Source organism: Rissa tridactyla, chromosome 1 (genome assembly GCF_028500815.1).
Source record: "Rissa tridactyla isolate bRisTri1 chromosome 1, bRisTri1.patW.cur.20221130, whole genome shotgun sequence".
Taxonomy (NCBI): Eukaryota; Metazoa; Chordata; class Aves; order Charadriiformes; family Laridae; genus Rissa; species Rissa tridactyla.
In genome coordinates this window covers 175278855-175339802 of record NC_071466.1, presented here as the reverse complement: position 1 = coordinate 175339802, position 60948 = coordinate 175278855, and the positions used below count along the sequence as shown (strand labels likewise).

General features: G+C 40.5%; 1 protein-coding gene across 1 annotated transcript; it reads right to left on the bottom strand.

The window, feature by feature from the left end:
- Nucleotides 1–1216: 1216 nt before the first annotated feature.
- On the bottom strand, nt 1217–51425 carry LIN7A (lin-7 homolog A, crumbs cell polarity complex component). The gene is made up of 6 exons (XM_054189031.1): nt 51143–51425; nt 30728–30846; nt 13195–13266; nt 10599–10808; nt 4729–4938; nt 1217–3058 (listed from the first exon to the last, which is right to left on the bottom strand). The coding sequence occupies exons 1-5, from the start codon at nt 51423–51425 to the stop codon at nt 4729–4731; spliced, it is 894 nt and encodes a 297-aa protein (XP_054045006.1). The 3' UTR covers nt 1217–3058.
- Between the last annotated feature and the right edge of the window lie 9523 nt (nt 51426–60948).

The window sequence follows — 60948 nt, the reverse complement described above, 5'->3', positions numbered from 1 at the left end:
AATTCAGATCTGAGGCTTGGCTGTGATAAATACATACAAAAGCTACGATGTATAGGACTAAGAGTTCTGCAGTATTATTCACCAGGGAACTGCAGGCAGTTGGTGTCATTTATTCCATTCATGGGCATTCGCTGGCCTTTCATCTATGATTTGTCACTGTAGAAGGAAACGAGGAAAATACGTTATCAAGGTCTATGAAATCCTTCAATCCTCTATAAAGTGCCAGTCGGATCAGATGTCACAAACAGAAAAACTATGGCTAGCACAGCAGAGCCATCAACTTCAGTAAGTAAATGCCACCAACCCTAAATCTCCATTATTATTATATCTTACATCTCGACCTTTGGCATAAGTGAACATGATGCAAGAGCCTGAAAAATCACATGGCACCTCTTTGCTTACTGTAATGAAGAGACCGAAAAGACTTTTTGGATCTCCTACCTCAGTTTGCTGCCAGTGCAGAGAACCATGAGGGAGCCCCAAGGGTAAATGGGAGCAATAAAACGCACGAAGTTGACTGAAGGCATATGAATTCAGTGTAGTGAAACAGCAAATGCCAGGAGACCAATCAGTTAAAATATGATGCCCAAGTACCTGCAGACCTGCATGTGGAAAGTGTTCTTCTTCCTGCCCTTCTTGTAGGTCCTAATTCAGCAATGCATGTGTGGAAGTGCTTTACTGCATCAGGATCAAAGATGTTTAAATCACAAATGAAAAGACTGCCTACAACTAAATGCAGATGACAGATTTAGGGACACAGATTACTCTGTGATTAAGGGGCTGTATGTTTTATTGATCAGTAAGAGGCATGAAGTGACCCTTACAAAGTTATTTCTTCCTGCTTCCACTTCAAATTCATTGACAGCTATATTTTACTTATATTTTTCTTTCATCTTATTGTTAAATGTTGGCAAAGACTAGAATGTTAATTTTAGTGTGTATAAATAATTTATTGAATAATAATATATGAAAATGAATTTTATATGCTTCTCTATATGAATGACATTCTATTATTGAAATTTATTAATCAGCACATTCCACTCCATCAAACCTAAATTTTTTGAGGAAGAGGAGGGGAGGAGGTGGAGATGGCATTTGGAAAAATGCAGTAACAGTGGGCTGACTAAATCTGAATACTTGGTCTCTGAAAATGCAGATATCAATGTAATTCAAATCATACTGATGAGATACAGAACAGTTATACGCAGTCATAATAACAATTTATATACTGTCAATATTAATAGCAGTGTCTGTTTGAGAATACAGTTTTAAAATAGGTACGTACAATTTTATTAAGTATAAAAAGACACCGTGCAGAGCAGAATACAATATATTTCATCTTTAATTCTGGTAGTTCTCAAACTCCACTGTCTTAATTGATATTGTCACCAATGACCACTGGATAGAATTACTTCTCTGTATAAAATGAGGCTTCTCTGGATGAATTCATGCTGTTTGGTTTCAAAAATACAGTAATTTCCTTTCAATGGCTACTTACACTAATCAAACACTGTCAAGACTGCTGGCTAGCCTGCATTTGGTTTCTAACATATGCTATGATACTGCCAATTTCCCCTGTTTTGCCCTGCCTCTCTCTGAGAATAGATCCTTGAAAATATTAATTGTTTCTGACTTTGTTCCAAGTTCACAACCAGAACACTCGTTCAGACCATTTCTACATTCCCCACGTTACTAAACTTTCACTGACATCAGCTGGAGTATTCAACATGCAAGGACCGAAGGGTTCTCCTCTAAGCTCCTTTTCTCCCCCAGACTTTTCTAATGAAGCATAAAAGGCATGCTGAAAACCATAATTTTTTTAGAATTTGGGCGTTCCATTTTCTAATTTTCTTAAATGTAGATGATGTTTATAGCCTTCCAGCTTTGACTATTTTCTTTGCAAAAACAGACATGTAAACTTAAGAACTTAGTTATATATTTTGTTCGCACATTCCAATTTGGTTTGATTAAAAAAAAAGCCAGAACTCTTAACTTCAAATTGATTTAAATGATAATGTGCGAGTCTTAAAAGAAACAAATGACACTTCCTCCTCCCTAAAATATATTAACATTAGATTGGAAAATAAATTAAAGAATATAGAAATGCCAAGATTATGCTATCACAGTAATATCTGCCAAACAAAGCTTGGTCTTTTGCTAACATTAGCTTACTACATTTGCAATACATGCTAAGCAAAGACCCTACTTCTCTAACAGGTACATTCAGACAATATATATTTTATGGAATAAATATATAATATATCCAGTTATAGATTTCTGAATAGTAACTATAATAGATACAAGCAATACCTACGTTTAAAAATACAGTTCTAGGATTCCCTAACTTTACTACTAATAAAATTAAAATTGACCTAAAACTTTCTCACTCTGTTGATGCATAATAAAATATATGGGAACACCAAGAGTAAAAAGCCAATTGCTTCTACAAATGGAATACTTTATAAATATAGTAAATTGCTATTTCCAGAAGGAAAATTGAAAATTATAAACAGGAAGTTAGGTTAAAACAGCTCTACAATATATAGTACAAAGTGGCTTTGAAGCGTGATGCATGAGTTTGATGTCTGTGGCAAAATTCTGAACTGATGTAGTTGTTCACTTCTGGAGATAACTGTAGAGAAAGATTCTGTCCCCAAAAGCAGACAATCTTGATCTCCTTAAAACAAAACTTTCACTGACTAGAGAAAGCCAACAGGCCAATTTGTCAGAGTAAGGAGTGCAAGATTAGATCAAACAGAATTATCTGGAAGCTCTGAACTTCTCTGTTTCATAGGGTTTACCTATCATGCTATTCTTACTAGGAATAGCGTCACAGAAGTACGATGTACCTGTGACTGCTGCGTGCTTTGAAAAGCCTCATCATGGAGGTACCCTCCCTTTGTCTGTCTTAACTACATCATTCTTGCACTGCACATTCTCCAGATGAATTCTGTTTTGTGTTCCTGTAGTTGTTTCCTTTTGCTGGAATACTGAAGTACAGCTCTGGTTGCTTGATTATTGAACTCTTGAGCAAGGCTTCTTTTTTCTTGAGAATAACCTAGAATTAAAGAAACACATTTCTCAGAGCAAGCACAAGGAATTAAGTTGCTGACTGTCTCTGCCTGCCTTTCTTTCCTTTCAGTTTAAAGAAAAAATTCACATCAGTAAAAATACCTTACTTGCTAATGAAAAGACTTAGGTAACTGAAAAAATGAAAAACTTCACATGAGACACTGCCATTTGTATGTTTGTCTCCTGCAATGGCCCTATTTTACACAGAAACCCAGAACTTACTTCATGGAATACCACTGTATATACCTCCTGCCTGAGCTGAGGCCCTGGTGTGGGATTCAGATCCTGCTCGGTGCCTTTGTTTGTATCAACAAAGCTGGAATTCTGGTGGTCACAGGACAAGGAGTCTACAAGGTGGGTTTTTTTCCTCTAAATATCAAGAGAGGTCAGTGTCAACATTAATAACAATGAAACCATCACTGTGAGCTTCAGTTTCTGACCATTTGGGGACTTTCTGAGTCACTTGTAGACTCTTACTGGTACAAACTTCCTGTTTTGGGAACAGCTGGTATAAAACGGGGAGGATTGGGATATAAGTCCCAATAAGGGACATGCTTCCTACTTGACTTCATTTGGACGAATGGAGCATATCTATAAATGTATTTATGTCATGAACTCTCACGGATTTCAGAAAAACTGCATATATGGAGAATCTGTGTAGCTCACAGGCTGTGTGTTTCGACTACACTGGGAAACTTGCAAGCCTCTCAGAAGCTATTGTAATACTGAATGTCAGTCAAGTGTGAATGAAATACTTCCTATCAAACTGGAGATGAGAAATAAGCACTTGTGGGTTCCCTGCAGAGGAACTACAGAGTGAAGTTTGGGTTCCCTGTAGCAGGGAAGAATTTTCTTTAGGTACCAGCAGCAAATCTCAAGGTTCTGTTGCAGAGTGGTAACAGATTATTTGAAAATACATTAAACTGTGTCTAAACCTGGTAGCATACTCTTGCTTGTCACAAATGCTCTGGTTTTTAATTAAAAAGCATTCCCAGGAACTACAGACTTCTTATGCAGGCTACGCAGGTGAACCAGAGCTGCCTAGCCGCTATTGATCTCGGGGTTATTCGTTGGAAATTGGTTCCAGAATTTGTTAGGGCCTTTCACCTATTTTCAGAATGCATTTTTACTGGGACAGACCATGTGGAAATGTACCAAAGAACGAGCTCTGATCATCCTCCCTGCAGTATGTGCTTGCCGGGGCCCCGAGGACATGGCTAGCCCTGACTGTCCCTGACCCCTCCCCGGGCTCCCATCACCTTGTCGCCGGCCCAGGACTCCACGTCGGTCCCCCAGGGCTCCCCCCACCCTGTTCCTGGCCCAGACTCCCACGTCAGCTCCCTGGGACCATCAGCCCCTGCCTCACTGACGCCAGTGGAGGGCTGGTCTCCATCTCCCCACAGCCCTGCCCGGCCTGGCCATGGGCTCTGCCGAGCCGGGCTCGCCTGCAGGCCCATGTCCAGGCCTCAGCCCCATGGAGGTCCCCCAGGCCTAGGGATGGGGCTGCCCCGGTGCCCCCCGGCTGCCCTGAGCCTGGCTGGGGCGGGGATGGGCCAGCACCAGGCCCTGCCCCGACGGACCCCTGGACCCCGGGAGCTGCTGGCCCAGGCAGTGTGCTGTCAGCGGGCTTTAGGGAAGACCAATGAATCCTCTCACCTACGACATATGGTTTTGCTGTGTGTTTTGCTGCTGCTGCTGCTGGATGAGCAATTGCTGCTGTTGCCGGCGCCGGGCCGTCCTCAGTTTTTCGAAGCGAGCCTCCATCTCCTCCAGCACCTTGGGAGTGTAGCGTACCACCAGCTTGACGCTGTCCTTAGCTGCCTTCAGCAGCTCCACCGCCTTCTCGTGGTGCTCTCCTTCCACGCTCTGGGAGCAGGGAGAACAGATTTAATCAGGGAAACGCTTTGATGTAGAGCTCTGCCCTCTTTTTCATACGGAAAGGCTGTCGGGGTTTTACGAAGTTTCCACACCTGACATTTTTCAGGGGACCATTAAGGGAAAGCGTTGAGTTAAGTAAGATTTATGCACTGCTGAGAACGTATTCATTTTCATATCTTAAATAAGTCAAATCCGTTTTAGGTTGCATTAAAAACCTAATTTCTGATCTGTGTGAAAAGGAGGGGAAATACTCAACAAGCTTTCTGCAAACAAAAATAATGTTTAAAAAAACCCCAACCCCGCAGCAAAGACCCAGTTTGTTTGCGAGGTACAGAAATAAGTATTTAAATGTTGGTAAGAAATGAAGAAATTGCAAGTTTGAAGTCGCAATCCCTTTCTTACACCCTGGCCCTGTTTGGATCCCGCCAGGATCACGACATGCGGTGATTCAGCAGCTGCCGAGCTGCAGGCGAAGGAGCCTGCCCGCTGCTGCCAGGGACAAGCCACCTCTTATGCGCTTAATGGCACTGCCCACATGTTTAACATTTATGTGACAGGGGCTCTCCGTTGGAAATAAACTAGTCTTTATCCGGTTAGTTGTAAGCAATCAAACACCAGCAACTGAAACCCTGCAAGTTCTTGCTGAAGGAACACATATTTTCCCCCCCTCTCTGGAAAATGGTTTACAGTAAGGTGATATCTGCTGTGAAATCAAAAGTATTCCCAAAGGGGCTCAAGCTCTGATTTCTATGCCAACATTGAAACAGTAAATTTCCAAAAGGGGAGGTGACTCTGCTGTGAAAAGAGTATTTAATTTCTACAATTAAGTGGATGGACCGGAGTGCTTTTCAGGCATGTCGATTGTCCCGCACCTTAAGAGAACGGGAAAAACGTTCTAATAGTGTATAATTGTCTATGTGTATTGTAGGATATATTCCAACAAACAAAAGTATCTCTGCAGAGAAAAAAAAAGGACTGCACAACTGTGCTCTTCACATGGATTTCAGACCATTTAAAAAATAAGTCATTTTCTTCCCACATAAAATAAATCACAGTTTTACTACATGCTGTGTTTTAAAACTCTTATGTATACCACGCTATTTAAAATGAAACCATACCCATAGGCCTCCAAAGAGAAGCAGCATTCAAAATATCTGAAGTTCAATTCATGCTAAAAGAATGACTTAGCATCGTTATAGCAACTGTCAGAAGAAAATTCTTTCTATTTTCATCTCTCCTATTTGACTGAGTAGCATTGTGCAAGAACAGTGAATAAGAATTACTTCTGCTGTGCCACACTATGAGCTAGAAATAATGATTTAAAAGTTTCGAAAAGCAGACACAGTACGCTTCTACATAAATAATATAAACAACACAATTCAAGCTTATCGCCTTGCTGTGTATCTTTCTTCCGTTAAATATCCTTCAACATATTAACACAAATAATTATTTCATGCCTGGGTCAACTGACTGGACTCAAGAGTTTCTACAGAAATGTTAAGATGCTTCAAAAATATTAATGCAACTTAGAGAAATAATGAATCATTTCAGGTGCTGAAATGATTACCAGAAACAGGAAAACCTTGAAGTAAACAGGCATTTGACTGTGAAATTCCTCTAGTAGGTCTCCTATTCAAAGATCTTAAAGAAAATTCATGATCTGTGATGACCAGATTTGTTAGAAATTGTGATTGGGATAAATCTGCTGAATAAGCACTGCTACCCAAAAGCAATTTGGAGAAAAAAGAGTTTCCTTACAAATACCTGGAAAAAAAGAAACTGTTGTATAAGAAACAGTGAGTGTATCTAATGCTCCAAAGAGTTAAAAAAAAAAGCTACAGATGCATGGGGAGTTTTGTGAATTTGTTTTAATGAACAAGTCATAGATACAAATTAAAACCTCTTCCCCATGTCCCTTACCCCATAACTGCTCAATGTTAGAAGAGGTCATCATAACTAACACATACTGTAACTAGCTATCTTTTATAAATCATTGCTTTGTGACTGGCTTTGATATTTGTAAACACAGTTCTTAACTTTGGTTATAAAATTTGGTATTGTTTTATATTTCGATTTTCGCTTGTGAATTGTGGTCAGTATGGCGTGGCATGGACATTCAGAGGAAAGAACAGTGTACTCAGTGTTGTCGTGATCAGTTTTGCTGTGGAACATTATGAACTTACAACAGGCTATGAACAAGAATTGTAAGCTTCCAAGCTAAATCAAGTAGCTAAAATATTAATTTGCTTTCAAAGAGTTGGATGGTTCTAACTGACATTGATAAGCAATTGTGATTCTATCTGTTCTGTAGGGGAATAACAAGATGGTATATTTTAATACTTCGTACAACTTTGTAAACTGTTTTTAATTCATGATTGGCCTGTTTTCTTTCCCATTTGCCTCCGGCCTTATTCTTCCAGTTTACAACCAGTATTTTCTAATTACAAACGAAGGGTTTGACTGTGTTGCTATTCAGGTCAATTGAAAACTCCCATTGTCTTGAACAGTAATGATACGGAATCAAGCCTAAAGCTCCGAACCACAACCAAAGAGGGGAGAATAACAAATGCATATACGAATACTACTCTCCAAATGTACCTGACACGGGTCTTAACAACTGCAGTTTTCAGCTGCTATTAATATGATCACTATACTTGCTCTTAACATCTTCATTGCTGCTTGCACTCGTATTTCCAAGGCATTACAAATGCTTTACCTGCATGGTAGCAGCTGTACAACCTAAATAGCAGAGTCCCTTGGAGTACGAAAAAGAACTTAAACCAGCAAAGGAAGGAAGTTGTTTTGCTGTTTGAATTCTTCCGCCTCTGGAACCCTCTGAGGCTGTGTTGGTGAAGGACTCCTGCTGGTATTGGTCATGCCTGTACAAGGGATTTTGCTGACTGGATTACACCGGCTGGGGACATGGCGAGGATCTGACGCTCATGTTACTTAAGAACTGCCCACCAAACATGACATTTAATAAATTTATATCTTTATTTATTTGATAAATGTGTATCTGTATTTAATATGTAATTTTTGATTACATATATTTATATATACTTCCATCTGTTTTCCCTTATTGCATTGGAAGATTGCACCAAAAAAAGGGATGCAAAACTGTAGAGACAAGAACAGTTGAAAGAACTGCAGATACGGTGTGGGGGAAAACCACACATCACTGTAGCCAGGCTCACAGACTTGTCATAAAAATATAAGAAAAAAAAATCCCACTCTCCTGCAGACAAAAAAGAGAATCTGATTGTTACCCCTCAGGCTGAGAAACTGAGAAGAATATTTCTATTAGATATTTGTAAGCAAATGCTTGGGTGAGAAATTAGCCATTATAAACCTATTTTGTATCCCTTTCTGTATCTGACTTACACCAGGTATCTGACAAATGCACAATCTTTGGCAGATATGAACAGCCACCAATGTGTGCCTTTGCTGAGCCATCTGCAGGGCTTACTGCTTTCAATTTCCTTTACTTTTAGGTGGTGTGGGACAAAGGTATGTAACAAATCCTGCAGCATAATGAGAAAACACTTTTTTTAACATCCAGTGAAACAGCTCAAGGAACAGTCATCCCAGTCATGCTGGGATAACAAATCTGGATTCTGAACACAAAGCTCTAATTTTATGCTGATAATTATAAAGTTGGATAACCACCAACTTCTGAGCACAAACAAGTTACAGATATTTCATTTTCATTTCATGTTCCACTGCTGAGCCGTCTGTTGTATTGTACATACTGTATATTATTTGCTTTTCTCCAGCTAAATTGAGAAGCACGAAGTGAACTAGTCCCAGTGAACAATGCTAAATTTAGAGCTTTTTCCTTCTGTCTCAAGCTGTCTGCAAACAAATTACCACTTCTATAATTTTTGCCTTTTTACAAATTATACTGTATGGGCTTAATTCAGCCCAAGACTGGTGTACAAACAGTTGCTCATAGACATTATTTCAAGTATGCAATTGCAATTTAAACTTCATATTCTGTTGTTTAGACTCCGAACACAAAAACACTTCTGCTGCATCTCGGAATCAACTTTCTAATGTACCTACATGCAATTGGAATTTTATATCGTCGTTTTTTGCTACAATAGCTTAATATATATTCTAGAGCACATCCGTGATTTTTTTTAACAGAGTATCATGAAATAGAGGTGACAACAGTCAAATGCAATATATCTTGACATCTGAAGGTTCACCACTTTCCTCCCCGGTATTTGCCTAGATGCTGTTTGACAGTAAAAGGATTTTTCAAGAACCATCCATCAATTAGTGGATATAAACTCTTTTATCTGTCTTTTTATTCACCTGTTGAAAGAAGTGCTGAACCACAACAAAACTATTTGACCTACTTCCCATCAGTGAAGTTCAGGCAATTTACTTATTAAATGTTCAGCTGCTTTTCCCCAAGACTAAATAATCTTTTCAGTGGGTTTTCTTTTTTTTGTTTTGTATCTGCTCTTTCTCATTGTGTACAGGGGCAAGTAAGCTTCCAGACCTATTATTTCTCTTTTGAGAACACGATGGTTGACAGAAGAAGTGGTAAAAAGTCTATCTGAAGTGTTGCACTGATATTTTGTTTCAAGAGAAAGTGAATAGCTATTGTTGAGAGAAACAGATGACAACATGAAAGCATGGAGAAAACAGCATTTTTTTCATTCTTTATGGGCTTGCAACAAAGAGGAAATTTAAGTTGGAAAGTCTTATGTTTATGACTGGATTCAGGAATTGCTCCTACATGCCTTTAGTGTATTTACATATGAGTTTTAGATGGAGGTTTTGCGTGAAAAAGGATTATGTTTTCATTTAGAGAAGTGCAGGGTTATATGAATGAGTATGCTTACCCTTTCAGTACTTTACATTCTCTTGTAAAAGGGAACAAAAAGCAAAATGAAAGGCAGAATTTGACCCATGTCATGTATTCAGAGCCTTATTTTTCCTCTCTATTCCAAAAGCCCTTTTATTTCTACCTCAATACTGACATTCACAGTGAAACTATTGCAAAACACTCCACCCTGAAGTATTGACTTATATGAAAAATGAGTATGTAAAAAATGTACCTTTTTACTGAAAATATACGCTCCCTGTACGTGTGTGTTTGTACAGCTGAATTCTCAGACATAGATATCACAGCTGGATGAGTGTCACTGAAAGTAACCTATAATGTACCTTCCATTGCAAATCAGCACCAAACATGCTCACCAAATTTCTTTTGATTTTATGTGTTCAAATGCTCTGAAGGTCACAAGGCTGCACAAGTGCCACTGAGGCATCAGTGTGCTGGGGAAGGGCTGTGTGCCTCAGAGGCTGTGAAGTGCAAGAATGACAAAGGCTGTCACTATGCTCTTATTGCAAAAGGGATTTGCAGAATTATCAATTAAGAAAGACATAGCTTCCTTGTAAATTAAGCATGTGGTGTGGATTTAAAATGAAGCTCTTCAAGCACCCTCCATGACAATAGAAGCTGTAGAGGCACAAAGTTGTCGATGCAGCTTTGCCTCACTGCACCACAAATGCACACCGAAGGTCTCTCACAGAGCTAACTCCTTTTGTTTCATATGGCTGCATCACGATATTAGAACAGCTGTGAAAAATGAAAAACCAGATGAAAATGAAAGCTCTATCAAATTTCCACATACCACTCCATTAACTGAAAGCAGCTGGTCCCCCCGTTTGAGCCCTCCGTGCCTTTCTGCCACTCCTCCAGGAATGATGCGAGAAATATAAATAGGTGAATTTTGTTCCTTTCCTCCCATGACATTAAAGCCCAGGCCTTCATCAGTCTTTGGCAGCTCCACCACTCGTGGGTGTGAATGGCCTTCGCTTGCAGCAAAAGCAGCAACTGTTGCCTGGAAGAAAAAAGATGAGTGATTTGGCCATGTAGGGAGAACACTGACTTACATTCTGTTGTTCATTTGCAGGAAGAATTCATTCCTGTGAAGACATTTCAGGATTTTATTCTGACTTTTTCTGATCATCTGAAAGCGTTTTAAAAAAAATTCAGTTCCATGCCAATGCCTTTGAAATAAAGGAATAAGCAGAGGAACGGAAAGTTTAGGTGACTTGTCAAAGATAACGCAGAAAGTTAGCAGCAGAGCCAGGAGTAGGCACCGGGAAGCCTGACTACATGGTGGTGAGCACTTATGATGACTAGTGCATTTCTTCTTTCCTTTTTCGCAGGGAGAAAATTTGTTACTCTGGGATAGGTTAATGTGATCTCTGCTGTGTTCCTAGTTGAAATAAAGAGGATGGACCGAACTGTTAACTCTCTGCTCTGCTTTCAGAGGTACAGATTTATTTTTTTCATTCTTTGGGCACAGAAAAAAATCCTAACAGGATATTCTTATTTTAAAAAGTTGAATTCATAATCTTTATGAAATCTCTCAAACTAATTAACTCCTGGAACAGGAATGTGAGTTTTTATAATATAATTGGATCAAAACCTTTATTGAAAAATTAAATCTTAAGACAATGGATTTATAAATCAATTAGAAAAATCCAAGATTGCTAATCTTACTCTGGCAAAAAAAATCCCATGTAACAAACTGTAAAGCTTGCATCCAGAAAAATATTACATTTTATACTTTATTTTTCACTACAAGTATTTTCCCACTTCTAGATCTTAGTAAGTCATTAAATAAACTTTAAGAACTTCTTCTATCCTTTTCGGCGTGTGTTTGTAGTCCAAACTGCTCAAACAATTCTGCATTACGCTGATGTTTTTTGAGCATCCTTATAATGCTTATGCTTAATAGAAGCTAGTGGATGACGTGACATAATGGATCATTCTCAGTTACATGTTTTTGCACATGCAGACCTTGTCATCATGCATACATTTTACGTCAGACATGAATGCACTAGGAGAATGCAATGCAGACAGCCCAGAAATAACCAGGAGATATTGCGATATTGAAACATTGCTCTGTAACCCTGCTGTTCTATATGAATAAGAAATGAGAATGGCAAACGCTAATTGGATTTCTCCCCATTTACTGTACAACATAGCAATAATTTCTATTTTTACCTGCAGTGTAGACAAATCAAGATTTCATATACACATTTCTCTATATAGAAGCATAGACCTTACAAATTTACATTGTTCATTAACTTTCAATTAGAAGAATGTTAAAATCAGATGAACAGCCTACAGAAAAGAACGGTCTATTTAGTAAAGAAAATACACTGCAATTTAACGTATATTAGGTTATTTGCTGGCTACTATACAGCTTGCTTCTCTAAAATACTGTAGAAATCATTTTGTAACATGCTCACAACCTTCATCTTCTGATACAGCTTTAAATTGAAATCTCTTAACACAAATACATAATGGTAAGATCTTAGTTCCATTAGGATTTCAGGAAGTTTTGCCACTAATTTCATAGGAGTGTGACCATAAAGAAATATCTCTAAAAAAGGTTTATGGCTTTTGCAGGTTTACCTGTTTTGCATAGTATCTGCCACACCACCCAGAATACACTGTTGAGTACAAAATGATAATGGGAAAAAGAAAGCCATGGCGGACCTCCCTGTTTGGAAGCATATATCTTTGTGCATGTTATGAAAATACAGAGCATATTTCACACTGGCACACAGAACGGGTATTTTCATGGTTGTGTGAGTTCCCTTAGAAAATTATGATCTTAGTAGTAGCAGCAATGTAGCTGTCATGGTCTAAAGATATGAGAAAGGCAGGTCAATATGGACAAAGAGACGATATATTTTATTAAAGCAGGTAATGCATCAGAAAAAATGGGCTTGTATTTGGGTGTGGAGTCTCTCGATCAGGCCATTTTTGTCACTGTCCATCCTTACCACTTTCTCAGTACCTACAGTTCCCGTTAGCTAAAAGTGGAATTTTGACTTCTTAATTTCTATCTCCCAAATCACTGTGTCCTCTCTGGATGAGCTGTATGGGAAAACAATCCATTAAAATATTGGTTGTTGCAGGCAGACTTCTACAGAATGAACCAGTAGATTTGCTTTTGCAAAGCAACTTTTCAAAAAGCATCAATTTCCATAAATCATTCTCTTTTCTTAAGCTACAGAAGCAGCATAAAGGTTGAAATTTTCCATTATGATTGTTACCTGGGAAGTAGCACTGGTTCTAGACTCTGGGCTGCCACTGATGTCTAAATTTTCTTACAGTGTACACACGAATACCTGAAACACACACGCGCACAGTCAATTACTAGGTCACTTTGGTAACACATATTTCAACAGTTGCACGTATCCTACCTTTGCAGTGGCCCTGGCTCGGAATTCGGGGCAGCCATTAACAGTTATGGTTTCATGCATGTATTGATACACCTAAAATGTTCATGAAAATAAAATGTAATTAATTATAGAAGCAAAACAAGGACTTTATATTAACCCAGAGAGGACAGTCCCTTTCCCTCATAAGACTACATTTCATTAATGCTGTATTCATGCAATCACATAGTCAAGTGACTGCTGAACTTCTGCATGCTTAGGTTTACAGAAAACATCAATCTGTGTTTCTCATGACACTTTGCAAACTTAACTGTACATCCTCCAGCATGATTCCCTTCCCATCTCTAGCGTGTCATTTCCCAAAAAGAGGACAGTTAGGTTGTACGTTATCAAAAACTGGTGTCTCCAAGCAACTGATTTCCATGCAGATGATCTGAACTGATCTGAGCGGTGTCTTAGCTTCTTTGTTCTTTAAATTTTCCTATGAACTAAAGATTTAGGGGACTGATGTTAAAAAAATATGTAAATTGCTCAGCATAGAGATGCTGAAGAATGGAAGTGAAAAGTAAATTTTGGAGAAAGGTCATAGTACTGGTTTCCATCAACCATAGCTAGGAATTGCAAAAAGGGCTGTCAGTTGGGTAGGTCAGACACGGACAATAGGTAAGAATATCCTTCAGAAAGGAATTGTACATTCACATAAATGGCATAAAATCAACATTGCCAATACATACAATTTTCTGTCTGGGTTCCCCCCGCCGCCCCCCGGTATAGACTCTTGCCCCACTTCCTCTGGTCCTTAATTCTCCCTTTTAAGTATCTTCAGTAAAGAGAAAGTAAAAGGCTCCCTCACACTGCCTTTCTTCTTTAGATTTGACACATTCTTAGATGAAAAATACCAAAAAAATGCCTTGATACTAGCCAGTTATTTTGAAAGAAAATCTAAAAATTAAAAACATTTTTATATAGCATGGAATTTTTTTGAAAGACAAAGGTGAATGCAAACAAACAAAACATTTTATTTAATTTGTTTATAGAACCACCAAACCTAAAAAAAAAATAATAAAATGTTCCTATATGCCACTGATTTACTCCGGGCATTTCTTGGGATACTTCATCAGGAATTTTGTCTTTTCATGTGCCTTATGGCTCAGGTTGCACTCCTCAGAGAGAACCTTTGCTGGTAAAGTATGTTAGCTTTTACAGCAATCTCTTTCTTAGAGTCCTCGAGGAGTGCAGATTCAATCGTACTTTCCAAAATATACTTACCTTTCACTGACTTCGTGATACTTTAGCAGGAGTGCCAAAACCTCCCTCTTTGGTAACATAGATGTTACTTTGGCAGAGAAGGTGTCAGATCCTGTACTTAACTGACTTGTAAACAATGGCTTGTCCCATTGATAGGTAAAATTTGCCCATTTCCCTGTCCTGACGACTTGCTATGCAGTATCATAATGAGGTATCTCTCCCCACTGAACCTACTCACTGACAAACATACTGCTACAAACAATATGGGAATTAAGATGTGTGGCTCATTTCTGATCTCGGTGGACAGACATAGTGGTAATCAGAGACTCTCGAGTAGTAAAATGTTTGGGATGACTGACCCCCAAACTGTTTTTCAGGGATATCATACACAAGGGAAAGGCAAAAAAGGAAAAGAGATTAAAAATGCAATCCATTTTGGAGATCTGAAATACGCTAAACACTTTCAAAACACAGCAAAAACATTATTTGTCTTTACTATTATCAGAACAGAAGTCATCCCAGGACTTAATTCAGAAGAACTTGGGTCAGTGAAGAAAACTAAGACAGGGGAGCATGCCAAAAAATTTCCTCCTTTCTCCATTTGAAATGAAATCTTGCTTCCATTGGTAAAATTGACATTGAACTCAGTATAGGCCAGGATTTTGCCCTTAATTTTAAAAATAGGGAAAGAAAGCTCTTTTATAGCCTCTAGAGGATCTCTGGTTTGTTCTATCTTTGTACTGGATGATGTCATCATAAAATTGTGTTGAGTCTACATATTCAGCATAATCCTGCCCAGATCAGTTCAACATTTATTGTGTTATGTCGTAGGACATATTCTTAAATAATTATAAGAACAACTACTACATTATATAAGAATACTGTGTTATTGCAGTAATGAATCACTAAATACTTGTTACCTCAAAACCCATACTGTATCAAACCACTGATAATGTTGTATTTTCTTAATATCTGCAGGTCCCCTTTTATCTTAAAAGCATAACAGATGATTGTACATATCAGTTTTGCTTGCACAGCTATAAATGCTGTGGCTGGCTATAACGTTTAAAAGCATATCTTTGGTTATTGAAATATTATGACATTAAATTGTTTTGAAAATGGGTCATGAGATTTCAAATATAAGAACAGTTACTAGAAGTTCTTTAAAATATTCATTACTAAGGTAGAATATCATAAAAGTGAGCAGATACTGATACGTTCATGTGATTATTGCTAGGTTTAATGTCATGTAATTCCATATTGCCTGCATCCTACCAGTATGTAGCTAGTAGGCTTCATAATATCCAATATCAGGGTAACTAACTTGTATACTGCTGAAAGAACAAACTCAGTAGTGTGTGATTAAAATGGTATGTTAAAAAAGAATCAACTGACTTTAAAACCATCTGAAAAATACAATCAATAATGTCGTATAATCCTTGTATTCATTTGTAAATTCCCAAAGAGCACAGATTTCAAGTGCCGTTCTGCAGTTATCAGTGATCATAATATTTATAGCACAGTTCTTAGGAAAAGAAGTCTTGCATGTCAAATCTCACTCTTTATAAGCAACAAATGTGACCAGTCTTGAATATGTGCTCGAGGCATTTGTAAAGCTAATTCTATTATTTGACTGTTACATAATGTTAATGTAATTTGAGTTTATGAAGGGATAAAACACACACCTACGTGACTTAATAATAAGTCAGTTACCAACATCATCAACAACCAAACACAGATTAACTGTACCTGTTCCACCAAGCCCCTTAAACTCTTTGTAGGCTTCAGATCTAATCGTTGCTGATTCTAGCAATGCACAAAAAGCACACTGATTTTCATAAATAATCATTGTTTGCCTGTAGTCACACTAACCCCTTTATCTACACCGTTCTCAGCACCACCTTAGCCATGGTTTGTGCACAACGAATCCGTTCTGCTGCCTCTTCTACGTTTGCACAACAGATAAATTGAAAATGCTCTTTGTTCTCAAACTGAATAAGCTGGTATTTAAATCCTCCCAGAGAGGAATATCAGTTTTTGTTCAATCCCCTTTACGTGACAATTAATTGAAATGGTTTTATAAAATCTTTCCTTTTAGTGCCTACTGTTATCTGTATATCTGATTGATTACATTTTTAGCATACAGCGATTCTCCCGAATCTAACAATTTTATCCTTAAGATGTCTGTATAAGATCTTCTGTAGATTTCCTTATTTGGCCAAAATATCACTCAGTACAGAAGAAGACAAAGGTGCAGAACTTAACTAGAAGTATTTGAAAAGATTCTTTAGGATATTTACTAAAGAAGTCTTTTAAAACAGCGGCCTTTGTTGACCATGACAGATGAATCATTTCGAAAGACATCATTGTGTAATAAGAATGAGCTGAAGAAAGACAATTAATGTATCGCAGAATCACAGGCTGGTTGAGGTTGGAAGGGAGCTCCGGATGCCATCTCGTCCAACCCCCCTGCTCAGGCAGGACCACCTAGAGCCAGTTGTCCAGGACAGTATCTAGACAGTTACTGTATGTTACCAATTTGAAAAAGAGCTGCATATCTATTTTTGTACGTACAGCTAAAAGGCTACTGGCTGTTTAGTAATGTTATTTGCTGACAGACTCCATACGCAGTCTGATGGTCTAGTGCCTAGGGAAAAGTTTCCCCAATTCATTAATAACAGAGATTGAATTACAGGTGAAATGTCAGTGTTTCAAGACACAAAGCTGCAGCTGTAAACTAAATGGTAATGTTTCAGATAATTTTCCCCCACAGCGATTTCTACCAAGATTGTCAGTGTCTGTACGCTGTCATCGGGTGAAAGCGTGCTGCAGACAGGGGTTTGTTCACGCAGCTCTCATTTGTGCTGTGGAGCTAGACATACTCGGCTTTGTTTTCTCTTTCCTGTGGTGCGGAGAATACAACACTCCCATCAAGACATACTCCTGAAAACACGAATATAGATCTCATACTTTTTCAGCTTCTGCAGGTAGTCTCCTCAGACACCATAATCTAAAGTTATTCTCCCACAGTACTCAAAAAAATACAAAAAGAGTGAGGGAGGAAAATTACAACTAGAAAAATCTGAACTTGGAAGTGAATCCTCCTTGTACTGTGGCAGCTCTTGCTGGCACAGAGAAATGTACATTTTATTACTTCTCCCAGCAGGAGCTGTAGTGAGTCAGATGCAGCAGGTATTATTGTTATGACGATGGTCCTCATCCCCACGCATTCAGTTGGGAGGCAAAGCGGCCGATTTAGCATTACCAAAGCACGGGAAGGGGGGGCTGCCTTACAGGTACTTTAGGAGCTCACTTCTTAACAGGAATTACTCCGTATGGACTCATAACTAAGCAGCATGTACCAGGCTGGCCTATTTAAATTAATGCAAAGCTTTAGGAAGAGGTCCAGGAGTAACAGTGCGCTTAGCAGCCTGTTTTATAAAGGTGGCTAGAAGCAGCATTCTGTTTACAACCTGAATGATGCAGCATTTCTGCTGAATTCGTCAAGTTACAATTTAATTAAACAGATTTTGTTCCATTAACTTCTGTAAGAGGTATTCAGTGCTTCCTCCCCTGATGAAATATTATGCAATTCCAAGTGCAACTGTACCTGCAATAATGACGCTCAAGAGACGTTAGGATAACTTGGTCTAAACATCAGAAAGGAACAGGTGTGAGGCAGAAATCATTTTACACCAATGAAAAAGTGTTCAAAAAAACCAAAACCCAAACCCCAAGACAGAGTACATTGCAATTTAGACCTGTGAAGTTGCAGGCACAGATAAATTTTTCTGAAATTTATGAGGAAGTAACCTATTTGAAAACGTTGGGGGTTTCTAAGCACATGAGATAACGTATGTAAAAATTGGTAATCATCAGCTGTGTTTCCACAGTGCCTGCTGCAGGATAATATATAAAAAGACATAAAACTCTTCCTTCGAGTAGTCACAACCTAAGTAAGTGCCACAAGTAACCAGGTTAAAGCGTGGAATGAAGCAATATACAGAGAGATTGATAAGTGATGTTTAACACATATATTGGCATCATCTGGGTTTAGTTTCTTTAGTTCATCTGCCATACTATTTATTGCTTCAACGTAGAAGAGAATTGTGTAACTGTTTTTGGAAGAAGCCTTTCAAGGAAGGGAAGACAGGAGCCTGACAGGCAGTACAAAGGGGAGAGTTAGCGTGAGAATAACCAGTGCAAGGAAGACATAATTGGTTTCATTGCGTTTATGTAGTCATGTCAATGGAACAGTATACAAGTGTGCATCCTTGCAGAACTGAGGCTAAGCTTTAAAAGAGAAATTATTAATTACTTACACCTCAGTATGATGCTTCTGCCATCAACTATGCTGGATCCCTGGCTTCCTAATTACCTTCATATGTTGGAAAGGATGAAGTAAATATTTCTCCCTTCTAAGATGTCAAGGGGAAAGGAATATCTCAATCAGTCTTTTAACATGGTGAGAAGAGCTCCTGTCTTTGTGTACGTGCTTTATTCACCATAGCTGCTGGCCTCTCTCCTCCCCTCTTCCCAAAATCTGCAGCTGATTCCCAGACCTTCAGCCTCCTTCTGACCTAAGAGGTGATACCCATATATCATCTCATTTGGTGTCAGTGGGACGCTCCTTGGGGCAGGAGGACACCGGCTCTTGTGACAGGGAGAAGTTACAGTGCAGAAGTTATCGGAGGGCTGCTGACCTCCCCTGCGGTGTCTGCGAATGCTTTGTTCCTGAGGGCAAACTTCCACCTGCAGCACAAACCACTTGTGTCTGCCCCCCCGCCTCCGGCCCCCCCGCCCTCTATTTTGTTTACATCATTTTTACCTCTTCACATTCGTTTTAGTAATTTTAAATCCCCACAACCTTTTGCCTGTATTTTCCATTCTTAATGCAACACATTTCTGTCTGTGGAAGGGAAGGCATTGGTTGGTATGCCTGGAGAGACTACCCCAGAGCTGTACTGCAGCACACAATTCAGATCATACTTCTATCACACCAGTGGGCAAGCACGTTTTAACTGCTACAAAGATCAGGACAGACTCTGGTCACCCTTAAACTCTTGTATACCATAAAACATGGAACCTCATCTGGTAATTTCTGCACCAATCATAACTTTTGGTTGAACTACAGAGTCTTTAGAAAGGTCTGTGAGTTTCAAGCCTCCAGCTTATTTAGGAAATTGGTCAACCAGTTAACAGCATTTCCATTAAAAATGGAGATTTCTATGCTGCGTTTGTCCAATTTCTAGTCATAACTGTTGGATGTACTTGGGTATTTTTCATCTCTTTTGGTAATCTTTCCTCCTTCTCCATTGGAAGTATTTGTAGGCCTTTGTCTTATTTTGGATATCTATGCCCTTTATGACAGGTTTGTCGGGATTTAAAACAGTATTTGCTTTTCTACAAAATAACCCACAAACTGATCTAACTGTCTATTTAAAATAACAGCTGAACAGACGCGCATGTAAAAGAAGGAAAACAAATCAAACACAGCCAGCAGTGTATGTAAGCAGTGTGGAGGTATGCAGCTTACCAGACCATCCTTCCTCTTTCACAATGACTTTTTACCTCTGTAACCTTTCTCAAGCTCAAAACCAATGTAATGGAGCGCTTCCATTCAGCCATAAACCCGTAATAGCTCAATAAAAACAGAAAATCTCTAGTGATGGTGTGTTTATCTTTACTTTTGTATCTCATGAATATCAAGTGGAATTTCTGGCTTCGTGCTTGTGTTCTGCTCTTTAATATTATCTCATGTGGTAAGCATGCTCAGGAAAGCATGGCTGCATCATAAAAGCATGTTTTCTCCACCAGAGCTACAGCCTCTAGCTAAGATACTGTACTAAACACAGTCAAACGCCATAGCCCAGAGGACAGTAGTTCCACGGGGAATTTGAAAGCAGGCTGATTTCCTTTTCTATCTAAGTTGACTCAAAAAAAAAAAAAAAAGCATTGTTCTTTCATTGTGTTAATAGCTACTTTTAGCTTTTGTAGTTAATTAAAAAAATGGGGAGGGAGTATTCTGGATGACTGAAGAGAACTTGGCAAGACTGTCTTTCTAAATTGCAGGCCTTGTGGAGGACATTGACAACCTCAGAAAACCACTGGCTGTGGAAGAACACCATGGATGCCACCTACATACACTGTAACTTCCAGGTTACGACAAACTTAGATTCTTCTTAAATGAGATTGCTTGAGCAAATGAGTCACGAAGGCCCATTTGGTTATGGGTTTGATTAATCCTGACAGAAGCAGAATTAGGCAATCTCACACCCATGTTCACAGTGTATACTACACATCATCTTCATTCTGAGAGCAAGCTGACAAGAGGTCTTCTTTTGTCAATGTCAAAAGGACAAGCCGATGGATGCCTGTGATTACGGTGAAGTTGAAATGGTTGAAAAGTACCTTTGAGGGGAAAGCATGGGATATATTATAGGGCTTACTGGAAGTTCCAAAAAGTCTTTATTACGTAAGTTATTTCCTGAAGCTACTGAATTTGGACAACTGGTAGAAAAAGCTGCTTTGTGACAACTAGTCTGTATTAATGAGCTATTTATATCTGACAGAATGTGGTCATTCAAGGTTGCTGGCATCCTGAATATTTTTACATGATAAGCTCTCATTAGCCTGACAGCAGTTACATGTTTGCATTGGGAAAACTGTTAGTGTCTATTTTCAAAACCAAACATCCGAATAATTTTCACAATTATCATAACAATCCCTTTCCATGAAGTAACACTGCATGGATGTTGCCACATGCAGTAGGGATGCTAACCCATTAAAGAGCTCAAGCCTGTAAATGAAACTCAGTCTCGTATGACAACCTGAGGAGATGAGACAGTTTTAACTTCAGAACACGTGGAAGAAATATTATGAATGTTGCCTTTTAAATTTTCATGGAGGATATTTTATTTAAGTTACCTTCTTTGAGGGGCGGGGGTTATGGAGGAAACTAGGTCAGTGTTACCAAAGAGAAAAAAACTAATCCCGATCATGATGCATTATTAAGCTGTCCTTAGGCAGTAGTAAAAAAAATAGCACAAGCCTGAAACATTGTTAAAAATAAATGAAGTATAATCACCGTAAGGGTATAATATTTTAATTTAGGGTGGAACACTTCATGGAGGCTCCAGTTAAAATGCCAAGATATTACTTGCTCCAGCATTTTTCATTTTTTGTGTGGAAAAGGGTGGTGCTCACTCTGCTCTGACAGTATCTGTGTTGCTGTCTGAAAGCTGAACCAAGTTTTGGTCCCTGAGCTCTTGCCATATGAGGCTGCTGCCTGTCCAAGAAACAACCCAACAGGGGTTACACGTTGAGGCCAGAATCTCTTTCCTCCCTTCTGGGCGAGCAGAAGAACATAGCAGATGTACCAGGAAATGCATGCTGTCACATCCTATGCACACATTGGATGAGTCAGCTGAAACACTCCTGGTGTTGCTGATAGGACACACAAGACCTCTGTGTGCCCCCTCTTCTTCCCTCCAATGTCAATTCTGTCTGGAAACAACACTCTGACATGGTAAAGTCAATAGGAAGTTGCTTGGCACCCTCTTGAGAATAATCAAAAATAGACTTTTATTTGCAAGTAAAAATTACTTATATGAGGAACAATAAAAATATGATTGGGTCATTTAGTTTATGTCGTTTACACACTGTTCTATGCTCTAAGTCAATGACAATGATGATCTGGCGTCTTTGAAGACGGTCTTATAAGTGTTTCAGAAATTGTATGACTTGCAATCACTAAACTTTAGCAAAATACTGACCTAGAAGTCTCTTTTGCTGCTTCTACTGCAATATACAGGGATCAAAAGAAATAGCAACATGTGATTAATTCCCGTAAGACCACTTGGAAATCATAGCTTATAATTTAAAACTCTCCCTCTTAGACCTTGCTGACAGTCACTGTTGAGTTCAAAAATATGCCAAGCGTTAATAAACACTGTTTTCCTTCACTTTATCGATAAGCTTGTATGTGCTGTTGGGGCTGCTGTATGCAATAGCCATATCCCAAACTTTGACAGATTTCGCAAAACCTTGCCAAAATCAGCACCTGGATGAAACATGACATAACCCGAGCCTGTCATGCAAGTTCACCTCAAGTGTCTCTATTGAGCTGAGAAGGCAGGGAGAAGGAAGGAAACTGCTGTTCCTTGTTTTAAATACCAACAAAAAACATAGCTAACATGGAGTTTTAAAACAGTTTCGCAATTTCTTTGCTTTTCTGAAGGCACTATTAAAAAATGGAGATTGAGCAGCATTTTTCAGGAGCCTCATCAGTGACATCAGTTAAGTAGAAGCCGGGGGATACTGAGGGTCCATCAAGGCAGAAACAGTGGTGCAGTGGCTTCCAACAACCTGTCAACATAAATATTCCTTGGTAGCTCACCTTGCTGCTAATTTCTCTCAAGAGGAAGAAACAGGCTTGAGATGAACTGCAGCAGAGGCTATTCTGTTTATTCTTACGAGTTTTATGTAATCAAATATGATACTGCAACAATAAACTAAAACGATAATGTGAGGAAAACAAAAGATGCTGAGATGCACCACTCATGTTGTAATGGAGCCACCTGCAGCATACGCAACTGCAGCCAGGTGCACACCTGAGAACATCGCCTGAGCACCACTCACCAGAGTTTCAGTAAACATGGTACAGCAAGCCAAATAAACTGTGATATGAACAAGATACGTCACTGCTTTGATTCTATACATTCCAGGCCTCTTGCAGCACTAAAATATCTATCTTTTGTGAAAGGCACCACTATGCAAGCAGAGAACAAATGTGAGTAGATATATAGCCATCAGCTGACTCTGAAAATTGATCTTTAATCAAAACCAATGGGAGAACGCCCTGATTAAAGACCAGTGATACGGTCTGGCCCCAGATTCTGGGGTACTACATCTGTGAAATCAATGTATTTAGCTCTAGGCGGCTAAAAAAAAAGTGACAACAGCAGCTGTTTTAAATCTCCTGCAGTGAAGTCATGGAAGTCGTAGGGACTTAGTAATTGCACAGAAGCTTAATAATGCCTTCTCTCAGATAATGCTTGGGCAGCTTGGTAAATTCATATAATTGCCATTAATGAAGGCCATCTGCTGAGTGACAAGGTAATAATTCTAAAAGTTCTCATTCATACCATCCAGGGCTTGCCAGCAACAGAGTAATGCTTCCATCGTTTACGGTAAAGTGGTAAATGAAACTTCACTGTTTTTTAAAATCTGCTTAATTTCTGGTTACATTCACTCTAAAACATAGCACATATTTGAACACAGTAGCATAATTTAAAAAAATATTCTGTGTTTACTGCCCATTTAAGCTGTTCGCTGAACCTTCTAAATGCCTAATACAGCATGGTGGCAAGGCAAAAAGCAGGCAGACATCTTTGGAAATTTGATTTTTTTTCTGCCCTAATTTACAAACATTACACATCCCTCTCTCAACTCATCATTATAGATACAGTATTTGTAACCAGGAGAGTGAATGCAAAACTCTGTAAAACGCGAAAACATTACTACTTTGCCATATCGTCATCTTTGAATGAAGTTAAGTAATGTTGTTTCCAAACAGTGATTGAGGTACTTATTTAGTGGAAATTTTTATCACTATGTTATATGACATTTCATCGGTGGCATGCTGGTAATGGAAAAGGGATGGAAAGGCACAGAAGAATATTCTTGCAAATGCTACACAGCCCCAGAATTGAGGTAAGTTGTACTGGTTCAACTGACATTATAATCCACCCCAATATCTAAAAAAAAAAAGCTAAAATGCTGAAACTTTACAATTAGTATCCAGGAATGCAAAATGTAATGAAAAGATACATGCATAAGCATGTGAAAATCCGAATGAATTAGGTCAATTTGCACAATTCCGTTTTTGCTCCTGCATGAGTGCTACTGCTGAAGTCATGGTGCAGTAATTCTGAATAAGCTATCTGGAATTCCAGAACAGGGTATAACAAGGTATCACATTAGCCTAAGGAGAACTTTGCTTCCCAGCCAATCTAATGGGGCATCATGCTAATATAACAATACTGCTTTTATGACCTGAGTTACAAATCTGTGCTGACAGATCTCGCTCGCTTTACTCATACAAGTTGTCCTATTGTGCGTTTGTTTACTAATTGCCTTATTAGTAAGTCCAATATACCACTTTTGCTTAATCCTGACCAACACCTCTGTTTGCATGGGTAAATGTGACAGCAGGGATGTCAGGCTTCCTACTGAGCTTTAATCACAGTTCTGTGCTGTGAATTATAGCAGTAAGTCTTCTTGATACATTTATGTGTTGTTGTTTTTTCCCCAAAGTTGCATCTCCTCATTTAAAGACTTCAAAAGCTGGGTTCATCCTGTGGAGATGAGAGACTGACTGGAATTGTATTTCTCCTCCTGTAACAAATATTCAGCTCCCAGTGAAAAGGAAGAGTGACTCAGGGCAGGATTTGAACTTCGGGGCTGCCCTCAGTGCCAACCAAGAACGTATGGCCTGATGAACCTCTATTTTTACCGGGAATGGGATTAATCAGGCAGAAAACAACAAAACTCTGGTTTCAGAGGCTAGGTCTGGGAGGTGGAGGAACAACATTGAATTGCAAAGTGATCAAACAAATCTTGGGATTCTTGAAACACAACACCACCAGGATTTTAAAATCCAAAATGAAAAATTTTAATAAAAGAATTAATCAGAAGTTTCGCCTGAGTCCAGGTGATACCCAGACCGTTATATTTAGTACACCACTGTACTGGGATAACTGAAGTGAACAGCTAAGGGTTCCAGCCAGCCTCCTGCAGTCACACACCACACCACAGTAACATAATGAGCACAGTATCACCAGGCTCAGCTTTCACCACCCAGCAGCCGCCTTCTGGTTCCCTAATGTTTGCAAAGACATATATCAGGGTTTAATAACGAAAAGCGCAGGTAGGCAGCTTGAAGAAATGACCAGATAATAACCCATTGCATATCAGCAGCACTGGGATTCCAGGCATTCAGATTGCTAAGGCATGACAATGAAAATTATTAATTAAAGGAAATCATTCCAATACACCGACTAGGCTTGTTGAACTATCCTACATAGCATATAGTGCAATCATGTTTTTAATATTATAGAACATAATCAAATATATCTCTAAAGCAACTGGGGGGCATCCAGACCTTATCAAAAATGGGTCAGTGTTCTGCCACTGCAATTTTTGCCTGTAAGTCACTATCGGTCTTTAAATGTCCAGGATGCTCTGTCCACAAGATAATTTTACAGTAAGTTTAGAAGTTTTAAACTACTGAAGTAGAAACCGAATTACGTTTAAAGAAAACATGCTGTTCCACAGACTAATTTCATACAAAACATCTAACAGCAGAGTATTTTTGTGTTGACTGCTCCTCCTTTTAAGAAACGATTGTCAGTGACCCAGTTCTGAAAAAGCGCTCTTCTGCGATGACCTGATATTTTGGTCGGGGTCGTAAGATAACAAAATGTAATAATGGTTATTTTTGTGTGTCTTTTTGATGTCATTACTTTTGGTATTGGTAAATGTTTCACCATAGGTATTTATGAGTCAGATTTTCTTTTAAATACTATCCACACAGAAAAACATTAGATTTAATCTTGAAATGGAAAATGGAGTAGTGAAGGAAGGCCAGGAGGAAAGTGAGATACACCTGAATTTTACTCTACTATTTACAATTCAGAAATAGAAACTTGAGAATCAACCTGAAAGAAAACTTCTGCCCATCAGGAGATAGATGGGTTTATCAAGCTGTATTGTTCCTCTCCTGGTGTTTTAGTACTGATTATCAGATATTAACAGTAAATGAAATTCCCATAATCTGCTAAGGTATGTGTCATGGTTTCGGCTGGGATGGGGTTGACTTTCTTGTTAGCAGCTGGTACAGTGCTGGGTTTTGGATTTGGGATGAGACTAGTGCTGATAGCACACTAATGTTTTTGGTTGTTGCTAGGCTCTCAAGGCCTTTTCTGTTTCTCACATCACCCCGCCAGCGAGCAGGCTGGGAAGGCACAAAAAGTTGGGAGGTGACACAGCTGGGACAGCTGACCCCAACTGACCAAAGGGATACCCCACGCCATGTGACGGCATGCTCAGTATATAAAGCTGGGGGAAGAAGAAGGAAGGTGGGGACATTCGGAGTTCTGGCATTTGTCTTCCCAAGTAACCGTTACCTGTGATGGAGCCCTGCCTTCCTGGAGATGGCTGAACACCTGCCTGCCGATGGGAAGCAGTGAATGAATTCCTTGTTTTGCTTTGCTTGCCTCTACGGCTTTTGCTCTGCCTGTTAAACTGTCCTTATCTCAACTCATGTGTTTCTTCCTACTTTTACCTTTCCGATTCTCTCCCCCATCCCAACTAGGGGAGTGAGCGAGCGGCTGCGTGGTCCTAGTTGCTGGCTGGGGTTAAACCACCACAGTATGTCACATTTTCTTGTTGACGGTTCCGTGTGTTTTGCTCAGCTGTTTATTCTATCTTCTGGGCCTACAGATCTTTAAGGTTTCTTGCCAGCCCAGAAGTTCACCTTATCCTATGGTTCTCGTAACTTCCTTTTTATTGACTTATAGCAATTAAAGTCACTTTATCAATTCAGGTTGCCTAGTTTTATGTTCCATGTGAATATACCTTCTCAGTAGTTCAATTACGTGTTCACTTTTGTAGCCTTGCCCTTCATCTATTCCAGAAACCCCCTGGGAATCAGAAGACTATAACATAGAAACAGCTTTGAATACACAGCAAAAACACATGGAAGGGTAAAGGACTTAATGGTATAATGGACAAGATTTTGCCAGGTGACAAGGCTATAGAAGGCTAATTAATCTTCATGTAGCTAGGGAGCTTTTGAAACAAGTAATTTTGAAACTCAATTAAATTTTTTTCGTAATTGAATTTTAATGTGACCAGACTTCGGTTAACTTGTTTTCTGGTTTGGGGGTCTTCAGGTGAAAAGGAAATACTGAGGCCATTACATACTTAAATTATTTCCATTATTTCCAGAGCTAATACATATTCTTGTCTAGTGCCAGACAGAGTATTTCAGTTGGTGGTACTTATATTTAGCTAAGTGAGAACCATTAATCACCACTTCCTGACATAGCATCCTAGAAAAATGCCAAAATACTTCTATTTAAATTTCTTTCACTCAGTCACTTCAAAAAATTTTATTTCTATGGGATATTAGTACAGTGATTTGAACTGGCGGGTTGATTTGCTAAATAAGTTCCCATAAATACAATTCATTACAGCCCTTTAATAGATTCCTACACATTAGATTGGAATGTATGTCATCTAATAAAATACCGCATACTTGTAAAAGCTAATTGATCATAAAAGTGATCTCCTGCTTCTGTAGTTAAAGAATTCCTACTTTAGAAGGGACAAGTCACATCCAATCAATACTGCATGGATTATATCTTATCTTTGATCATTTTACCTGCATTCAACCCAATACTGAGTTTCTCTGCGACATACGTTAACAATCAAACCCACTGGACAGTTGAATGTCCATAAATTCTTGGACTGGAAAAGAAAATAATTATTTTCCAAATCTCCTCCATTATGGAGTTTATAGGACTACAGGAGTTAGCCTTAATCTCTTTTACTAGATTTTCTGATGAAAGTTAGGCTTAGATCTTGGATTATACAATGAACACACCACACTGCAGATCTGAAGCTCTGCATACATATAATAAGCAGCCTCTTCCAAAATTTGCATACTAATACAAAGCCTGCCACTGCTTCTCATCGCATTTTGACTGCTCACACCTGGTTTCCTTCACTGCTTTCTGCAGGAAGGTTCTTGTGTTCTAAACATCTCCCACTTTTCTTGTTACTTCCAACTGACTGTCGTGCCTTCTTTCGTAAAGGTCAACCACCTTTCTCCTCTAGTCTATATAGGTGCTAATAGAGGGAATTAAAAGCTAGACGCCAAACTCTCATGTTTTGCACTTGGGATACGAGAAGATACACAGTGGGAAGGAGCATTTGCAGGGAGATTTCTGTCTAGCCTTAGCTATCTCAAGCTCAAATATGCTCAGAGAAGACTGTACTGGTCAATAAAGTAGCTATCAGCCTTTCATAAACTCCAGTGTTCATGCAGGACATGCAAGAAGGGTATCCCTCATTATCGGCAAGACGCAGCTCAGATATCCTCCAAGCCCTTGGTGCAGTGCTTCAATGTCTAACAATGTAATATGGCCAAAATATTCCATGTTTTTCTTATTGTTTTTTTTTTTTTAAATGGAACAAATTATTTTCTGCACTTTTCCAACAACTCTTCAACTGGTGGAAAAAAAGAGAGTTACAGTCTAAACATTTGCCAAGGGCTTAACGTAAGTAATTGAAAAGAGGAGCCACATGTTAAACAACCTTAAGTACTAGCAATGTATACATGTCAATTCTCCCATTCTCCCTAAATGAAAAGATTTGTTACTGGGCCTTTTATATTTGAAGATTTCTTCTAAGAAAAGATTTACATCCATAGTGATGAATGGCATCAGTAATTTTTTTGCTGTAGAAATTTTGTTCTCTGATCATGATATATTAGATAGATAGGTTATATTATGTATATTACACATTAAATATGTAAAAAGAAATAAATGGTTTGTGTATGAAGCTGGTAGAACTGATCTAACTGCTCATTAATCTTCACTCAATTCTTGTGTAACAGCTAGCTCCAGGCTTCTTAAAGTGACTATTATTTGATTGTAAGAATCTAACAGTAATTAGATAGTCTGTCATGTGCAGGTTGTCTTTCCACAACACTTTATAAAGACCTTTTGTGCCATTGAGATGATTTTGTCAAAATCTACTTGCAGTTCACTGAACCGAGAGTGCATTTGTCTAAGCCATTTTCCTACTTCCCAGGCTCTGTACCTGTTTCAACAAGCTTTTTGTTTGCTTCTGCTAAGACTGTTTTCCAGAGATGAGTATAAATTTGTAAGATTTCACTGATGATGCTGCAAAAATTGAAAGCTGCCTTTAACAATTGGAGTACCAGGCTCTGCTATCTGAAAAAAAAAAACCAACCGCCAATGCCACAACTTTTCAATGCTTTGTGGTCAATTAAAGAAGCATTTCGTTGGTTAAATGAAAGGAGTAGTCAGAATATCAGCTTTTCAGGGTACATAGTGCCACTATTTATTGTCATGGAACACTATTCCTTTTATAAAGCCTTGAAAACTGCTATTTAATGAAGTGGAAGCCTCTCTGTGTTTCTCACATTGAAGAATATATTCCATAAAACAAAGAGTGTGCTGCATTTTGGTTATTAAACTAATGCCTGTTCCTCTCTTTCTTCCTTCCAGCCACCTAGCAGTCCACTCAATCAATGCGCTGCTGTTGCTTAGTTATCAGGAGTTCAATCCTGCTATCTTCGAGGGAACATTAGATTCTCCATTGATTTCAGTGAGGGAGGATTAGTTCCAGGCAGCAGAAAGATAAACTGGAACAGAAGTTCTTACAGATTTTCTGCTGAAAAGATGCTGCCTTCATTAGGGCATTTAAAGCTGCTTCTGTTTGGCAGGCTAACAGCACTCAGTTTAGTAGGTAAAAAGTCTGACACAATGTTGTATTAATTAATAGCTTGTGTCTAAGAAACTTCTAACAGGAGTATTTGTAATTTCACTACTTTAAAGATACTGCTTGTATGCATGCAGGAAAGGGGATGCTCCTTCTCCAGCTTGACTAGAAGATAACATTCATCATTTATCTACTGCTGGGCAGAGCTTAGGAAGGCCCTGACCATGGCCGGCAGGGTAAGGATCACAGTTCTTAGCAATCTGACAAGGATTTCTGACACGTGGAGCAAGGCCCACTGGGACCTGACCACTGACTTCAACGGCCAGATTCCTGTCAGCTTCAGTTAACTTCAGTGCTTGCACCATTTGTCTCTCACTGCAATCTGATTTTATCAGCACATCCCTATCACACACCTGAGCTCAAAGGAGAGGCATTTAAGCTTTCACTGACCCAACTTGGCATGTCCCCATCTCCCAGCACAGTGCTGTACAGGTTAGCACAGACCCTGTAACAGCATGAGCAGAATACTGAAGTACTAATTAACTACCCTTTCTCCTTAGCAAGGCTAATTGCCTCAGGCTTGATGCCTTGCTGACGCAACTGCTCTGTGTCTGCTTTTCAGTAACTTCAGCATTCTGCACAGTGGCAGGCAGCTACAGACACATCTCACATCCATCATCCTTTACACAAGGTACTCCTGCTTCTCCAGCACTGAAATATACTTTTCAGGAGCGGGATGTTATTCTGAGAAATAACTAAAAATCTCAATTCATACCTCTCTGATAGCTGTACAAAACTCACTCTGCAGCACCTTCTTTAGGGACTGTAGCTTGTGTACTGGTACTTCTCCAGATTCTTGCAGTTTCTCCAGTAACTCAATTGCTCTTGCAACATCTGCGTGGGGGGAAAAAAGGAATACAGATCAGTATAAACAATGACTAATAAGTGGCTAAAAGGGGCACAAATGTGGTCACTTTGAATTTAAAATCAGCTTTACCAACACATACTGTATTAACCTTGTGTTATACAGCCTCAGCTAGGCAACAACCCTGCTGTTCAGAGGTCCAAATCCCAAAGTATGGACAAACCGTGCATGTACACGTACAACAGACACACAGAGAGGTTCAGTCCTACCAGTTCAAAGCGGCTAATCCATATTAGCAGACTTAAAATATTTCTTAGTTTCTGCATAAGATAAAATAGCACAGGAACAGTATGGGGCCTACTTTCAGAAAGTCTAAAAGAATGAAGCTGAGTCCTTATCTAAGCACCCTCAGGATGACACCACCTAAGAAAAATATTTGAACTTTTCTTCTCATAAATCTAAACCTAAATCTCAATCTCAATTTCAACAACTGATGAAGCAAGCCTTCTAGAGACAAGTAAAGTCTTCTAGGGAAGAATGGGAAGTCTGCTAGAGAAGAGTAAATGTGTAAGGCTCTTGTCTAGGTCTCCAAAGACCTGATCTGCCATACAAAACCTGTATGACCCAGAGAAACACATGGAATAATATTTTTGGTGGCCTGAATTCTCCTTAAGCACCTGCATATTGTCAAGGGAAAGATCGAAGTGTCTCTGAAGAGCAGTCCAAAGCGCTTAAGTGAGTAGCCATTTTCAGTGGTGAGCGGGAATCCGGTCCAGGTGGACACAGTCCGTACCCTCACTCTCACAGTATTTTTCCTCTTTAACAACTAGTTCTTAATTTACATAGTTATTACCAAGATACATATTAAAAAAACCAAACCATCCCATGAGATGCCCAATGATCCTTTATGGCTGGGGACATAAAGGCACAAGAAAACAGTGGCCGGTCTTATGGAAGCTAGCCTAGTCAAGCATCACTGACTCACACGCAGGAGTGAACTAAATGATATACATCCTGATCAGTCTTCAGGATGGTACAGCTTAATAGAGGGTTTTCTCCCCCTGTGTCATTTAATGCTATCTTTCAGCTCTCCCTGTAAATTCACTCATATGGTTGAACCTGGCAATGCTGTTGTCTTGACTGTATGGTCATTCTCTCATCTTCTAGCATCTTCTGCATAGCTACCAGAGCCACTACTGGCCAGTTACACCACTCTACTAAAAATAGGTTTGTACCCTAGTGATGACATGAATGCGTAATACTAAATGATAAAATAATATTTGAGGCATTTTAATTCTGCGCCTTCACTGCACTAAAAAGAAACAAACACCCTCCCCCCAACCATACAACTCCAAAATGACTACAGTGGCTAGAAGCAACCTTATATAATTCTCCTTTCCAATGACAAAGATTGTACTGTTTGTGACTAGGGAGATTATGCTAATTGAAACAGTTCTTACAATCCTTGGCTGACCTATACTGACCAGATGTCTTATACAACAAAGACATGAGAAGTTTTCTGGAAACAGAAAAGAGATGACAGTAGATGAGCTGCAATCGGAATAAAACCATAATCATATATTTACATTTATAAGAAAATAATTATTATCCAGCGGCATCAGTGTTAGGAAAAGAGAATAAAACACCTCAAAGAATTTACAGCCTAATTAAAAGAGGCAGGCAACTGCTCAGTGTGGTAGATTGTCATAGTAGATCAACACCCAAACAATTCTCAAGCTTTTTTATAGGCATCTGTCAAAAGATAGCTCTAAGTATGTGAGGAAGCATGGCAGAAAGCACGCAGCTTTTCTTTTAGAGGGATATTTCCACTTACTGCACCATAGTTTGCATCACAGAGCAGACTCGGAGCTCAGGAACTTTCAGATGAAACTAACCCTAACCCCATGTTCAAACACTGCATTTGTGCTTTTGCACCAAGCAGTGCTTCAGCTGCTAGTGGGCGTCCAGTCCATGTCACCAGATCACAGCACAGAGGAAATAACCCCTCTGCACGACGCACTCAGTGTGGGTGTGAGGTGCCCAGCACCACCTCTTTTGCTTTGCTGATCTGCCCTTGTTTCTCCACTCCACACTATCTGCTGGTAGAGACGTAGGCAATATCATTCTAAAGGGATCACCTGAGAGACAGAGACCTTGGCGTGATGGGAAAGAGAAGGTCTGGATTAATGATGCAGGTTTGAGAGCTGCATGTATAGAGACAGCAGTTGGAGCTGTATTTGCAAATAAAGAGGGAAGAGATGATGTGGAGGTGTACCAAGAAAGATCCCTCTAAAGTACTTACTGAAGTGAGGATCAGAAAGCTGAGAGGACACCTGGGGAATAACAAGGCCATGGAAACCAAGAGAAAATGAGATTCTAGAAAGAATAATATGATTGATGACAGCTAATACATCAAAGAGGATGGTTTTGAGATTGAAGAAGAGGTAAGTAGACTCTTAAGGAAGAACCATTTAAATGGAGTGTAAAAAAATGGCAATGAATTAAACAAACTGTGATGCAACAGACAAACACGATTTTTAATGTTGTTAGTAATAATAATGCCACAATTATTTTCCAACAAAACTACTGAATCATTTACCTTGGAATTCTTTTTTTAAAGTCTGTATCAGCCACACAAGACCTGCAGTTAGCTAAATACTAAACCCACACTCCCCACTTCTTAGTACCAGTTGGCGCAAACCGTATGTCAGACAGCACAAAGCAATTAGATTATTTATTCTGAAGAAGCTTTAACAGCCTACCATAACAGATCAGATAAGGTCTCTGAAATTCATGTGATATGTGATAGCTATTCAGATATTCTAAATCAGACCGGGGGCTTTTCCAGTGCCAGTTCAGGTAAGTTTAGAGCTGTCTTTCCCTATCACCAACTATACTTGTAGAAGGTCAGTGCCACAGATAACAGACTGGTTACTATTTTACAGTTGTTTCATCTCCACACCTGAAAACTCTGTAAAATCTTTCCACATTTGCTGTAGTCCTGAACAGAGTAATATTCAATGAAAGATTTGTACTGATTGAGAAATCTGTTCTGATCCAGAAGGAAACATAAATAGCTTTAGGTGCATTGATCAATCTAAGAGTTAAATACATGTCTAAACATTTCCCTAGGGCACGGACCACACTCTAGATGGTAATTAATCAGTTCTAAAGTGAGGAGTATTACAATACAAATGATAAATTCATATTTCATTTCAAAACTCTGGCATGAAATTAATGGGGTTTCAGTCCACACACTCATATGGAAAACTGGGCACCAAGTTGTCATTTTCCAATACTAGATTACTTTCTGATTAAGAAGCGGTTTGGGGTAAAGAAAAGTCAGAGTATCCCAAAAAGTATCCCAGGAGCATTCTGATTTTCTGCACTTAGAAATTCATCCAACATGCTAAAATGCATGAATGCTGTTACCCAAGGTTTTGCTTCGATTTATTATTCACCTGTCATATCTGTTAACAATAGAATCATAGAACCATAGAATCATAGAATCATAGGGTTGGAAGGGACCTCCGGAGATCATCTAGTCCAACCCCCCTGCCAGAGCAGGGTCACCTAGAGCAGGTTACACAGGAACGTGTCCAGGCGGGTTTTGAATGTCTCCAGAGTTGGAGACTCCACCACCTCTCTGGGCAGCCTGTTCCAGTGCTCTGCCACCCTCAGGGTAAAGAAGTTCCTCCTCATGTTTAGGTGGAACTTCCTATGTTCAAGTTTGTGCCCATTGCCTCTTGTCCTGTCCCCGGGCACCACTGAAAAGAGCCTGGCCCCATCCTCCTGACACCCACCCTTTAAGTATTTATAAGTGTTGATAAGGTCCCCCCTCAGCCGTCTTTTTTCCAGACTGAAGAGACCCAAATCCCTCAGCCTTTCTTCATAAGAGAGGTGTTCCAGTCCCCTAATCATCTTTGTAGCTCTCTGCTGCACCCTTTCCAGCAGTTCCCTGTCCCTCTTGAACCGGGGAGCCCAGAACTGGACACAGTACTCCAGGTGTGGCCTCACCAAGGCAGAGTAGAGGGGGAGGATGACCTCCCTTGACCTGCTGGCCACACTCTTCTTGATGCACCCCAGGATGCCATTGGCCTTCTTGGCCACAAGGGCACATTGCTGACTCATGGTCATCCTGTTGTCCACCAGGACTCCCAGGTCTCTTTCCACAGAGCTGCTCTCCAGCAGGTCAGCCCCCAACCTGTACTGGTGCATGGGGTTGTTCCTCCCCAGGTGCAGCACCCTACACTTGCCCTTGTTGAACTTCATAAGGTTTCTCTCTGCCCAGATCTCCAACCTGTCCAGGTCTCTCTGTATGGTGGCACAGCCTTCCGGTGTGTCAGCCACCCCACCCAGCTTGGTGAAATAAGCACTCTCCTTTCTCTCGTCACAATTAGGCCCATAGTGTGCTCATTTGGACAATGACTTGTGGGATCTTGCTCACGGTAGAGAGAATATAGAATAATAAGAGCTTCATGGGATAAAATTACAGAATGAAAATGAGGCATGTGTTCAGGGCCAGTGCTGTTTGTTACCAGCTGAAGCTTTGTCAGGAGCAAAATACAACAGCTGGTACAAAACAAGATTTTGAGCAGACTAAAAATGTATAAACATGACTGTATAAAATACGACCTCATGAAACAGGTTGTATTTCCTTCCATTAATAACTCTGAAGGGGAGACTTTAACAGACAATTGCTTTAGGACAGGTTAAAAAGTGAAATTTGTCAGTGCACAAGAACTTAAGTGATGCATATGCTTTTTGCTGATGGAGTTCACCTTGGGTGAACTAAAACTAAAAAGCTAAAACTAAAGTGCGTGCTTACTCAAAGAAGTGGTAAGACTAGCCATGAGAAAGATTTCAAAGTTACCTTGAAAAAAAAAGCATATAGCAGGGAATCCACCCATTAAAGTCAATTCGAATACTGTTATATGTTTGAGAAGAACTGGTATTTCTCTGCCGGGATATTTTGTTGTCCCCAATCCTCCTTTGATTACAAATATAACTAGCTTTGCTTGTAAACGTTATCACCAAGGAATTGTACTTAAATACCATTTTCTTACATACTCGGGGAAAGTGCAAATTGATGAAAAGAGTGTGTGTATGTATTTATGTAGATGTATGTAAAAAAAAAATTATCCTGGAATAATGTAAAAAAAACAGCTAAGTTCTATGCAAATAAAATACCCTTGCTTTTTATTTCTGATTTGTCCTTCCTTTAAGCGAAGATATTTTTTAAACACAACTTTTGAAAAGGATTGTTTTGCTTACTCTCAAACATTTTCCAAAATATGAACTCCATTATAGTGACGTTAAACTCATGCTAATGTCATTGAAATCTATCCTCATTTCCCACATTCATATCCCACGGAAATCAGTGGGAAATTTGAGTAACGGTGTGGGTAGAATTATTCCTCTGTATTCTATGATGCATACACTTTAAAAGGAATATGCACTTATTTCTCCCTTATCATATCCAACTCTAACCACATTTTTTTTTTACCATTTTTTTCTGATTTCCTCATACATATGCACAATTCTTTTCTCTCCCATTCTGTTTAACATTCACTTTCCTTTTTGTCTTCTCATCATCATGCTTGCCTACAGCCTTTCAGGAAATAATACTGTTTCAGTGTGGTGGGTCACGTTATCAGTGAAACACAGAGAAGGCAGGGGGTGTGGGTAGGTGGAACGCATTTTATCAAGCGCACTCATCAAAAGAAAAGCATGACTCTCGGAAAAAAATCTCATTGCAAGTGTTCTTTCTGTATTTTCATTTGAATGAAGTTTCATCTGCATTGCTAGTAGGACACAAGCAGGAGGTTACTATACAAACCCTAAGAAAGAGAGGAATCACTAGAACATAGAACTAGCAAGATACCAGACTGTGATAAAAGTGGAACATTCCCATGCAATACTAATGAAGTTGAATCATGTATGCATGGCCATATAGCATAGTGCAGTTGAAAAAAATAGGTCATCGTGCTTAGGTGTCACTTTTTTCTGCTATATATTATTTTCACTCGCTGATTTTTGTTCAAACAGCTACCAATGCACAACGTAGACTGACCTGTTTAATTTACTGGATGTTTTGAAAAGTAAACGCTATTTCCAATACTTTGTAATTCAGCTTTTACAACTCAAAAGCAAATTAAAAACCCACAGAAAGAATCCTGACTGGTCTGAACTTTGTGCTCTTTCACATTACTGTTAAAACTGGGGAGTCCAGGCTCCAGCATTCTGTGAAAGTTGTTGAGTCTCTGTTTTCTCTCTGGTAGATTCTGTGCAGGGTTTACGTTTGTTTCAATTCAGTCAGATAGCTTAAGATTTATTAGGAAAAATGTAGCAAATGATTTTAGCATGCTAAATGCTTCACAATTAATACCAGACTGACTCTTGAAGAAGAATGTACTTGCATGCTTTATATTGCAAAATGTGAAAACTGTTGTCTGTCTACCGGTGTCTAATCTTTCTCTCTTGTGCTACTCTATGACTGAGTTAAATATTGGTCTGCAGTCCTTAAAGTAAATATATTATCCTCTGACTTAAAAGACTACTAGGCAAATCAATAGCAGCTACAATGCTGTTTGGGTTCAAACAGTAATTACTCAGAAACATAGCATTTATGTACTCTGATAACTACTCTAGAATTGTGTCATTGGGTTGCTCCGAAAGCTAAAATATGGTGATCACTTGTTTATTAACAAGATGTTAGAGAATAGGCTTCTCTTCTTGAGGTCTTTCTACTGTATCATTCATGTTAATTCTGGAGACCTTCACTGCCTTAGTGTGCCATTTTACTAGCAAAAGTAAATGTGCTGCATAAACACCACCCTTTAGTACCTCAAAGAGGTGAAACATCACTAGAAATTGACAGCAAGGATACTCAGTACATCTCTAAAATATTCACTTTCATTAGCTTCACCATGGCATTACAGAATAATAATCCTGGCAATTTTCGAGCTCTGTTCCGTTGTGCTTGAAGACCTTTAATCAGGCTGAAGGTGAAGAATTTGCATGACATAACAGGTCCTTATAATTGCAGTAGTTTTTCATTGCTCCAATACTTTTGTTCAGGTTTAGTCATTCCTTTAAGCTCAGGAGAATTCATTCTAGAATCCTTAATGTTATTCTGTCAACTTTTTATCATAATTCCCAAAGCCTGCACAGGATGTTTTATTATATTTAGCAATCTTCTCCAAACACTATCAAATGACAGCAGGTAATCAATGGTTGGGCAATCATAATTCCATGGTGATTAGCAAAGTTCATTCATAATTCATAGCCAGTAGCCCTGATACATTGTATCAAGTGACCTATGTGACTTCACGGTTAAAACACCAGCTTTGGAAAATTTTCAGCCTATATCTTTGAAAATTTTCTGCATTAGTAGAGCTCTGCTGTCAGTCGCTGTGTTGTACAACAGGGGGATTCTTACTCTGGTGTCAAATAGCAGACTGCCCACTATGCTTCCATTCACCTCTTTGGTTCCCTACTACCAGCACAGTGCTCCCGTGAAATACAACAGCTCTTCCATTAATTCAATATATTTATTTAATCTGATCTGGAGAGTTCAGAAAAATCGAGGCCAAGAGCGGCCTTTTTTGCTCAGTGAAGTCAACACATTTCTCTTGCCCAAAATTTCACGCTGATCCATAAGCATAAAGGTGTACTTCACCATGGTAAATCAGACTCGATGAGCTAAGCTGTTAGAATACAGCAATATTATTCAGTACTTTATAGTGTGTATCTGTGAGGTTTATTCAAATTAATTACAAGAATAATACCAGTGCTTTCATACTCCATCTTAGATGATATGGTAGTTAAAGATTTGCTGCAGTGTCACTTTACACTCCTGTGGTTAAACATTACTATGAATGCACAAATAAATATAACAAAGCACAACTATACAGAGCTCTCATGATTCATTTTGTAGTGAGGGTTTCAACTCGCCACACTTCTGATGTAGACACTGGCAGCTCAGCCACTCACCCTAGATTGCCATTAGAGTCAATGAGGAAAAACAGGCACTTTGAGGCTACAATACATCTGACCTATTTTAGACGAGATGAATCATACTCCGGGAGTGCCTGTTCCCTCTGTTGACTATAAAGGGAGGCTAGATGATTAGCTCAGATGTAAATGCCTGCATCCTACATACTATACATCTACATCAGTATGATGAAACACACTTTTACTGTCCAGATATATAGTGAATGACTCAGGCAAATTTATCTCCATGTGGTTCAGGAGACACGGTGCTTCAGAACAGTTAAATTTGACACGGACAGTGTCGTCAGCAGGCAGGCCAATGTGTTTTGTAGTTAAAGCTTTTAAAAATGCCTTAACCAATGATTTTATGGATGTTTTTCTTCTTAATGAATAAGAAAAATCAACCATGAAATATGATTGAGTATATCTCTGTCCATCTCATTTTGCCTGATGTGAGACGACTGCCCCAAATGATGTTAGTGTCGTATCCCCATAGGTTTATACATGCATTCCCACACTGCCTTGGGCAGGCTCATTTTCTTCGGCTACTCATTGAACTGTGTTTTTGTCTACGTTTCTATACGTTCGAGCAGCACCAAGGTTCATTCTGGCTCCGGTTTCTCAGGCACACCACGGGCATCCAAGTTCTCTGCTTCACTCCATTTCTCAGACACAGCCTGTGACCCAGCTGTTGCACACCCCAAGGCAGTGTTACCTACCACGAGTTTTCCCAGCAGCTTTGGCAGGAGCACATGAATATGACAGCAAAGGTCTGAGATGTTTTGTAAAATTACTTATAGAAAGGACACAGTTTATTTGCAGGGAATGCAGTGCCACCTGTGATACAGACAGTGAACAGCATGGAGACCCCTCTACTCAGCATCCTCAACATCACAAAAGCCCTTCAAGGCTCTCTTGAGCGATTTCAGTCACTTCTGCTGTTTCAGACATCCTGCATGAAATACTGCCGTTTCAGGTATACTGCTCCTGAATACTCTGCTTTGCTTGTTCAAATGTAACATTCAAAAGGTTCCCTTAAATGAAAAAATATGCTCCTCTGTGTTCTCTGAACCTCATAATGTCTACAATGTCTGAATAATCTCCCCCTCCTTCCCACTCTCCTAAGGTTTAACTAGTGATTTCTGTTCTTCTCCTTAGCTAGGGATTTTCATAGCCTTAATCTACCTGGATTTGCTTTACTTTGGTCGTTCTTCTTAGCATATTCATTACTCTACATAGATAGAGACAGTCCTCAATTTTTTTCCTCGAAGCCTTCACATAACTGATGTAAGTCATGGGAGCATCTTTGTCAGCAATTTTCAGATTTTGTTCACCTTGTGTGTGTGTGTGAGAGAGAGAGAGTTTGTAAGACTATTAAGAGTTCATCAGATACTTAGAGACTAAGTGGCTTGGTACTGTTACATTTCCATAGCTGCTTTTTAAAGGAATAACAATAAATCACAAAACAGTAAACACTGAATTAAGGGGTAATTCAGGATCATTTCAATATGATGATTTTCATTGGCTTAATTCGAGGCCTGAAGAGCAATAATGCAATTCAGATTTTTACAAGACAGCCACTTAAAATTAGCCTTAAAACCTAATCATTTTTAAACACTGACATATTTTTTATACTTCCAAATCATTAGCTTCATTGCAATTTCTAAAGCCATCAGGATGAGAAGTTGCATAAATACGAGTTAGAAAATTTTCACCAGAAGATTTTGCCATCTGTGAGAACCGAGAAATTACAGATACACCAACCCTTTACATTTGACAGTACCCACTGTTTTTGTATAGAAGGCTATGTTTATAGAAGGCACCGATACATAGCACTGGTGTGGAAACAAGTTACCAAATTATCCTTTAAGAGAAAAGATTAAAAAATAAAGCTGAGAATGCAATGAATGGAAGAGCATTAAAAACTATGGTATTTTCTAATGCAGTGCTTAAAGCAGAATGTCATGATTTTTCCCCTGCATCAGCTGTAGAGGAAAGGGAAGGAAAGTTAAAATTCCCTTTTTTTCCTTTGTATATAGTTTTGACTTCATATTGCTTAATCATACGTCCTTTTTGTGATCATAACTATGATTTACAGCTAGCCACTCACTGCTGAATAGAACAGATGAGACATGATTCTCGTCCTTTTTTTCACTATGGATAGTCATCTACAAATATGATCTAAAAAGACAACAGGTTTTTTTAAGTTTATTTTGTATTAAATAAATATATAAATTATATATAATGAATATATAAGTATATATTCACTCCTTAAATAAAAAAAATAACACTTGTTTCCTGCAGGAGGCAGTAATTTCAGACTTTGTGTTATTTATTTTAATTTTCAGTCTTTCTGTAAGTATTTTTTTTTAAAAAAGAGAGATCTCAGCTGTGTAAAGCAATTATTTGCTTACACAAGACATGTAAAATGGTGTTCTGTCTGATTTCCTGAAACTATGAAATCACAAAAAGAAAATCCTTTAAAGCAAAGCTGTAAGTCCCTGAGAAATTCAGTATGGTGAATAGACCCGGCCTTACTGAATTAAAACTTTATTCAATAAAGTAATTTTCACAATTTGAACTACGTGAAAGCAAGGAAGCTGCCTACTGCCTCCTGTAGCCACAGCTAACTTGTAAAGAGATGCCTTGTAACTCTCCACCAGCCTCATCTGTCTCTTGATCACATCACTTGATCTTGCAGGATTAGTTCTGCCTCAGCAGACACCGCTCACCATGCTGGAGTGGAGCTACTTTAAACACTAGCCAAAAGCACACTGGACACTTTGCTGAAACTGCACACGCAAACACTTTAGAGGTTCTGATCCCAGATTAAAAGAAAACAAGGCTGGTACATTGACATCCCCCAAGGACCCTACTTAATAGAATACTTGCTTTTGTGTTTTGAACTGCAAGCATGCAGAGAAAAACATTAAAATCAGGGAAGGAATTAAAAATTTCACTATGCTAGAGAAGCAGAAAACAGCAATAATTACAATGAATAAGTTTGCCCGAACAACGAAAAACAACATGAAAACCAACACATTTTTCTCTTAGCTAAAATCCATTCTCTTGCTCTCCTACCTATGCAAAAGCAAGTATTTTTGCATCCTACGTGCACACCACAAAACAAAAGTATTGGCCATATGGGCAACCTCATGCCTCTCCCACCCTGATAGTTTCAGCTGTGTTTTTCGTTTGCATCAGAGAGATTTTTGTTGGCAGGGAAGAAGACAGGAAGAGGGAAAAAAAGGCCCCAACAGGTGTCTCGCAAAGGGAGGTAAGGTTAACTTGGGGATGCTAATTCTCCTTCACAACAGGCACCGTGTTTGAGCCAAAGCAGTAACTCTCACTTTCTTCTCTGCTCATATGTCATTACTAGAGTCTCCTGCTGCCTCTCCTCAGTTCTCAACTCTCCAGCTAATCTTAGTCTTAATCTTTTTCTGTTATTACCAGAAAGATGAGAAAGATGGCCGTGGGCTACTGGCTACCCTACATAGTGACAATACAAATTGTCACTTGCAGTCTGGCATCACGATTTTATCTTCTGGTTTTCTAGGTGGTTTGAAACTCCAGTAAAACAACAGTCAAGAGACTGCATTTGTGCAATACAATGGATGTGATGCAGTCGTTGCATACATATACCTAACATGACTTTATCTGTAGGCTCAGGTAACAAGAAGAGAGTTAATATTGTCTCTTCAATTTTAGCGGATTTAAGGATATTGCTTTTTGCAGATTGAATCCCTCTGGTAGCTGGCTACGTACTAGTCATTTTTCAGGAAAGCAAAAAACCTGTTTTTTGAAAGTGCGTATGTGAAAAGCTGCAATAGCAAGAAGAAAGAAATATAAATAAAACCCTCTGTTAATAAATCCCTGCAAAACTAGGTGGTACAGATATGCTGCTGGTAGATGTCAACAAATGACTACTCTTAACTTTCAATTTGAAATGACTATGACCTTAGAAGAAAGCCACGACTATCTTGAATTGCTGCTGCAAGGTACAAACAAAACTTTGAAACAGCAAACCCCTGTGAGAAACAGAGAGCTCGCTGTCACCTTTGCAGTGCTGTTGCTTGGTGTCCTACGTGTTGAACTATAATGACAACAGGAGCAGGAGAACTAGAACTCATCTCAGGTTGCAGCCTGATTTCACAAGGTATCTACCTAAGATGGGAGAAGCATACCTGGCATACGCTGACATCGTTGCATGGTTAGGAAGCAAAATGTGCTGTATAAATTAGTAGAAACTCCAGAGCTATTGCTATTGAGTTACAAGACTATCAGGCTACAGCAGGGATCAGACACACAACCACCTCTTTTTCCAAAGACTGATTCATAGATTTTAAAGCCATCATGCCCTCTTTAAGTTCCTTTGGTCTGACTCTGTATAACAAAGAACAGCTATATTATCCTTTTGCTCCTCTGCTGATTCAGTAAATAGCATTTGACAAAAACACTGCTGCCAAATCTATCGAAAAGTGATGATGGTAAATAAATTTCTGGGGGCTAAGACTGCTGCTGATGGCCACGGTCATCCACCTAATCTGTTTCAAGTACATTCTTCCGCAATGCTTAACCAATTGTAGAGGGATTGATACCTTAAGGTTTAAGAGATTCACTCTTTTTCAGAAAACATGGTTGAAAAAGAAAATTAAAGAGTTAGTGGATGTGAAGGATTAGTGCTTAAACAAGGGCTTCTATTGAAAAGAACCAGCAAAAATGTAATGCTGGTTAAGAAGAAATAAATTAAGAGCCTATTTTGGGCAACGCTCTTCCTTATACAATTATCCATATTTACAGAGAAACAATTAAAATCAATGCTTTGATGCTGTGTGTATTCATGGATACTTCATTGTTCCATCTTTTAAATAATAAAGAACAATCTTCCTCCAACCTCTCCTGGAAACAGTTTCCAGAATAAAAATCTTCTCTCTTTAAATTATTATTAGTGAAGTAACAACTCATTATGAGAAGCTGTCTGCATTTCCTGGTAACTTAGTGGAATTACATTTGAGAAATTCAGGGTTTCTTTAACCACTCTGTTTTGGACCCTGGTGAAACAAGTTCTCAAATATGTATATACACCTCCCTCTGTATTCAACATATCTAAAATCTGAGCTTGTGGTTTAAATACTCAGGAAAATATTGTTAGTATGTAAATGTGCATTGCTGAATCAAATCTTTTCATCTGAATAGAGAATTAACAGTCAAATGTTTCTCATGCAGAGGCTGACTCTCCAGCAAATATCTCAAAAGAAGATCAAGCTGACTGAGATTAACTTTGAAAATGCCTGGATTTATAACATACATGTACAGTTTACTGCACATCATCGAGCTTTATTTCTGAAATGTCAAAAATATATCATGTGAAACAAATTAACTGTGTGTGATGGAAGGCAAACTTACAAATTTACAGTTATGTGCTTCCCCAAATGCTGTCTACCTGCTTTTGCTTGGTTTCCTCTTAAATCCTCGACTTCTCATTATTTGTGCTTTAACGAGTAACTAAAATCAACAGTTTTACATAATTCATATGTCAAATTCTGTTGCATTACCTGCAAGAACATTATTTTGTATCTGAATAACACAGGTCAGCCAAAAGTTTGCATTATCTTTTTGCACTTGTATGAGTGCCATGTATGTTAAGGAGACGTGCATGTGTGTGTCCTGAAACAGGGAACTAAAAGGAACAAATTATCCTCTGCACAAAGTTGATGACTTCAGTAATTTGCCACATTTAAAAAAAGAGTTTCTGGCTGATAATGTCATCAGAGGGGTCCAACTCAAGTGACAGGATGGAATTAAGCAAATTGTTTACTTAAAATTACATTTAGAGGTTAATCCTTTTTTCTGTAGCTACACAAATGTCCCTCAGACATCAGTGTGAAACTGAAGTTGGTAGGATCCAGCATAGGCATGTTCTTTATAAAACAAACCCTTCTTTTTCAACATTATCTGTAGATAGAGAGTATACATTAACTACATACAAAAATAGCATGCCTTGTGTTTTCTAATCACTAACACTCTTGCAACTTGTTGCAAATGGTGAATCCCACACCTGTGCACCAAAGCATCCATCCACTCCACCCAGCTGCAGGAGCAGAAGCAAGACACATACAGGCGAGCTCAGCTGACGGCTTTGCTCTACACAGGATAAATTCGGATGGACTAAAATGATTACTTCACCGCTACCATGTCTAAAGAATATTTTCAGCCTGATAGAGCAGGAGGAACACAAGGTCCCTGCACAGGCATCGGTCGACTGTGAGCCTGGTTGCTCTCTCAAAGGTGCCTCACAAACATTTCCTGATCCAGCTTCTGCAGAGATACACCTTATTATCGGTTACGTGTTTCTGAAGGAAACATGACTGGAAATTTAAGATATTCCCCCTCTACACTCCACAAAGGTGACTTAATGTCAAAAGATGCCGTGAGTTTTGCAGAAGATGTCTCCATGTGTCTGTACAGGCACAGCGCTCTCATGACCAGCAGTGCCAGGGTCCCGCAGCACCTGCTGCACACTAAATATGGTACAATAAACTTTCATTCATTTCCACACGCTGTGCCCTGACAAAACACAACTTCCACATTGCCATGAGTCGCTCCAGGCCAGAGGACAGGGCCCTCTCTGAGAGGGCGAGGCCGGCCCAAGGGCTCCTGTGCCACCATGTCCCCAGCACCTCTTCAGGCCAGGCCTGCATGGCCAAAGACATTTAAGCTGGACACACGCATTTAACTTTTCAAATCATGCATTTTTACACCGCTCGTGAAAACCAAAGATGACGTGCAGGTAGGTACTTGCTCCTGCTCCCGCTCCAGAGCCGGAGGAGGCATGGCTGAACTGCACGCTCACCACCCGGCACTGCAACCGCACGGTTCCGCACAAAACGTCCCCAGTCATCACCCATAAATCAGCAGCTCAATCCACTTACCTTAATCCATTCCTTCATAAAAATGCATTAAAAAAAAAAATCAAATAAATGTTGACACACTGATGTAAAAATAACCCCAAACATTTCAGTCTGTGACCAGAATTATCACTTTTTTTCCTGTTCCTACAAACAATAGGCCCTTTTTTTTTTTTCTTGGAAGAATGAATTTGGTTATTTATTCATCCTCAGTTGGCATACCAAGCAGAGAAACGTTAGACTTAAAAGCATGTGGCACTTGCGTTAGCAGTCTAGGCTGTAGAGAAGACATGCCCATGGCAGAGAGGGAGCCAGGCGGAGAGCAGCACATCGCTCAGCACTGCTCCACGGGGCTTCACCCCCTGCCAGACAGATCTGGCCTTACGCTGCACCTCTGTCACGGGCCGTATTTCACACTGTATGAATCCGATTTTCCCTTCCTGATAAGTACATTGTATACTTTTTCCCAAGAAAACGTACATGATACTAATAGTCTACCGTAACTTCTGTTCAAGGCAATTTCTATTATATACATACATATAGGCATAGACAGGGAAAAATCCCCATTTAAGTAGGCTATGAGAATGTAATGAGAAGAAAAATGACAAAAAGAGGAAAAGAAGAAAGAAGGAGTAGCATTCTAGCAAATAAAAATATCTATTAATGGTCCGGTGACACCCAGTACCACATCTGGTAGAGCTTGTCTACCACCTCTAACAGCCAATGGCGATTCCAAGCCCATTCGTATTCTTATTTATCATCACTGAACATCATGCTTTATAAAGGATTTTCAGGAAGTTTTGGGACACACAGTCTACTGGAAAAATATTTGTTTGAATTCATAAAAAACCAACAGAGCTCAGTTAAGCATTACAGCTCAACAGCAAAACATCTTTCCAGTTTCCAAGGATATATTTGAAAGCAAGAGAAATTTGGTTGTCAATAGCCAATAGCTATGACCTTGTTATGAAACTTCACAGGGATTAAAATATCAGCACAGTATATTCAGTCTATTCAAATTTCTTCTTTTATCCTCAGTCACATGAAGAAATGAAACCATCAGTGACATGAATAGTAACTATATAAGGAAAAACGTAATAGGACATGGTTTATTAACAAACAACAGTTGAAAGCCCCCCTTCACACGAAAAGATATTCCCTTGCTCTTAATCATGAGATGGTCTTTTCACAGGCTAATTGTAGAATATCTTCACAAACAAGAAGAACTTTTGAGAAGTGCCCTTTCAAAGCTGCCACTTTCATCGTCCTATGCACAGAGGAACAGGGACTGAGGTTTTGCAGCAATCTCAGCAAATACACAGTCAGTCTTCTTTCAGAGTAGATTTTCATCTTGGAAGGAAGAGCACAAGTAAAATTCTAAGTACGATAAGCTTTATGAAAAATTTGCGAGACATTTAACAAAATAAAGGCGTTCAGATAAGAGTGGAACATCTATTAAGCATAGCTAGAAAGATGTCTGGCCTCCATGTGACCACTCCTAAAATGAGTGCCAAGGGAAGCACAGAAATCTATTCCCTCCCAACGTATTTCTGGGAGCCTCGTGATACTTGCAGAAAGTATTTCCATCAGACTGTGCTAACAGACCCTTTAAGTGATGACACTCACAACAAGCTTCCTTTCATTTCTAATTGCTCACAATGTGTAGCTGCGGCCCACAGGAACTCACGGGAGCTCCTCGGAGAGCTGTGCGGAGGCTAAGCTGGCTGGAGGAGATGACGCTGCGCTTGGAGAAGAGCAGGACACTGCCACTGGATGTGTACGCACCGTTTGCAACAAGCTGGTGAGGTGGCCACGGCCATGGGACAGCGGAAGAACAGAGGTTTAGAGGAGGAAATTGGGTTGCTGAACAGTGAAAATGGATAAGGGTTATAGGCTACGCACAGAACGATGGAGTTAACTGTGCTGAGACTTTGAGAGGAACTGGGCAACAGAAGATGGCACGTGAGGGAGACATGGGGCTCTGGATAATAAAGGGGAAGGCAGCAACTGCTGGTCACGGGGTAGGCTGAGGCAATGCCTCTGTGGAAGACAAAGGACGTTGAGAAGAGAGGCAAAGGCTGCGCTGCCTGCCCCATGCAGAGAAGGACGAGAAGCAAGATATGATGAGCAGTACTGCCAATTCAAACAAATACCGCTGGAAAATGCCAACTAACTGCAATCAAAGCTGTCTGTAACAAAAATCAGTGTCAATCAAGTTCTTACTAAAGAAATACATGTCAAAGAAGTGAAAAGTAATTGTATGGGTGTTTTTAAATACTTCCCTTCTGGTTTGGAGAGACCACTTAGGTTTTTTTTAACGGAGGTATATTAAGATGAGAACATACTTAAAAATCCCTAACCTTGAACACTAAATGAAAAAAGAAAAAAATCCCAACCTTATTTTTTTGCTTGTCATTTTAGGAAAGGCAGCACTGTAACTTTTCGTTTCAACCTATAGCAGGGTATAGTTTTCAAAATCTCTAACATCAACTCTCAATTGGCCTAAAAAAATCCCCCAGTTAGCTCTGATGGGCACCGGGGATTACTGATGGGGTGGTATTGATTCACGATATAAGACATTTGCAATAAAGATAGGAAGGATGTTTTTTTTTTTTTTTTTGCAAAGACTTGCTTGGCTGTTGGAAGATGTCCGTCAGGCAGGCTCTTTCCCCTCCCAGAGCTCCCAAAAGCTGGGGCCACCCTCCCTGAGCTCCCTGAGTGGTACCCACATGTCGCTCCACTGCTTTACGTTTTCTCCCTGAAGCAGTTGCTGACTCCCTCCCCTCCTCCCAGCAGAGCACCACACAAAGGTCACGCAAAAGCCTTTGAGATTAAATTGTAAGTGATTAAAATTTCCATTATTTTGTGAACTTGTTCCACATATTAAAGAGCCCTAATGGAACTTGCACACATTTGTGCAGGTAGAAAGGCACATGATGACAGGAATTAAGGAAATTAATTCCTGTGCTTTGGACTGAAGTAATCTTCCAGAATGTAATTGGCTTTCAATCATTCACATACAACATGCCCTTCACCTTTAAATGGTAATTCATTGTACCATACAGGTTTTGAATTCCATTTACGTCAGTCTTTAAAAAAGCTCCCATTTCCGTACTAGAATACAGTGTATATGCTTTGTCCAGGAGGAGACCACGTCAGAGCGTAATTCAGATTTCTGATGTATGTATCTATATGATGTTTTACTGTTTCGGTGACCCTTAGCAGGGGAAATGTGAAACACTTCCTGGCCAGAGATCAAGCAGCAATTCCCTCAGCAATGCAAGGTTATTAATGCCTCCTCTCCTGAAACGCTCGCTATTTTCTTGCTGCGCTGAGCTCTCTGTGGGGCATGGCAAAGTGGATAAGAGTATACTAGACTTTTCAGGGCTGTGCCTAGATCACAGCCGAGCTGTGCAAAGCATAGTGACAGTAAACATAGCTGCGTCTGCTTTAATAAAAGCAACAGAAATGTGGAAAATCTCACCATGTAGAACTTTCCATTTTCCATGGCTGTGAAAGAAAGACTAAGAGGAAATATCTGGAAGTACTGAGCTTGGTCTAGTTTGCTTCAGCCTACCGGCTTCAACTGACGTAGCAGCAACATGTTATAGGTGACAAAGTGTATCCCTCTGATGAAATGGCCATCTGCAGGCCAGGTGCAGCATTTAAATCTATTTCTTCTTGTCTGTATTTTCCTTTTGCACGTCACATCCTATCATTCTGTGATGTTTTATCTCCCTCGCACTAATATCGGCCCTGGCTGACAACCAGGGAGACTGTAATGTTGGCACCGCTGCCAAATGGTTAGGCATATCCTGGACACAGACAACAGATGCTTATATTTAAATTGGGAATAATTTGCATTTCTGTGTATTGTGGATTTTTTAAAGCATAGTTTCAGTAATGAAAAGAAATGTGTAATTCTGAAATAGTAATACTTTCCTTTGAAAAGCCAGGTTTGCTAATGGACTGCCATCTGTTCAATGCTTTGCCAGGAAATAGATTTGTCCTGCTTACTGAAAACAGTGTTAGGGTGAAACTGTAGATTACACAGTGGATTTCTGAGCAGTTTAATTTAAAGTGCATGCTAGCACTTTGTTATTTCAGGAAGAATAACTTCAGATTCGCCTTTTCTACTAACATTGGAATTTAAGCCATCCAGCAAACCGTATTTAGAGTGCTCTGTGGGCCGTTTTGCTCTCAGGTGGGTTACAGTCAAAGCATCTACCTCTCCTTTATCATTTTGAAACTAAATTCATCGGGTTTCTTTTGCACAGGATTTACAGCAAGAAGCTCTCTATCTTGCTTTGAATGCCCATCTTAATCCTCTGGAAAAAAAACAAAACAGAACAAAACATTTAAAAACTTAAAAACCAGTAAGGCACTGGCCTCAATCATGCTTTCAAGAGTACAAGATTTATACGTGCTGGGAGCCTGTTGGAGCCTCTGGATGCAAGTTAGGAAGAATTCAGGATGCTGCATCAGGAACTGTTGGTCCTCTCTAACAGATGGAGCCGAAGGAGCAAAACAAATCAGAACGGTAAGTTACTCTCCTCTGTAACCCACCGAAATCTAATAACATTTCTGCCGAGCCTTATCAGGGGCACAGAAATGCACTGCGAGGGAGAGGTCCGATTTTTACAGCCTGGAGGCAAAAGCTGAATTTTAACGGAACTTCAAGATCTCAGCACTCTCGGTAGGGTTACCCCGACACAGTCTCAAGGCGAGCAAAACACCAACCGAGTAGCTGCCCACAGGAATACGCCGAGGCGCCGCTTTGTAGGGTAACATCATTAACAAACCGCAGTCGCTGCTCCCTTCCCCGCACACCCCCCTCCCCGACAGCCCCCCCAAAACGCCTCATTTGGCCAACGAACGACTGTCCGTCTCCTCGGGCGCTGCGAGCTCCCAACTCGCTGCCGGCAACGGCCGGGCCGGTGCCGCTGCCCCCCGCCGCGGAGCATCCCCCCGCCCCCCCCCAGCCGCCTGCGGGGGCGGCAGCGCGGGGGCCCACGGTGACGGGCGCCCGCGGGGGAGCCCCGCCGGGCGGAGGCGGCACCGAGGAGCGTCCCCGGCGGAGCGGTGCGCTGCCCGCCGAGCCGCATCCCGCGGCACCGGGATGCCAGCCCTTACCCCCCCTCCCTCCACGCCGCCTCTCCCTCCGCCCGGACAAAGTTTTATTTCCTCCATTTCACCCCCTCCCCTGCCTCCCACCTGAGCCCCGCGGGGAGGCGCCTCCCCACCGCCCTCCGCCACAGCCTCAGGCGCCGCGGAGCCGGGGGAGCTGCCGCGGCAGCCCCCGCCGTCCGCCCCGCTGGGACTGCGGGGGAAGACCCCGGGCAGGGCGAGGGGAGCCGGGGGAGGCCGGGGCGGCGCGGGCAGGGAGCGGCGGCGGGGTCGGAGCGGCGGTAGCCGCGCTTACCTCTGTCCAGCGTGAGCGGCTGGATCGCTGTCAGTGTCGCCATGTCTGCGGCGGGGCTGGAGCCCGAGTGACGCGCGGCTCCGGCACCGGCGTGGAGTGCGGGGAAGGGCGGGGAGGAGGCTGGCAAGGAGAGGGGGCGGAGGAGGAGGGTGGCTCCGTGGGAGGAGGAGGAGGCGAGCGGGGCGGAGAAGGTGCCCAGAGGAAGGCGGCTCGCCACAGACGGGGCACCACGATGCAGCGGGCGCAGGGCGGCCCGGCGCGGGCCGGCGCGGGCCGCCGGCATCGTTGCGCCGCCGGAGCCGGGCCCGGCGGGAGGCCCCCGCCTCACCGCGCTCGCCTCAGGGCGAAGAACCGGGCCCCGCAGCCGGAGGTGCCGGGGCGGCCCGCGCTATGCGCGGGGGTGGGAGGCGGGTCGTCGTCGGTCCCGCCGCCTCGGGGGGTGCCGCAGCGCCCGGCGCAGGGCAGACAGAGGGGTGAGGGCGGGGAGCTGCGCAGCGCCGCGGGGCGGGGAGGACGGGCGGGGGCCGGATCCGGCGGCTCGGCCTCGCCTGGGCCGGGGGCGGTGGGGCGGGCCGCACCGCCCCGTCCCGGGGCTGGGGGTCTGTCCGGCGGCAAGGGGATGGCCGCTGTGTCCGGGCGGGGCAGCACTCCGAGAGCTGGTCGCAGGGGAGGAAGATGCGGGTGCGAAGCCGGGAGAGGAGCTCCCTGGCCCCGGTGCAGGGCCTCGGCCGAAGGGACGTGTCCTTGTGGACGGACCAAACTGTGGGTCTCGCCGTGAGTCCGTCCGTCACCTCTTTCATAACTGCTGGTTGTGGCCCGGCCATCTGCAAGAAACCCAAGGTCCTCCTCTCACAGCCAGCACATCTCCACAGTGTGGGGTTGAGTCTTCCTTCACGTTTGCAGGCTGAGAGGTTGGTCACGGACGTGTGGTGGCCACCATGTGAAGATCAGCTGCAGCTTGTGTGAGCTTGGAGGCCTTGGCAGAAGACCGGCCATGAAGGTGGAGTTTCACACTAGAGCTCTGTGGGGTTTCCCGGCAGCCATGTGGTTGGATACCCTCCTCCTTCACATGAAGTGAAAGGAACCTGGTCAGCTGCTGTCCAGGAAAGGTGTGGCAGAGTCCCAATGAGTTTTTGCTGCCTTCCCTGCCAGGAACAAGTAGATGAACAAGTAGTAGTGTGGTCTTGTGTTTGCCCAAGGAGCACTGGGACAGGGTGGAGCATCGTCACTGCAAGGGGCGGAAGGTAGCACGCTTCTCACCTACCCGAGATCTCACAAACCACAGGGGACTTGAAAGTACAAGCAGTTCAAGGTTGCTCATCAATAAAAGCTTTCAACTGCAAGGGTATTTAAGCACTACTATAGATAAATAGGGAAGCTGTGGAAATTTTGCCGTTAAAAGTTTTCAGAGCAGATTAAAAATACATTTGGCCTCTTTAAAATTAGAGAAGTTTCAATAATACACATGAAACACCCACTCCTTCTGATAAACTGAATTCAGCACAAATTTCTCTAATTAATAAACAATAAACAGTAGCCCATTTGTGTATCTTGACAAGAAAATGTTTCAATTGGCTAAAATATCAAAGTCAAGAAATCAGTTCCTGGCAAGCAGTCAGCTTTTAAAATCAAAATTAACATAAGGATTTTATTATGCAGATTTTATGTACTTGCATAGCAGCTGGATTGACATAAAGTGCCACAGCTCCTCTTAAGTAGTCACATTACTGTATATTGGATTTATAGTCCTGAACAGAGAAGTACACATTTGGAGCTGTAACAACCTAATGTGACAACCCTCAAACTGTTATGACACTTGAAAAAAAATCTATTACAGGTATAAAAGTGTGTTTAAATAATATTAAGAGCAAGGTGCCAAGTTAATTAGCCAACCAGGTTGCTTTCCGTATAGGACTTCATAGCCCTCAGACTTGCTCTTTTAAACTGCCATCTTGCAAACTGGCATTTTGAAGCAAAATACGGTTATAACGATAACTTTTCTGTTAATAAATATGTAGTGTTATTGCCAAATATATAACTTTTTAGAAACATATAACTTTAGCAAAATGAATGTTTGGGTTTGATCAGGGCGTCTGTAGAAAGCAATAAGCTTATTCTGCATTTATCCATTTTCTATCTACCGCTGGTCAGATTTCATGTGCTCTGCCACAGGGGCTAATTGGCACTTGGATGAGAGACTTGAATGGGAGTATTAGCTGCACTCAAGAAAGATGAAAAGCAGCATTTGCTGAAATTAAACATTTCCTAATCAGCATAGCTGCATAGTTAATGCTTAAGAATGTTAAAGACCTAGCTGAGGAATACTTTAAGTGGCTGAACTCGGACAATTGCAGAAATTGTCCAGCTGAATTCAGCAAGGGGAGAAAGGGAGGTGGAACAAGGCAGGGAGCTGTGCAGTAGCTCTTGCTTTCCAGGGCCAATTCCCAGGAGAAATAGTGGACTCTCATAGCAAAAGTTATCAGTCAGAGAGAAAGAGTGCCAGCCAGCTTGCCATCTTGGAAGGTGATCCTTGGAAGGAAGGACCAGGTACTTTAGAGGGAAGCAACTGTTCTGACTCCCAGCCCTCCTAGTGATTCCTTGGGCTGAATTGGAGCTTTTAATTCAATATCACGTGATGTTTACTGAACTAATGAAACATATATTGTATGGACTAGAAACAGGCTTACTGACACGTCTTCAACATGTAGTCAGTGGTCAGCTGCCAGTGAACAAGGCTATTGCTAATAGGATACCTGGAAACTTTTTCTGGCTAAATTTTTAAACAAAATTTAGTTTTGTTCAAAGATCTAAAATGTGGATATAGAGGCTTCAGTGGCTATGCTTTTAGATAACACAGGTTATACATAAACAAGTCACCATGAAAGTGGTAAACCTTGAAACAAGTTGTCCAGAGAGGCTGTGAAATCTTATCCTTCAAGATTTTCAAGCCTGACTGGGAAAGGACCTGGGCAACCTGCTCTTACAGTGAAGCTAACCCTGCTTTGAGCAAGAGATTGGACTGGATACTCTTCAGGTCCTTTTCAACCTAAATTATTCTATGGTTCTGTAATAAAGTGACCAAATTACTGATAAAAATTCTCTGAATAGCTGGACTAAATTGTTACATTTAAAAAATAACGTGTCTTAATGCTGCCGTAAGCAAGTGATGAAGAAGCAACGGTTACTTCCATGACTGGAGACTGTCTTTGGGAGGGGTGTTCTTATGTATCCATCTCAGTGTTAAGGTCTTGGTGTGATGTTGCCAAAAGGGCTGATGTGATCCTTGTATATATAAAAAGAGGAATGGCAAATAGAAGCAGGAAAATGATCTTTCTTGTGTGAATAGCACCATCCATAAAACACCTGACTGGAATAATGTGTCCAGATCTGGTGTTTTCCTTTCAAGATGGAAAATCAGCTTTGACATGAGGTTTAAGGACCTCGGTCAAAGCGTATCAAAGAAAAGGGTAAGAAGGAACTGAATCACTATGTGTAGGTCCATGTATATGGAACAGGCATAATAGTGGAAGGATTTATAGTCTCTAAATTTATAGCCTTATGACATAAGGTGATGCCGTGACTGGAAGTTTAACAAATTCAACCTTGAGTAAGATGTACTGTTCTAGCAATAAGGATAACATAGGGACCAATTACTCACTGTTGCTTGAAATCTTAAAAATCAGAGGTCTGTCTAAAAGGCTTGCTTTGATCTAACTTCTAAAGAAAAATAGAATGGCTGAGGTATTCAGGAGGTTAGATGAGATAACAATTGTGATCTATTACTCTCATGACTTTTATGACCCTTTGGCTTTCCTCAAGAATTGGTGCTACACGGGCCGGAGAATTATTTCTACACAGTACAGTGCAATGCAGTTTGGAAAAACCTAGCACAGTTCTGAACGTGCTAGTTGGCTGCCAGAGTAGCACATCTCCCCTTGTCCTAAGCTTTGCGTGGGATAATTAACTCACTGGAACTGGGTTGCTGCTCCATGACTGGAATACTGTGGTAAATGAGCTATTTGCTTCAGTACCAGAGCCCTTCCTAACAGAGGTGGAAGCCCCATTTCCAGTGGCTACAGGGATGTGTGGCGAGAGGCCGCACCACAGTGGCACAGCTAAATCTGTGTTTGGGTTACACAGCACTGTGTTATACCTTTTAGCCCTATTCTGGATATTAGTCATTGTACTAAATGTCTTGTCAGGGCTAAATTTCACCTTAGGTACTTACATTTGGGTTCCTACCTACCTTTCCCCTTGTTTGCAGCAGGACTTTTCACATACTGCTTTACATTGGAAAGTTTGTTGGGCAGGTGCTTTATTTCACCCCAAGGCTACAAAATAGATGATTTATTTTATATACTATGGTTATATCTTGTTTACACCCCTTTTTATGCAATGTGTTACTCCACTGCTCTTGCATCAACTTATTAGTGCTGGGGAATGCTGCACTCTCTATTTGCAGGATGATCAGCTGTAGCAGTCGTTCCCCCATCAAACACAGTTTGATTATGTTTGCACATTGCATGAAACTCCAGGTTATTTTAGAGAAGATTCCAGCTACAGCAAACGTTCAAGACCCTAGATCATTCAGCCTCTTGGGTTTTTTTTTGCGCTAACCATTAGTTTCACTTGTGCCTTGTACTTCAGCAAGAGATTGCAGTAGTGTTGTAATATGGGCTGTGAATTCTCAGAAGACAGGATTTTTGTCATCATTCAGATTTGCTTTTTGAGTGGCATTTTGCATTTACAGAGGAAAGAATCCTTCCTTTTTTAAAATCCATTGGTTATTTCCATGCAGTTTCCATGGCAGAACTCGCTATTTGAGACATCTAATGGTTTTACAGCAGTTTGTTTATTGGGTAAAGAACTGCATTGGTTTATCGTAAGAAATGTGATGTAGTGCTTTCTGACAATTATATGCATTACTCACATGTACAGTTCGTTTTGTCCCAGGAGAGCCATATCATCACAAATAATATTTCAGGTGAGCTGGAAGGTCCTACTACAGGTGCATAGCTGTGTATAGTTCAGGACTTTTCCGCTGTACCGCCCTGTACCACCAGACTGTACTTTTCTACTGGACTCATTTTACATTCTAATATTGTGTAATGGATTATTTTTTGTAGATAGTGCAATTACTGTTTTCCCAATCACTGAAACAAATTTGGCCTTTAAAAATACTTTATTGTTTCTGTTTTTGTTAAAGATTCAACTCCAGTTGACAATGGGGAGAACGGAATCAAGCTTTGCTGAAAATCTTGGGCTACATTGAAATTCAGGTGGAGTATCTACTCAATCCAGTGAGTTTCTACAGTTTCCAGTGAGCTTCTATAGAAGCCTGTAAGTCTGTGTAGCCTCTTTAAAAATAACTACTGCAAAAGCTAAGAAAAGCAAACCTGTTGCTGGTAGACTTACATTTTCTGGTTGGGGAAGTGGGCTGCACCTTGGTAGGCAGGGCCACCCTTTCTTTTAGGCAGGGAGCAATTTAAAAGCAGTTACAAATCAGACCTTCGATCCATGATCACCTTTGGATACCCTTGAAATCTAAAACTTGAATCTATTTCCCTTTGTTATGGTCACTTATTTTGTCTGTTTTACGGATTGGGTCTCAACCTAAAGTTTGTCAGTACTGAGGACCTTTGAGAAGAGTATAAATTATGAGAAGAGTGTAAATTTCCCACAGACATCTTCAGTTAGCTAGTTTAATGCCAGTTCAAGCACTGTACCTGTAGTCTTAACATACCCATAATATATGAATTTACACAGTGTTTTTCATTATCTGAGCACCTGAACAAAGGCATTGATTTGCCCTTCTTATAGACCAGCATAATGAATTATCCACCTATCTTCTTTGTCCAGTCTATTAATATGCATTTTGGATAGAATTTTTGGATCAATGTGGTTTCTTAACAACAGTCCTACGAGTGAAAAAAAAGTAGACTTGTCCATGGGAATATATTTATTGATTGTGCTTCTCATTGTTTCCATCAAAACATTCCTATATATGAAATAGAGACTTAGCTTTAAAGGAAGTTAAAACAGCAGAACATATAATTTTAAATCATTTTAGAATTATCAGCGTTGAACTAATAGCAATAGTTACAAGGAGGTGTGTAGTCAAGTATGTAGGCATAGAGAAAAAAACAGAAGTGCAAGGACAAACCACAATTCCATAAAACTGCTGTAGCTAATTAATTTGGGAGTGTGAACAGTGCAACACATAGCACTGGCTATCAACCTTGTATTTCCTGAAACTCTTAGTCCTGTGTTAATTTTCATGGGAGATCAGTGACATTATGATATGCATCTGAAAATGGGTGGGACCTTGATTGTAAGGAGTTATTGTAATTAACTCTGATTTTAGTATACTCTGTAAGTACCTTTTTGAGCCATAAAAATTAAAATATGATTAAAAAGCTCTTTTGGGATCCAGAATGCATTTTCAGATTTTAATTGGAAAGTGAAGAAACGCAAGCTGCTTGCAAAGCTGATGTGTTTACAGACATTTGAGGTTTAAGTTGAGCTTAACTACTATCTGAAATCATCGATTACCTGATGAAGCTACACAGATAACCAGGTTTGTCAATCTGAGGATTAAAAAGCACCAACAAACTGGTGAAGAATAAAAAACTGGCAACTTGGAGAAACAGTGCTGTGACTAAAATGAAACTCGGCAGTATTTCTGTTTCAGTCCTGCTTTTTATTAAAAAAAGGGAAAAGATTAATTTTATTTTAGCTTTCTGAAGACAGATAATGATTGTACTGAAGCTTTGCTCTGCTTTTTTAGTGACACGCTGACAAGAGATGACAGTATTTAAGTACTGCTGGGGACCAGAATGTCAGGGCTGGTGATGATTGTTGTTGAGAAAAATACTTTGTCTTCAGAAGGAAAGAGAGCCAAGGGGAAATATGATTTAGTTGTCTTGGTCTAAGAAGCAGTTTAATGATCATCTCCGCATTTCCAATCAAGATCACTTCAGGGCTGATCTGTGTGACATTGTGAACAATTAAATCACATCTGGTCACTGCAATGCAGTTGCGCTCACTTGCCAAGTTATTCCGTTTCCTTGTGCATCCCAGAGGCAAAAAGCAGCTTCAGGGCACGTGTGGGTTTTAGGTGCGTACAGATGCTGGTACGACTATGTGTAGTACCAGTATTTTAGTAAACTTTTTGTTTGGAGGCAGTTTAAAGCCTTAGTTCCTGAGCCAGAGAATCTGTAAGACTAATCCTGCAAACATGTGGGCATACTCTATCCTTGCTCTCATGGCAAACTTACTTACTTCAGTGCAGTTAACTAATGTGAGAACATGTGCCTGAGTCAGTTCAGAATCTAATTAAATGACATATACAATATTTCACTTGTGGAAGGCCTTCAGCAAAGCCTAAAATATACAGATTTAAGGCTCTTGGCTGATTCTTTGGATAACTTATTTTTAATATTCAGAGGAACATTTCCTCTTGGCACTATACTAACAGTCTTCTCCAACACATGCCGTTGTCCATCTGCTCAGAGCCCTCAGATGACACCATTCTGGAAAATTTGCTCTTTATTTGCATTCAAAGCCATCAAATTTGCCTTCAAGTTGACCCATGTTCTGTTCCAGGCCAGAGAACAAATTCTCGGCAGAGTGCTGCAGCACTGTCAACAGTTTATAGCTAACTTTTTATTTAAAATAGACAAATACTTCTGGGTTTAACACCAGGTCACAGGGATCTTCTGCTTTGCTTTCGCCACAGCCACTGATGATGAACAAGGTCCACTGTAGCAGCACTCCCGTCACATCAACAGCTATCATCAAACAAGGAGCCTCCAGTTTTTCTTCAGGTTTGTCTTAGTTGCTGCAGCAATGGTCAGAACTATCTCACCTAGCCAGTGGCTGCAGTGAGCTTGTAAGTGCTTCATACTGAAGCTCTGTTTGATGGTATCATCTCCCTGCATTGGCACAAGAAGACACCTTTTGTTGCATCTCTTTGCCTAGTCAAGCAAATTCCCCTCAAGAACATATAGTCAATTGTGCCCTGCGAGCAGCTGCTGGAGGTAGTGGTTTGGAGCATAGTGACCACTGGACTTACTGCCAGCGGCCAATTCATGTGAGGGTGTCCCAGGCCATTTGTGTCTCCACCCAAGAACACTCTCAGTCTGTCAATGATTCATAGGCCTCTTTAGCGTCTTTCCAGTAATACCCTTCTGCTGTGACCTACAGTGAAACTCTAGATTCCTGACTCTACCTATATTGAGACATAGCAGACAAGGCAGTCACTCCTAAGTTGGTGAGTGTTATGTGAGTTGGGGAATTGTACCAGAGTCAAGCGTGGGCATAGGGACCAACTCGGCTTTACCTTGTGGTTTGTTCCCTGCAGTAGCACAGAAAAGTAGACCATAAGAGTATCCCTGACCAAGGCCTCCTGCTTTGCCAGAGGGTGAGGTGACAGGGTGGGGGAGAGAAATTATCGGAGAGAAATTATGTCCTGGCTTGATTCTGCTCTGCTTATTTTTTCTGAATCCAACTTTGTCTTTTGTCCTAAGTAATGCTGTTTTTTTGTACAATGCCCTCCTGTACCTTCACCCTGGCCACTATATGTACTTAATGTACTGAATTGCCCCAGATGGGTTGAGGATCTGCCCTAAGTAGCTCATTACATATTACATTATACAAAGATAGCTGAATCTACTTCTGCTGGTCCAGCCATGAAGCTAATAAAATCAGCTAATAAAATCAGCAAAGGAATAGCACTGATTATATGGTAGAGGAATGAATCCTCACAATCCTCAAAAGGATTCGTCTGAGGAAAAGAAGTGCTGCCAATCTTTATTTTTACCTTTTCTTTACCTTGAAAATTTCATACCATGAGAGCAAGCCGTTCATATCTAGCTCTTGTCCAGCACCCTTCCTGCAGTGCATTTCACTCATCTGTATCGGTGGTATACATTTAGTTTCTCTGTCCAGGATCCTCTTTACTAGGTACACCAATTGACCTAAACTGCTATCTGCCAGTGAGTAGTGGAGGTGCACTGCTGAAAATGTAGCAGGATGAGGCCCCATGTGCAATGACATGCAGCTACAAGAGACCTGGACCAGCCTAATACAGTTACTATGGCCTATTATTGCTGTCCTTCCTCTTGTCATGTGAGCTGCTCTTTTTATCACCTGATGATATCTCATGTGCTAGGAGAGAGAGAAGAACTTGAGAAGTCTGGATGATGAGAATAAGTTTGAGTCCAGCAGCTTGACCTTCTATCTCCAGGTCTGGTTTAGCCATACCAGCTGGGGAATGTCTCCTGACCTTCCCTTCCGTTCTGAGTTACTAACCAGAATGGAGCATGAGACAATGCAGTATGTCCATCATTTACTAAGACTGAACTAATAAGCTTTGCTGAACCAAAGTGGACTTCATAAGGTTGAAGGTCTCTGTGTTGCACTCTCCAGTGCTGTGTGTGAAACCTGCATGGGCAGTTAGAGTTAGACTTGGCTATGCATGACTAGGGCAATATCAGTGGATTTCAGACAGGAAGAACTGGGTATCAGAACACCGGATAGTCCAGAAACTAAGTGAGGGCGATAGCAAGAGAAGGGCACTGTTATCAGCAGGCAGTGGGATGGGAATTTGCTAAACTTGTCATTTTTTCATTTGCTCTTTGCAAAAGGTCTGAGTTTTGCCATTTATTCTTTTTTTTTTCTCCTACTGAAGTGAGGCTGAACAGACTATTTTGAGCTTGAGTACTCTGGCAGCAAGAAGGGAAACTCTTTATCTCACAGATGGGCCAGTAAGAGATTTAAAGTCTGTTTTCTTTTTTCCCTCCAGA

What these genes read in the sequence shown, in the direction of transcription:
- LIN7A (XM_054189031.1), bottom strand. Translation starts at nt 51,425, where the DNA reads ATGCCGGCGGCCCGCGCCGGCCCGCGCCGGGCCGCCCTGCGCCCGCTG. An exon ending in GCCGCTCACGCTGGACAGAG is followed by an intron (nt 30,847 to 51,142) that starts GTAAGCGCGGCT and finishes CCCCCCACGCAG; the next exon opens with ATGTTGCAAGAGCAATTGAG. An exon ending in TGCTTTCAGTTAATGGAGTG is followed by an intron (nt 4,939 to 10,598) that starts GTATGTGGAAAT and finishes CCCTGCTCCCAG; the next exon opens with AGCGTGGAAGGAGAGCACCA.